The sequence below is a fragment of the Hyperolius riggenbachi genome, chromosome 5, assembly GCF_040937935.1.
Source record: "Hyperolius riggenbachi isolate aHypRig1 chromosome 5, aHypRig1.pri, whole genome shotgun sequence".
NCBI classification, from domain to species: Eukaryota; Metazoa; Chordata; class Amphibia; order Anura; family Hyperoliidae; genus Hyperolius; species Hyperolius riggenbachi.
In genome coordinates, this window is record NC_090650.1 from 35,511,921 (window position 1) to 35,584,009 (window position 72,089).

General features: G+C 46.4%; 1 protein-coding gene across 1 annotated transcript; it reads right to left on the bottom strand.

Moving 5' to 3' along the window:
* Window positions 1-6,298: 6,298 nt before the first annotated feature.
* STEAP4 (STEAP4 metalloreductase) lies at window positions 6,299-56,644 on the bottom strand. The gene is made up of 6 exons (XM_068235485.1): window positions 56,325-56,644; window positions 56,016-56,197; window positions 31,501-32,007; window positions 27,877-28,404; window positions 25,418-25,582; window positions 6,299-12,009 (listed from the first exon to the last, which is right to left on the bottom strand). The coding sequence occupies exons 3-6, from the start codon at window positions 31,954-31,956 to the stop codon at window positions 11,740-11,742; spliced, it is 1,419 nt and encodes a 472-aa protein (XP_068091586.1). The 5' UTR covers window positions 31,957-32,007; window positions 56,016-56,197; window positions 56,325-56,644; the 3' UTR covers window positions 6,299-11,739.
* Window positions 56,645-72,089: the final 15,445 nt, after the last annotated feature.

A 72,089-nucleotide genomic window follows, 5' to 3' on the forward strand; every position in this document is an offset into this window, starting at 1 on the left:
AAACGCATAGCACGGTCGTGCTATGCGTTAGCACGGTTTTGTGAATCAAGCCCATAATGTGAAAGAGTTTCCCCACAAAATACATATAATTAGGCACCGGTTTCTCCGGGTCAGACTACAGTGTGACCCTAACTGATAAGAAATTACAACTATAAAACACTTTCCTGACAAAATATGACTTCTGAGAGCAGAAAAGGGATAAAAAGGTTCAATAGTTTATAGATTTTAGCTCTGGCATACATCAATGAATGTGTCACTGAGCAAAAACAATAAAACAGTAAAAACTTAAAAAATAGATTTAAATATAAAATAAAAATATGGAATATCCAAAAAGTCATTTTAGGAGAAGGATGATAAATACAATTGTTTAATTTGTTTATTTTCACCTCGGGTGTCCTTTAAAATACACAAACTGAGGCAGCATTTCCCCAAAATACACATACGGTAATTAGGCAGCGTTTCCCCACAAAATAAACATTACGTGGCAGCATTTCACAACAAAAAACACATTAGGCAAATAGGCAGCAGTTTTCCCCCAGATACACATAATGCGACTGTGTTTCCCCCAAAATATACAGGATCTTCTCAAGAAATTTGCATATTGTGATAAAGTTCATTGTTTTCTGTAATGTACTCATAAACATTAGACTTTCATATATTTTAGATTCAAATACACACAACTGAAGTAGTTCACGCCTTTTATTGTTTTAATATTGAAGATTTTGGCATACAGTTTATGAAAACCCAAAATTCCTACTTCAAAAAATTAGCATATTTCATCCGACCAATAAAAGAAAAGTATTTTTAAAACAAAAAAAGTTAACCTTCAAATAATTATGTTCAGTTATGCACTCAATACTTGGTCTGGAATCCTTTTGCAGAAATGACTGCTTCAATGCGGCGTGGCATGGAGGCAATCAGCCTGTGGCACTGCTCAGGTGTTATGGAGGCCCAGGATGCTTTCGATAGCGGCCTTAAGCTCATCCAGAGTGTTGGGTCTTGTGTCTCTCAACTTTCTCTTCACAATATCCCACAGATTCTCTATGGGGTTCAGGTCAGGAGAATTGGCAGGCCAATTGAGCACAGTAATACCATGGTCAGTAAACCATTCACCAGTGATTTTGGCACTGTGAGCAGGTGCCAGGTCATGCTGAAAAATGAAATCTTCATCTCCAAAAAGCTTTTCAGCAGATGGAAGCATGAAGTGCTCCAAAATCTCCTGATAGCTAGCTGCATTGACCCTGCCCTTGATAAAACACAGTGGACCAACACCAGCAGCTGACATGGCACCCCGGACAGGGCCGGCCCTAGACTATTTGCTGCCTGAGGCAAAAAAAAATTTCCGCCGCCGAGCTGGAGGGGTAGCTGGCAGGACGGGGGTATTGGGCCTAGCGGCAGGGAGGGGGTCGGACCCCCTCCTCCCTCGCCTGGGTCCCCCGTGCTCCGCTCCCCTCCAGCCTTAAATACAAGCAGCCGCTATGTGTAAGACGCATGGGCGGGGAGGACTCACCTCTTCCCAGCGTGCGCTCCACTGACATCACTTCCTGCAACGCTGCAGGAAGTGACGTCAGTGGAGCGCACGCTTGGAACGAGGAAGAGGTGAGTCCTACCCGCCCGTGCCTCTTACACATAGCGGCTGCTTGTATTTAAGGCTGGAGGGGAGCGGAGCACGGGGGACCCAGGCGAGGGAGGGGGGGGGTCCAACCCCCCTCCCCGCCGCTAGGCCCAATACCCCCGTCCTGCCAGCTACCCCTCCAGCTCGGCGGCCGGCTCCCCGCACCCACGGACGGGCGGGTGCCGCCCCTGGAATTTTGCCGCCTGAGGCAAAAGTTTCACCCCGCCTCATGAGCGGGCCGTCCCTAACCCCAGACCATCACTGACTGTGGGTACTTGACACTGGACTTCAAGCATTTTGGCCTTTCCCTCTCCCCAGTCTTCCTCCAGACTCTGGCACCTTGTTTTCCGAATGACATGCAAAAGTTGCTTACATCCAAAAAAAGTACTTTGGACCACTGAGCAACAGTCCAGTGCTGTTTCTCTGTAGCCCAGGTCAGGCGCTTCTGCCGCTGTTTCTGGTTCAAAAGTAGGTTTATGCTTCCATCTGCTGAAAAGCTTTATGGAGATGAAGATTTCATTTTTCAGCACGACCTGCCACCTGCTCACAGTGCCAAAACCACTGGTAAATGGTTTACTGACCATGGTATTACTGTGCTCAATTGGCCTGCCAACTCTCCTGACCTGAACCCCATAGAGAATCTGTGGGATATTGTGAAGAGAAAGTTGAGAGATGCAAGACCCAACACTCTGGATGAGCTTAAGGCCGCTATCGAAGCATCCTGGGCCTCCATAACACCTGAGCAGTGCCACAGGCTGATTGCCTCCATGCCACGCCACATTGAAGCAGTCATTTCTGCAAAAGGATTCCCGACCAAGTATTGAGTGCATAACTGAACATAATTATTTGAAGGTTGACTTTTTTTGTTTTAAAAACACTTTTCTTTTATTGGTCGGATGAAATATGCTAATTTTTTGACATAGGAAATTTGGGTTTTCATGAGCTGTATGGCAAAATCATCAATATTAAAACAATAATTGGCTTGAGCTACTTCAGTTGTGTGTATTTGAATCTAAAATATATGAAAGTCTAATAAATAATCAACTTTATCACAATATGCTAATTTTTTTAGAAGATCCTGTACATAATTGGTAGCATTTCCTTCACAAAAAAAAAACCCCTCGTGTCTTATTTTGCACAAAATACAACGCACTTTACGAAAAAAATATTGATAAAAAAATCGATAACAATGTTCTATTGTTTTGTTTGCATACACTGGCGCTGATAATTTCCAAAAGACAGAGACAGAACAGAAATATCATCTTTATATACTTTTTATTAAAAAGGTATTTTATGCAAACCAAACAGAGCGATCACATTTGTGGAAATTAGAAGTGAAATGAAAATGCCAGCGCTATATCTTCTTCTCTTCTCTGATGAACATTGTGGCGTGATGAAGACGTAAACAAACACATTGCATTTGATGAGCTGCAGCAGAAAACATTTTTTATTAACCTGTCAAATCTGAATTCTGCTTAATGTCTGGATTACTGTGCTTTCCACTGCTGAGAAATACAAACATATCCAGTATTATCCGTCTATATAGAGAGCTCACACTCCTTTCCTTTTGTCAAGACCATCTTTTAATGCATACCCTAAAGGTGGCCGTACATCTAAAGATGCGCACACACTTACTGTTAAGGTCCGTACACACGCCGGACTGGAGGCCCGGCGGATCGCTCAGAAACAGCCGTATCAGTCCGCCAACAGTGCGTACACACGCCGGACTGTCGTTGGTACGCCCACCCAGCGGGAGGTGATGACGGACCCGTCGTTGCCTCCAGTCCGGCGTGTGTACGGACCTTTAGCCTTATCAGTCCGCCGACAGCGCGTACACACGTGCTACTGTCGGCTGAACGTCTGCCCAGCAGGAGGGTCCGGCGGACCCGTCGTTGCCAGTGGTAGTGCATGTGTACGCACCTTAACGATGATGGGCAGATTCGACCAAGAGACAGATCTCTCTCTCATTGAATTATCTGATTAGATAGAGATCTGTTACAGGAGCCCAGAACTTCTACTTAATCTAGTACTTTCAAGGCTTCAGAATATAAATCAACAAAACATTAAGAGACCACAGGTATATAAAGTCGGCCATACACTTATAGATTTGCAGCAGATTCGACCATCAGATAGATTTCCGGCAGATACCTGTCAAGCCGAATCTGACAGGAATCTATCTGATGTGTGCCACACACTAGGAACAGATTTCCAATAGACTTCAGAATTAAATCTATTGAAAATCGATCTAAATGCATTATTGGACCATAATGCTGGATACAAACGATGCGTTTTTTCAGTCGATTTTCCGTCCGATTGATTTCTGATTCGATTCTGTTTCCTTTTCTTATCTATTTCCATTTACTTCTATGAGAAATTGATCAGAAAAATGATCGAAAATAAGATCGGACATGTCTGAAATGATCTATTGAACCATCTAACATCTATCCATCTATCTAACACAAAATTGTATGGTGTACCTAGCATTAGATCCATTGCAACTCTAAGGGCCAACAATCTGCTGCCAGCAGCTATTCCATAGAATCGATCGATCGGTGGCTGAAATCGACCAGTGTATGGGCCCCTTTAGTTCAAATACACAAAAGATCACATTTGTCAAAATAAGATTTTTTTTTTTTAATACTTTTTTCATTGGACGGCAATTACGTCATGGCCGTCCAATGAATAACAGAAGGCGGCATTGTAGGAAGTGACGGCAAGCGGTGGGACGCAAGGAGGTAAGTTCCTCGCTCGCTGCTTGGCTATACAGTTTAATACATTAATGATGATTTTATGCTGAAACTAGCTGGATGGAGGAGCGGGGAAGGGGGGACCCAGGTGGGGGAGGGGGGTGACGGTTGGCCCCCCTCCCTGCCGTCCCCCTTCCTGCCTGCTACCCCCTCCAGCATGGTGGCCCCCCTCACCTTGGACACAGAAAACTGATCCGTTTCTGTGTCAAATGAAGCCTGTGTAGAGGGGGAACTGTTTTGTCATTGCTTTTCACTACCCCTCTGTGTAGCCGAGGTCCGTGAAAATGCAGCAAATCCGGACTGTCCATTTAGGCTTTCAAAACGGATCCCCCTGAACACAGACGGATCCGTTTTTTTTTTAAGTGAAGGTGGCTGCTATTTTTGACATTGGTATCCATGGCTCTGGTTTTGATCCGGGCTGAAAAACGGAGACACAGATACGTTTACGGACCAAGTGTGAACCTAGGTCTTAGGGCCCATTCACACTTGTAAAAAGCAAAACGCTAAAAACATTGAACGTGAAAAAAAAAATCGCCATTCACACTTGGCGATTTTTTCGCGATCGCTTTTAGCACTTCTATAGCACTGAAACGCGATCACCGGGAAACCGCCTGAAAATGGTGCAGGCTACACATTTGCGTTTGGCAATTTGCGTCAATCGCCGGCGATTAATGCAAATCACCCAATTGAGAACGGGCCCATAGGGTATTATTGCACTAGCGCTTGAGCGTTTTGCCGAAATCGCTGGCAAAGCGCTCTAGTGTGACTGGGCCCTTACTGTTCGCATGTGTTTTGCTGTTGATGTGAAGCAGAGTTTGATTGAGGGAACTTAGTCCAAAATGAAACCAATATCTGCTATTTTGGGTAACGGTAGTGACTTTCTATCTAGATCTGCCAAGATGGCTGACTGTTGCCCATGCAAAAAATTACAAGGATTTTCGACACGGGCCAAATGTTTTGCATGTAGTCGACTGCATCCAGCAGCCACTTCTCCCCTTTCTGACAAGGCAGAAATAAAATATATGAAACCTGCTTCTCTGTATCACCAGGGCCGGATTTGTATTTTTCACCACCCTAGGCCCAACTTTCACCAAGTGCCCCTTGCAAATCTAAATAGAACACATTTGTACAATGGTAGAGCATATGTACAATGCACATGTACAATAGTAGAGCATATTATTAAATACAACACATAAGATGGTGATATGTTGAGCTGTGGTATGTATCTTTTCACATTCCAGATATGAAAATTTAAGCCCAGTGCACACCAAAACCTCTAGCAGATCCGCAAAATGCTAGGCGTTTTTGTGAGCAGATTTCAGAGCGGGTCTAGGCATGTTTAGAGACGTTTTCTAAACATGCCTAGCGTTTTTTTGGAGCGTTTTTGTGTAGCAGATTAAAATATTGTTACAGTACAGCTGTTACTGAACAGCTCCTGTAACAAAAACGCCTGGAAAACCGCTCTGATCTGGCGTTTTCCAGAGCTGTTTCTGGTTTTCCTATGCTTTACATTGAGGCTGAAACGCTTTTGCAAACCGCAAAAGTGCTGCAGGACCCACGTTTGCGGTTTGCTAAAAACCACAAACCGCCGGTGTGCACCAGCCCATTGAAATACATTAGCCAAGCTTTTTCCAAGGCGGATGCGGTTTGCGGATCACTTCAAAAACGCTTGGTGTGCACTGGGCCTAATTCACATTTCTTAATGGTCCAAAATCAGTAATGCATTTCTTTAACTAGGCTTACTAAAAGCTCTCCTTAATCATGGTAGCGGTAGGCTAGCGACACACAGATTGTCACTAGCTGGCTGTTTACCTGAAGGCTGTCAGTCACCGCTGCTCCCCCGCCTCCTGTATATCGCGGCTCCCTGCCTGCGTCCCTTCCCTCCACACCTCCGTAAGCCAATTGGAGGAGGCTTACGGAGGCGGGGAGGAAAAGGACGCAGGCGGTGGAGCTGCGATATACAGGAGGCGGGGAGCAATGCTGAATGACAGGCAGAGGTAAATACCAGGCTAGCGACAATCTGTGTGTTGCTAGCCTACCGCTTTTTATAATAGGGGACAGCAAGATTGGGGGGGGGGGGGGGGGGGTGGAGTGCATCTTTTTACCAGCAGAAGTGTATGCACGTTCCTGCCTCAGTGCATGCCGGGAGACTTAGCCCGTGGATACAAGAACTGGACTTGCAAATATAGGCTATATCTTCCAGCATGCACACACCTTTGCCAGAAAATAAAAATGCTGCACTGTGCAGAAGTCTGTGTAGAAGAATGTGGATCCCACAGGGACGACAGACCAGAGGAGCAGCACCCTGTAGCCAAGTTATAATGCTCACCCCGATGGCACACTCTTATGGGTAGATTATTTAAAAAAAATAACTTCAACAGCTGCAATCATTTATTCAGCAATTAAACCCTAAATAATCCTGTTGTGTTGTAAGTTTAAAAACAGATAGAAAAGCACTAGTTTTGCCACACAATACACAATTGTAGAATAATCAGTTGTTGCAGACTGACTGACAGGGCTGGAATATAACGTTGGCAGCAAGAGGTGATCTGAACTCTGCATGTCAGATAGACAGACTGAGACGCCAGCTCTCACTTCCCCCGCAGCAGCTTGTACTAAAAGTTCAGCAATGTTTGCTAATGACCGGTGCACAGGATGACAGAGACGCATAGCAGGACAGCCTTCCTTCTAGAAGCCATGTGAGAAGGGAAGAGACGATCCGGAGATAGAAAGAATGTTGTGGTGGGAAACGAAGAGAGCAGAAAGGCAGCTCTGCACTCCTGTGAAAAGAGCAATAGCCAGTGATACAGCACAACATCTTAAGCAGATGAGTTGTTCAGTAACTACCTGTATATCATGCCTGCCCTGCACTTTCTCCATACGCACGCAGCTCTTGGAGTCTCCCGCTCTGCTATGCTGTCAGCCCCTCCCCTTCAGAGTCAGAGTTGGGAAAAGGGGCGGAACGAAACACAGAGCATGCATGAGAGACTCGCGGGGAAGAGGACAGCGCTGCACAGAAATGTAATTATAGAAGAGCTGATCTGCTCACAGCTGTAACACCGCCCCCAGCTCAAGCTCCGCCCTAGTTCTGGGCCTATGTGGCCTGCCCACAAATCCGGCCATGTGTATCACATTCAATATAAATGGCTGTAATTCTATTGTATAGACACTAGATGGTGCTGTGTTTATAGCCAGTATACGGCTTGTACAGGACCAGTTGCCTCAGGGATGCAGATGATTCAGTAATTTATATAATTTACCTCCAAGGTGGAAAACCTATTGTCATTTTTTTGGCATAAAAACTCATTTGTATATTAAAAACTTCAGTAGATCTCAACAGGTAAAATCATTTTATCTACTGCATGTATGTACAAAAATTTACAATATAATCATACAAATATGTATTGCACTTTGGCATTGTGTCTTCTTTAAAGCACAAGTTTAGGCAAAGCTTTTTTAAAGAAAAAAATATATAAATGCATTTAATAGAAAAAAAAATATTTTTTAACTAGTAAACCTGAAGTATCAAAAAAAAAAAAAAAAAGTTTCACCTACCTGCCAGCCCCCTGCAGCCACCTTTACCATATCAACCTCCGTTCCCCGGCACGGTTCACTTTCGCCATCCACTGCGCCTGCGCAGCTCTGGCGGTACGCATCCTTGTACACACTCCCGTTGCATTAGAGACTTTCTCATACTGCACCCGCACAGGTTGCTCCTGGCGACGGGATCGCATACGAGGACGTGTGTGACCAGGGCCTCGCAGGCGCAGTGGGTGTCGACTTGCAAATCGGCAAGTATGAAAGCGAGTCATGGCAGGGGACCGGAGGATCATTTGGTAATGGCGTGGGCACAGGACGGCTGGCAGTAGCCCCAGGTAAGTGAAACATTTTTTTTTAGTTATTTCAGGTCTGCTTCAAATCCTGTAGTTTTGTAAATATTATTGTAGTGTTTGCAAAATAAAAAATAATTAAATAAAATAAACTGCCTGCACTAATTCATAGATCCTCACGTCCTCATTGATAACCTTCAGCTGCCCAAACAATTGTGCCCTTACACTTAGTAAAGGTGGCCACACACAATACAATAAAATGATCCGATTTTACAGTAATTTGATAAAAACGATCGTATCTCTCGAAAAAATCGGAAGCTTTTCTTCATTCGACTGAAAAATCTGATCGGATTTCCCGTTTTTTTTCGATTTAAATCGATCCGGAATGCCAGATATTTTCTTCCATTTTTACTAAAGATTGTATGGTGTGTGTTGGATTGTTAATTTATTAATATACACACCCTAGCAATTTTCTCTGAGTTTCCAATCATTTTTATCATAATTGAGGAAAAAATTGAACATAGGTGTGTGTTACATTGGTCATATTTTTGAAATGTTACAACCAGTCAGAAACATTGATTGCAATTCTTAAATTGAACAGATATTTAAAAAATTGTATGGTGTGTGGCCACCTTTAGTATCAGGATTGTATGTATGAAAACATGCCAGGGAGGCGTGGCTTCAGCGTCATAGACAAATCATTCTGCCCAATGGGTGCCCATATGACTAAACAGGGGGAGTATTTTAGTCTGATTGGTAATGAGCAGACAGCTGTAGATTGCTGATGGGAAGAAGAGGCTCTCTGAATTGTTGCATTCGTTTTTTTCGTTTTTTTCTTTTGCAATCACTATTAATGTTTTGTACATTTTTACAAAATGCTTTAAAAGAAACCCAAGATGAGAGGGACATAGAGACTGACATTTATTTCCTGCTGATTGTCCTGTCCAGCTGTCCTGCTGATTCTCTGCCTCTAATATCTTTAGCCACAGCCCCTGAACAAGCATGCAGCAGATCAGGTGCATAGCTCCCAACTGTCCCTCTTTTGGAAGGACAGTCCCTCTTTGGGAGCCCGGTCCCTCTTTCCTCCTCATTTGTCCCTCTTTCAGGACTTTGTCCCTCTTTCTATGTAAATATATATATTTCTCTACTAAAAAATGTGTTTGATTGACTCTAAACTCTATTCCATCCATTACATTGATATATTACCCATTTTAAAATGTTAATATGAAGGAAAATTAACCAGGATAGAAAGGACCAGTGTGATTTAAATTCTAAAACATATTGTTCTTATGAAATCTTTATGGAATGTGTGACTAGGGGTGTGACGGGGGTGTGATCAGGGGTGTGGCTGGGCGTGGCTTAAGTGTTCCTCTTTCTCATCTCAAAAAGTTGGGAGGTATGCGAGGAGCTTCTGACACTATTGTCAAATCTGACAGGATTAGCTGCATGCTTGTTTCTGGGGTGTGACACCACTGATCACTGAAAGATCAGCAGGCCTGCCAGGCAACTGGTATTTAAGGAACTAAATATGGCCACTTCCATAGGTCTCACAACTCCGGTTCCTTTTAATGCACAATTTAATGTAACACACTATAAACAAACTATGCCTGATCTTTGCCTTTAATGGAATACCGAGGTGAAAAGGGATGACGGGTTTCTTCCGAGTGGCTCTGTCAGCTAGTAATTCAGTCCAATAAAGTTTGTGACCAGTGGAAAGTTTGGTGACCTTTGAACCGGATCTAGTTGGCTGCGCATGCACAGTAGCTGCCACTGCTGTGTCCGCTCTCCTGGTATCATATTGCGATTGCAAGAACGCCGGGAAAGCGGACATAGCGGTAGCACTAAGCTACTGCACCTGCATGTCCAACTTACCAGCTGACGGAGCAGCTCAGAAGGGATTGCTAAGGTACCGGAGCCTATGGAGAGCCTCTGCTTTTTGCCTTGGTATTACTGTAGGCCTCGTTCACACTATACGCATTGCCATGCGCATTTGGCAACGTGTATAGTGTGCAATACGCAGGAACATCAGAAATGCATAAACAGCACTGTCTGATGTTCAGACTACATGCGCTATCGCACTGCTGCACACATTTTTCGGCAAAGTGCAGCACTGACCCATTCACTGTGGTGACTGGGATCAAAAGCGCAATGCACAGCAGCAGATGGTGAGACCAGAGGCGGGACAAGGTCCTTCAGCACCCAAGGCTGAGACACCAAAGTGCGCCCCTCCATCCCTCCTGCCCCAGCCTCACACATTGATTGCTATTAGACTAATAGGTGTCCCAAGGCCCCCAACCTCCCCAACACCTTAATCTCTAGTTATCTGGCTTGCAGTCACTGCCATGTATCCCCTTTTCTTATTTTTTTCTGCTTCAAACACAATTGGGAATGACAGCTGAATGAATTGTGCGCCCCCTCCTACACTGCGCCCTGAGGCTGGAGCCTCTCCAGCCTCTGCCTCGGCCCGGCCCTGGGTGAGACAATACAATAGCAATAGCACACCTATTTGCACTTGGAAGTGTGAACGAGGCCTTCTTAACCTCCCTGGCAATATGATTATTTCTGGATTTTATGGTCTAAAAGCGATGCAGTTTTGTCACGAGCTTTTAGACCCTAACACCAGGGGAAAAAAAATCACACCACAGCGAAATCTGTGGCAGCCCAAAATGTACTTACCTTACTGGGATCTAGTGCCGCCAGGTGGTGCTGTCACCCTATAGTGAAATCGCCATCTGTCGTCATGAGGAAGAGTTACCCCCTCGAGTTATATGTGAGTCAGTGTAGCAGAACGGATGGTGGAGCAAGTTTTTGTTTCTGGCAGAGGAGTGTAAGGATTGTGCAATAGTAATTCTGCTCTTGCCAGCTGGCTACATGCTGTGCCTGTGCCCCCATCCCCTGCAACATAGTGTGCAGAGTCTTCTTCAAAACTACCTGTGTCCCCTGGCTTGTGGAGCCAGTGTGCAAGTAGCATTGACAGCTGTTCAATGATCGGGGATTCTTGCTGTGTGGCAATTGCTGTGTCTCATATCTATGATGCCATCTAGTGGCTTGAGACACAGCTGTATCATCCTTGGGGAATATCTGGCTATAGGAAGGGGGCACCAACTTGTTCTAAGGGCACATCTGGCTATTGTGGAGAGGACTATGCTGGGTAGGGGGCTTATACACAAGTCAATTACCTTTTCCTGGTTTCTGAGGAAAAGTGGGTACCTCGGCTTATACACGAGTCAGCTATGTATGAGTATATACGGTATTTCCTTCTATTGGTATTTTCTGCATGGGATTTGCTGCTTTTGAGAATGGTGGTAGCTCTGCCCCTATACACACAAAACACTAAATAGCAACCACTGCCTTCTCATCTACGACAGAGCTGTAAAGCAGGCATTTGCTTATTTGAGACAGGCAGCAGGGGACAGCAGCGCTAACTCTACTGCAGTGCTCAGGATCTTATGCATAAGGACACTTGCTTATGAGTGATTTGATCCTTCAGCACGGCAGCACTCTCAGTCCATCAGGTGGGAATCGGAATGTTCCATCCACAGCAGCTCTATATAGCAGCATGGCCATTTTTAAACTTCTTGTCCTCTATGGCTACTGAAGATCTCTCCCAACCTTGCCGTATTTTGGTAATCCGTTTATCAATGCATGGGAGTATGAGGATAAATTTGAGGATCAGTACAATGCAGGGGATGACCAGAGCTAAGGTATAGGCTGGAGGCATGCACCATCTGAAATTGGCTATGTACAGGAACTTGTTCCAGCCAAACAGGAAGGCGTGTCCGGTGCACAGCAGCAGAGTCAGGTAGCCCAGCTTAGACTGAAAAGAAGAAGAAAAAAAAGAAAAGTTTACAGTGTCATTAGAGGAGAACTAGATTTAAAATTAAAGTGTACGTTTTAACATTGTAGCTTTAACGAATGCAGACATCAAACCAAGAAACGTTGATTCCGGTAACACCATTTATCTATGCCATTGTAGACTTCACTATAACACCAGGGACGTACATACATGTATGGTGCTGTTTGCAGCAGCAGGCACATTTGCACGTGCATGCCCGCGACTTCCCCAGTGGCAGGGTACTGATTGGTGAACGGGAACATATGCTTCCAAAGCCAACCAAAGCACCTGTCGTAAATGAGCACTGGCATCAATGAGATGCTGTAAGGAAACGCGGAAGAGCCGCCGCTGGAGGTCAGCGGGAGGTGGCTCTTTCCACGCATGGCATGGCGGAACGCGGAAAAACCGCCGCGTTGGAGGCGGCTCTTTCCACGCATGGCGTGGTGGAACGCGGAAAAACCGCCGCGTTGGACGCGGCGGTTAGCGTGCATGGGTCTGCCACAGACACATTGCAGGACAGTACTGATGTGGCTGGGACTGATAGTCCACCTAGATTCAGAGTGACACGCGCGCGCGCGCAGAGGCAGAGCTTATATGACAGCCAGAAGTGAGTCAGCTGACCAGGCTGGTCAGCTGACATTTTCAACACCTCTCATTGGCCCAGCACTTAGGGAGGGGCCTGGAGAGTGTTCTGGTATATATACTGCTGGCTGTTCAGTTGCTGGTTGTCTGGCGTTGCGATCACTACGTGGTAGCACGCAGACCTGAGTCAGATCCGAAAGTGTGCCGGGACCAGCTGGAGCTGTAATCCTACACTTAGCTAGATTCTGTTGATAGCTTAAAGTACTAGTTTGATTGTGATTATCTGTTATGACCCTTTGCCTGCCTTGACTATTCTTCTGAACTCTGATCCTGTACCTTGCTATTCTGATACTCTGTTGCCGTACCCCGGCTCGTCCTTAGACTCTGCATTTGCCTCCTGATTTTGTACCTCGATATATCTGATACCCTGTTGCCGAACCCTGCCTGTACTTTAGTCTTCGCCTCTGCCTTCTGAATCTGTACTTTATCTGTCCGTGTGTTTACGACCTGGCTTGCCCGAGCGCGAGAACTGACCTTACTGTTAAAGGCAGTTCCCAGATCCGTTAGTGACACTACCTCTTTGGTGTCACTCACGCTCTGTCCTTCCTACGCTTAGCCTGACTCCTCCCTCGGGGAGGTCTAGGCCTTCGGAAGGAATCAGTACTTGTGGAGTACTCCTTGCTGCCCTGTACCTGCTCTTGAGGTGCAGCCCTCAAAACATTACAGTTGCACCAAACACTCGTTACTCAGGTGTCCAGAGGTTAGCTTATATATCTGATTATCGGTGATACTGCAGGTCACCAATAATCGGGTATATTCTGCATTCTCGGTGATACTGCAGTTCACCGGTAATCAGACCCTCTCTGTGTTACACCGATCGTTACAGAACGCCAGACCAAATACAAAATGAACGCAAACACTGATCATCTGGGTGTACTTGCCGCTTCGGTGGACAACATCAATCAAGTACTGGGCACCCACATAACACTTATTGATGCCCTATCAGGGTCTGTACAAACCCTCCAGACATCAGTGGATCATGTGCAATCCCCTTCTAGCTCTGACATACGTATGCCTGTACCTGAAAGCTTTTCTGGCCACAGATCTGACTTCCGGAATTTTAGGAGTAGAGTGTTGTCCTATTTTGAGTTGAGACCCCAATCTTCGGGTACTGAGACCCAGGGGGTCACGTTTATTAAAACTTTGTGGTCCGGCGACTTCCAGTCTTGGGCGTATAGCCTGCCCACCGGAGACAAAGCTCTTACCTCTGTAGAGGAATTCTTTAAAGCTATGGCAGTAATTTACGACGATCCGGACCTTGCCTCGACTTCTGAGCGGAAGCTCAAACTCTTGCGTCAAGGCAAAGGTCCGGTCGAAGATTACGCGGCCGAATTTAGGAGGTGGTCAGTTACGGCCAGGTGGGACACTTATGCCCTGTTAGATGGTTTCTTATCAGGGCTGTCCGATGAGGTCTCTGATCTGATGCTAAGTCAGCCCGAGCCCAGAACAGTCGATGAGGCCATCTCAGCGGCCATCCGAATCGACCACAGGCTGTGCTACCAAAAACAGACCAGGGGTAGTTCCCGTGTCAGAATGGTGTCTTACGCCACAGCCCCAGTGACTCCACCTCCTACTGTTTCATCTTCTCCTGTCTTGCCTCCACCCGAGCCGATACAGATTGGTCGGTCAAAATTGACCCAGGTGGAGCGAAGACGGAGAACGACCGAACAGCTGTGTCTGTATTGCGCGGAAGGGGGGCATATAGTACGAAACTGCCCTAATAAGCCGGGAAGACGCTACCGCCTAGGAGTTGTAGGGGGTAACACCCTGGGCGCCCGACTCATACCCTTAAAAGAAAAACGTTTGCTCCTTCCATGTACTATTACGTGGGGGGACGAATCTGAAGCCACGGAGGCCTTTGTTGATTCAGGCTCAGCAGCTAATTTTATGAGTTCCGAGTTTGCAGAGAAGTTGGGCATTCCACTCACCCCAGTAAAACCACCTATCCAGGTTACTGCCGTGGACGACTCCCCGCTACAAAGGGACCGTCTGCTGTCTCAGACACCAGAGGTGGAAGTCACTATTGGGGTACTGCATAGGGAAAGATTAAGTTTTTTTGTATTACACATGACTACCTCCACAGTTGTCTTAGGTATGCCCTGGCTGCAGCTCCATTCGCCACAGATTAGTTGGGCTGCAGGACAATTAACCAGTTGGTCAGACTTCTGTTCCCAGCAGTGTCTAGGGAAAGTGACATTAGGTCAGACCAAGATTCATGTAAAGGGTGTTCCCGAGCAATATTCAGAATTTTCAGATGTATTCTGTCCCAAGGCGGCTGATAAGTTACCTCCTCATCGCCCTTTCGATTGCCCCATCGATCTCCGTGCCGGTTGTATGCCCCCCCCGGGGACACCTGTATAATTTGTCTGGACCAGAGAAAGTGGCTATGCAAGAGTACATCCGTGACAATCTAGCCAAAGGGTTCATTTGCCCCTCCCGGTCGCCTGCAGGGGCCGGTTTCTTTTTTGTTAAGAAAAAGGACGGAGGTCTTCGACCTTGCATCGATTACCGGGGCCTGAATAAAATCACGGTGAAGAATCGTTATCCGTTACCATTGATAGACGATTTATTCACGCAGGTCACAAACGCTAAGATCTTCTCAAAGTTAGATCTGAGGGGTGCATACAACCTGATCCGCATTAGAAAGGGCGATGAATGGAAGACGGCCTTCAACACACCCGACGGGCATTACGAGTACTTAGTGATGCCCTTCGGGTTGTGCAATGCGCCAGCCGTCTTCCAAGAATTAATCAATGAGATATTCAGGGAGGTGCTGGGTAGATTTGTGCTGGAATACCTCGACGATATACTAATCTATTCTAACAACCTCTCTGAGCACAGGATCCACGTTAAATTTGTGCTGGACAAGTTGAGACAAAATATGCTTTATGCCAAGGTGGAGAAGTGTGTTTTTGAGGTGACCACCGTCACGTTCTTAGGGTATGTGATTTCCACCTCAGGCCTGTCGATGGATCCTGCCAAGGTCACAGCGGTCTTGGAATGGCCACAGCCAGTGGGGCTGAAGACCTTGCAGAGATTTCTGGGTTTTGCGAACTACTATAGGAGGTTCATAAAGGGGTATTCCACAATAATTGCCCCCCTTACCAGTCTCACAAAAAAGGGGGCAGATACCAACCACTGGTCCCCTGAGGCTGTTGCAGCCTTTTCTCATCTGAAAAAATTGTTTTGCTCAGCGCCCATTTTGAGACCTGTAGACACGTCTTACCCCTTTATTGTGGAGGTGGATGCCTCGGAGGTTGGGGTGGGGGCGGTGCTGTCTCAACGGTCAGGGTTGCAGGGCAGATTACATCCATGCGCTTATTTTTTCCGTAGGTTTTCACCAGCAGAGAAAAACTATGATATAGGTAACCGGGAACTTCTGGCCATTAAGTTGGCGTTTGAAGAATGGCGCCATTGGTTAGAAGGGGCAGAACATACGATCACGGTTTACACTGATCACAAGAATTTGGAATACATCGAGGGGGCTAAGAGACTAAGTCCCTGTCAGGCCCGTTGGTCTTTATTTTTTACAAGGTTCAGATTCATAATCACGTACACTCCAGGCAGCAAAAACATCAAGGCAGATGCCCTGTCCAGATGTTTTGAACCAGAGACAGCACAGCCCCCTGCTCCTGAGTCCATCATCCCGCAGAGGTTAGTGTTAGCAGCCACAGAGACCTGGGAGAATTGGACAGAGGTTTTGAGTCCCTTTCAGCAGGATGTCCCTGAGGGAAAACCTGAGGGGGTTATGTTTATTCCACTGCCATTCCGTCTACAGGTCCTACAAATGTTTCACGCCCATAAGAATGCTGGTCACCCTGGATCTGCCAGGACGCAGGATCTTATTGCCAGGTGTGCTTGGTGGCCTTCTATGGCAACAGACTGCAGGGAATATGTCAGGGAATGTGCGGTATGTGCTAAAAGTAGTGTTGGGCGAACAGTGTTCGCCACTGTTCGGGTTCTGCAGAACATCACCCTGTTCGGGTGATGTTCGAGTTCGGCCGAACACCTGACGGTGCTCGGCCAAACCGTTCGGCCACATGGCCGAACTAAGAGCGCATGGCCGAACGTTCCCCGAACGTTCGGCTAGCGCTGTGATTGGCCGAACGGGTCACGTGGTTCGGGCCCGAACGCGCTCTGATTGGCCGAACGGTCACGTGGTTCGGGTAAATAAATACCCGAACCACGTCATATCTCCGCCATTTGTCTGTGGGTTTAGCTTTGGGTAGGCAGGCAGGGTAGTTCGCTCTCCAGCCACGCTAGCCAGGGTCCCCCCCAGTCATTGTGTGTCGCTGCTGGGAACAGTAGTACACCGCTCGCTCAGCCACACTATATATAGCATTGTTTACTGCCACTGTGTACCTCGCTCAGCCACGCTATATATATAGCATTGTGTTTTCTGACACTCTGTGTACACGGCTTAGCCTGACTAATATAGCATTGTGTGTACTGCCACTGTGCACCTCGCTCAGCCACGCTATATATAGCATTGTGTTTTCTGACACTCTGTGTACACGGCTTAGCCTGACTAATATAGCATTGTGTGTACTGCCACTGTGCACCTCGCTCAGCCACGCTATATATAGCATTGTGTTTTCTGACACTCTGTGTACACGGCTTAGCCTGGCTATATAGCATTGTGTGTACTGCCACTGTGCACCTCGCTCAGCCACGCTATATATAGCATTGTGTTTTCTGACACTCTGTGTACACGGCTTAGCCTGACTACATAGCATTGTGTGTACTGCCACTGTGTACCTCGCTCAGCCACGCTATATATAGCATTGTGTTTACTGCCACTCTGTGTACACGGCTCAGCCAGACTATATAGCATTGTGTGTACTGCCACTCTGTGTACACCGCTCAGCCAGACTATATAGCATTGTGTGTACTGCCACTCTGTGTACACGGCTCAGCCAGACTATATAGCATTGTGTGTACTGCCACTCTGTGTACACCGCTCAGCCAGACTATATAGCATTGCGTACTCTGCCAGTCAGTGTGTATATTGCTGGGATCAGTAATACTCCACTCACCGCCAACCACTATATGAGCTCACCATGAGTTCCTCAGAGACCTCCGCTGTGAGCAGCACTCCCAACAACAGCAACAGCCAACGCCCCACGCAAGCTATAACATCCACTACAGCAGCCAGTGGTCAGCAGCAGCCCTCTCCGGAGGAGAATGTTATGTCCATCGGTCCGTCGCCAGAACGATTAATGAGGGCTGCCATTGAGGAGATGATGGGGCCTGATGTGGAGGAGGAGGTCGGGCTCAGGCCAGCATCCCAAGTTAATGTTGAGGACGATGAGGGGTCTGTGTCTGGGGATGTTGGGGTGGCAGAGGTGGTGGGTGGGTCAGACTCAGGAGAAGAGTTGTATGATGAGGATGATGATCGGGACCATCTGTATGTGCCTCAGAGTCCGACCCCGGAAAACATGTTGTATCGTGTGTTTAGGTACTAAAATCTGCGTTCCCACTTCCCAGTACTGCCTGCAGTGCCCGGGTCCACGGATCCATATAATTTTTTGGGCAGCACTATCAAACTGTGGTACTATGAGTGAGTTGCCATGGTCCTTCTGTGCTGCCTGTCACACTCACCGTCTGTCTGCAGATGGATTGTTCAACACAGCTACGCCATCTGACATGTAGTCCTGGACCTTGACCATCTTCTCTAGGCGATTGGTGTTGGAGGACGTGAAACTGCCCGATTGCTGTTCTGTGGGCTGCTGCATGGGTGTCAGAAAATGTTCCCACTCCAAGGACACTGCCAATACCATTCCCTTTTGGGCACTAGCAGCAGCTTGTGTTCTTTGCTGCCCTCCTGGTCCTCCTGGGTTTGCTGAAGTCAGTCTGTCGGCGTACAACTGGCTAGAGAAGGAGGAGGATGTCAATCTCCTCTCTAAAGTCTCCATCCTCAAGGGCCTGCTGGAATTGTTCCATTTTTGACCTGTCTGACACTTTCTTCAATCAGTTTTTTAACATTGTGTTTGTATAAACTGGGTATAAACCCAGTAATTGGTGTTGTCCAGATTCCAGAATAATGAATAATAATGAATAGTGAATAATGCGCGGGCCGCGTTCAATGCAGTCTAGCATGAATTGAGCCATGTGTGCCAGAGAGTCCTGCCAGACTCCTCTATCTTCATGTTCTTGTAAGCGTTGTGATTGTTGTGATGCACCATATTCGTCACCAGCATCACTTTCTTCCTCTTCTGCTGTCCTTTCCCGCTAAATTGTGGAAGTCCAACGTGCACCGCTCTGTCCCTCGGCAGTGGGGGCATCCAATTCCTGCTCCAACTCCAGCTGTTCCTCGTCCTGTTCTTTGTCATAGCTGGGACCAGCGTTTCCTGAGGCAGGTTGCCTGATGTTGGTATCATCACGCTGATCGTTTTCATCTTCAGAATCCCCCACTTGCATCATGCCAGCGGTTTCCATCTTCAACATTGATTTCTTCAGTAAACACAGCAGTGGTATTGTAATGCTGACTGTAGAGTTGTCACTGCTCAGTCACGCAACGTGGATTGCTCAAAATTTTGGAGGACTTGGCAGAGATCCAACATGGTGGCCCAATCAGATCCACAGAAGCTTGGTAGCTACTAGCTGCTGGAATGCGCCTCGGCACTGCGCAAAAGCGTGCTAGCATGTGCAGCGTAGAATTCCAGCGCGTAGGCAGGGACATCACCCAGCGAGCGATGGTGCGCTGGATTGAAGCGCTCCTGCATCTCTTGGTGAGTCCTTCAGAAGCGGTACTGGACTTTTAACAATGTTTTTTTTTTTTCCTTCAACAGAAGATCTGCCACGTTGGAGTGAGGAGGACGCCGCCAACCCCGACACCAAGCTGAACCCCGGCGAACTCCAAGCAGAGGATCTTCAGGAACCCTCAAGGCTTTGAGCAAGCTGAGGAGGATCAGCAGTCCCGACGAGACCTCTCCTCATATGCGACTGAGTGCAGTGGAGCTCCCCAGAACAACCTCTCAGTTGTCACTTTGTCACTGGTCACTTTGTCACTTTGTCACTTTGTCATTTTGTTACTTTGTCAGTTGTCACTTTGTCACTGGTCACTTTGTCACTTGTCACTTTGTCATTTTGTCACTTGTCACTTTGTCACTTGTCACTTTGTCATTTTGTCACTTGTCACTTTGTCATTTTGTCACTTGTCACTTGTCACTTCTCACTTTGTCACTTGTCACTTTGTCATTTTGTCACTTGTCACTTTGTCATTTTGTCACTTTGTCATTTTGTCACTTTGTCACTTTGTCACTAGTCACTTTGTCACTTGGTCACTTGTCCAGATGATCTCGGTACACCTCCTGAGATTCAAATTCCTGCACACATTGCTCTGGGATTTGGGTGTGATGAATGATGCATCTAACTGGCCACCGGAGGCAATTAAGGCCTTCAAAACATTGAAAGCAGCTTTCTGTTCCGCCCCCATTTTGCGTCATGTTGAGTTGTTGACGTCATGTTCATCCTCGGCCTCGCCTTGCATTTCAGTGCGAGGTGCATTTTCCACAGAAAAAGGTTGTGAATCCGGGCACAACATTTGTGGCTGTTCCATTGACCTTTCACAGGTAGAAGATTGTGGGGGTGGGAATAGCTCCTCCGAATAGCCCATTGTGTCCTGAAAACTACTCATTGCATTGCTTTGCGCACACATTTTTTTGTCCTCATGCAAGGCCTGAGTTGCACCTGAAAGCGTGGCCTTCTCCTCCTGCGCCTCCTCCTGTTCCATCACGTCTGCTGCTGCTGGGTTAGCGTTGACGCCCGGTCCCTGTTTATTGAACCTCTTATCTTTATTACATTTATGACTGCATGGCGGTAAAAAGCATGCTATCCGCACGCTTCTTGTCCTCATGCAAGGCCTGGGTTGTTGTGTCTCAAAAAGCATGGCCTTCTCCTCCTGCGCCTGCTCCTGTTCCATCACGTGTGCTGCTGCTGCTGGGTTACCGTTACCGGTCCCTTTTCCTGGAACCTCTTCTCTGTATTACATTTATGACTGCATGGCGACAAAAAGCATGTTACCTGTGCAAAGAAACATGACATTTTCCACATTTAAAAGACAGTTTTTCCTTTGAAACTTTACAATCAATTTTCTCAAAAACTATAAGCTCTTTTTCAAATATTTTTTTCCCTCTTGTACCCACTCCCAAGGTGCACATACCCTGCTAATTTGGGGTATGTAGCATGTAAGGAAGCTTTACAAAGCACGAAAGTTCGGGTCCCCATTGACTTCCATTATGTTCGAAGTTCGGGTCGAACACCCGAACATCGCGGCCATGTTCGGCCTGTTCGGCCCGAACCCGAACATCTAGATGTTCGCCCAACACTAGCTAAAAGTAAACCCTCCCAGCTGGCACCTGTGGGAAGGTTACAGCCTTTGCCCACCCCGAGTGAGCCATGGACCCACCTGTCCATGGATTTTGTGGGGGAACTGCCCAGGTCTGAAGGCATGTCGGTCATTTGGGTGGTAGTCGACCGCTTTAGCAAAATGGCCCATTTTGTGCCCCTGAAAGGACTCCCCTCGGCTCAGGAACTGGCCGAATTGTTCATCATTCACGTTTTCCGGCTGCATGGCATTCCGGAGAACATCGTGTCAGATAGGGGAGTCCAATTTGTGTCTGGATTTTGGAAGGCATTTTGTCATCAAATGGGCATGGAGCTATCATTCTCGTCGGGCTACCACCCACAGACCAATGGGCAAACGGAGAGGGTCAATCAATCATTAGAACAGTTTTTGAGATGCTATGTTGCTGAAGCGCAGAACGATTGGGTCAAGTTTTTACCATTCGCAGAATTTGCGCACAATAATTTAAGAAGTTCCTCCTCGGGATTCTCTCCGTTTCAGGTAGTGACTGGGAGGTTGCCTAAGTTTTCCCCATTGCCTGTGGCCTCCACTCCGTTTCCAGCACTGGAGGTCTGGCAGAAGTCACTCAGAAACAATTGGGGAATTGTTAAGAATAATTTGGAGAAGGCGTTTCTAAGTCAAAAGGGTCAGGCTGACAAGAAACGTTCTTTGGAATGGAAGTTTCAACCAGGGGACTTAGTCTGGGTTTCCACACGTCATTTGACCCTGAAGCAACCGTCAGCCAAATTGGGTCCCAGGTTTGTGGGTCCGTTTTCTGTGACCAAGAAAATCAACAATGTCACTTATGCTATAGATCTTCCGGCCAGCATGCGGGGCGTGAGATCTTTTCACGTGTCCCTGCTTAAACCTGCAGTTCATGTGGGTCCCACTCCTCCTCCTCCTGTGATGGTAGATGACCAACCTGAGTACAAAGTAGAGAAAATATTAGACTCACGCATTGTACAGAACTCGGTACAGTATCTGGTGCATTCGAAAGGGTTTGGCATTGAGGAAAGGTCATGGGTACCTGGGAGTCGCATGCATGCGGACGAATTAAGAAAGGAGTTCCACACTTTACACCCAGAAAAACCTGGAAGGAGCTGTCCGGAGTCCACTCCTCGGGGGGGGTACTGTAAGGAAACGCGGAAGAGCCGCCGCTGGAGGTCAGTGGGAGGCGGCTCTTTCCACGGATAGCGTGGCGGAATGCGGAAAAACCGCCGCGGCGGTTAGCGTGCATGGGTCTGCCACAGGCACATTGCAGGACAGTACTGGTGTGGCTGGGACTGATAGTCCACCTAGATTCAGAGTGACACGCGCGCGCGCAGAGGCAGAGCTTATATGACAGCCAGAAGTGAGTCAGCTGACCAGGCTGGTCAGCTGACATTTCCAACACCTCTCATTGGCCCAGCACTTAGGGAGGGGCCTGGAGAGTGTTCTGGTATATATACTGCTGGCTGGTTGTCTGGCGTTGCGATCACTACGTGGTAGCACGCAGATCTGAGTCAGATCCGAAAGTGTGCCGGGACCAGCTGGAGCTGTAATCCTACACTTAGCTATATTCTGTTGATAGCTTAAAGTACTAGTTTGATTGTGATTATCTGTTATGACCCTTTGCCTGCCTTGACTATTCTTCTGAACTCTGATCCTGTACCTTGCTATTCTGATACTCTGTTGCCGTATCCCGGCTCGTCCTTAGACTCTGCATTTGCCTCCTGATTTTGTACCTCGATATATCTGATACCCTGTTGCCGAACCCTGCCTGTACTTTAGTCTTCGCCTCTGCCTTCTGAATCTGTACTTTATCTGTCCGTGTGTTTACGACCTGGCTTGCCCGACCGCGAGAACTGACCTTACTGTTAAAGGCAGTTCCCAGATCCGTTAGTGACACTACCTCTTTGGTGTCACTCACGCTCTGTCCTTCCTACGCTTAGCCTGACTCCTCCCTCGGGGAGGTCTAGGCCTTCGGAAGGAATCAGTACTTGTGCAGTACTCCTTGCTGCCCTGTACCTGCTCTTGAGGTGCAGCCCTCAAAACATTACAGTTGCACCAAACACTCGTTACTCAGGTGTCCAGAGGTTAGCTTATATATCTGATTATCGGTGATACTGCAGGTAACCAATAATCGGGTATATTCTGCATTCTCAGTGATACTGCAGTTCACCAGTAATCAGACCCTCTCTGTGTTACACCTATCGTTACAGATGCCTGTACTCATTTACAAAGTGGAAGTAAAAACACAGGTTAACACTACTTCTTGTGTACTGTTCAGTACACAGGATAGTGTGGAGCCATCTTGTGGCCAAAAAGTAAAAATACACCAAAAACATTAAAATAAATAAAAAAAATTTAATTTTAACCCCTCCCCTTCCCCTCCCCTATAATTACCAAAATATAAAAGAATAAAACAATAAAATAAAAACAAAAAAAGTGGCAGTATTAAAAAATAAATAAATCCATAAATAGTTAACTCAGAGAACTCAGCTTTTTTTTTTGTATGTAGGTCATTAAGGTATATCACTATTTTTTTTGCAAATTATTGGAAATGTAATTATTGTTAGAGTATAAAGAAACAAAACAGAAAAGGCGCAGGAGCAGTAACGACTTTCCAATGGGTTCCGACAGAAATTGCCGAGCCCAATTAGATCCACTCTACTGCGCAGGCGTAGGCAATGTGGACCTGATCGGGCTCAGCTAATTCTTCTGGAGCCCATCAGAAAGCCGCTGCTGTGTCTGCACAGGAGTGCAGATGGTAAATATTGCCATGCGCTACTGCACCTGCACGAACCGGTGACCACCTTGTCACTGAATCATTCAAGGGTTGCCAGCGCTGCATCCCTGAGGATTATGAGAACGGGGGAAGCATCATTAGGATCCATAGGCTTCCCCCTCCTAAGGCAAGTACCACACCCAGGGGCTCTTTTTTTGTTACAGATTCCCTTTAAAAGGAACTCGAGGTGTGACATCGCGGCCATGTTTGGCGAACGTTCGCGAACCCGAACATCCAGGTGTTCGCCCAACACTATGTGAGACCTAAGGAAGCTGCCATATTTATTTCCTTTTAAACAATTCCAGTGGCCTGGCTGTCCTGCAATCTTTCTGGTCAGTAGGGTCTAAATCACATATCTGAAACAAGCATGCAGCTAATCATGTCAGATTTGTCATAGACATCTGATCTGCATGCTTGTTCAGGCTCTATGGCTTAGAGGCAGAGGACAGCCAGGCAATGTGCATTATTTAAAAGTAGATAAACATGTCAGCTTCTATATTTCTCTCACCTTGTGTTCCCTATAATATATTGAGACCTTAAAGCACACATGTCAAACTCTGGCCCATAGAGCCATTAAATTTGGCCTCCAAGTGGTTTCCCCACTTTGCATTATGTTTGGCCCACTCTAGACCACCAGAGAAGCTATATTGGAGGTGAAGCCCTAGATCACCAGGGAAGCCATATGGGGAGGTAGGGGGAAAGCACTAAACACCAGGGAACTGTATACGGGAGGGTGGGGGTCTCTAGACAGAGTAACTGTCAGGCTGCAAAAGCTAATTTAAACCTCTATTCTCCTGTGTTAAACAGTTTAGAAGGAAGCCAAAAAGGCAATACTGAAGTTAAAAATCTCTCTTACTTTGATGTTTGCTGAACAGCAAGCCTCTTTATTCCCAAGCTCCTAAGGAGGCCGGCAGGCCGCATAACAAATACTGCAAAGCATTCTGGGGCTGCTTCTTCTCCCCACTGCACTCCCTTGGTCCTCCCCTTCATTTTCCTATCCCACCCTAAGGCTGCTTTCACAGTGGGAAGTTACAGGCTCATGTTACAGCAGCTTGTATCTTGCAGCCAAGCTCACAACACTGATTCGGATCTTTGATCTGGATCTTTTTTGTGAGTCGAATCATCAGGAAGCAGGGTAAGGGAGGATATTACATCACAATTGGCTTCATACAATACAGACAAACATGGAACCTGCCATGAGCTTTCAGGAGCATCAATCTCTGCAAATACTATATAAAAATTCTGTGAAATCCAAACGTGGACAGTGAAATGCATATGTAATGTAAGTACAGCCAATATTTAGCTACTGATATATGTGTTTTTTTTCTCTGAGACCCTATACCTAACAGCGCCTCTTTAAAAGAGAGGAAGGTGGCCAGAGGACATTGAGGTTGGCCTGAGACTCGGTCCCAGTGTACAATTTCAGCCACCCAACTAGGTCCCAGACTCCCAGTCTACAATTTCGACACACTTTGTATTTGAGTTTGACACCTGGGCCCTGCCTTAAAGGCAGAAGTTATTACTGAAAGCAGAGTGGGAACACTGTATTTGCAGGATGGACATGCTCTATACTTGGCTCGAGGGGGTCCTGTTTTACAGCATTGAACATAGAATAGAGACATCCCCGGTTGTACCTGGACAAAGCGGAACTCTCTCCAGTTGACAGCGTTAGACACAGAGGGCAGAGAAGTTATTCCCAGAACAACGTAGAAGAAAAATCCCAGAATGCCGAGCGCTATGTAGGAGTCGGAGCGCCAGGCTGAGACGATGAGGAAGGGGTTGGTTTCATTCTTCTGCACCTGTTAAAGAGAATCAGTGTTTAGCTACATCCTAATCAATTCAAGCTGTGCACAAGAATTCACTCAGGTTAGTCCAAATCTTATCATGGACGGACCTGCTTTCTTTGGTTTATTTAAAACACTTTGTAATCATGGGGCCCTAGATTAGCTCCCCTAAAGGTGCATACACATCTAACAAATGATGTTGCCCTTCTGGGATTGGGAATCCCTTTGGGTGACATCGCTGGGCAGGCCTGTACAGACGTGTGTCAGCTGTGTAGCAGACAATGCGTTTTGTTGCTATACTACGGGGGCGGAGGGATGACAGAGCGGTGCGTACATGACGTCATGTGGTGGGCAGGGGAGTGGTGTTTTCAAGAAGTTGGCTGCTTCTTAGCCAAGTTGATCCACTGGGCGGATTGCTTGGCAAGCAGCCACCGCTGGTTAGGGGCGTCTGTACACACTTCAATCAGGCATCTGTATGAGGATTAAGTTATAGGTAGCCAGGTTAGCCCCCTGCTTTACCATGCGTCTGAGTCTCTATGGTTACAGTGTCCTCTCTCATCACGTAACCCACGAGGGCGCTGTAGTCATGGATCCGAGGATGCTAAGCGTAACCTAGATTAGACTGTCATTTCCCTCCAGCACTTCCGTCGATTACACTGTAATTCAGGGGGGCCTTCTCTCTATAAGGCCCTCATCGCACTCCCTTTATGATGGCCGAGAGACCACAGGGCCCCCCTTGGCTATGGGAAGCAGGAAGTCAGCATTGCAAACCGTGCCATGTAAAAATAAAACGAATGATGCAAAAATGGTTTACGTTCAGTGAATAAATGAGTATCATTAAAGGACACCTAAAGTGAGAGTGATATTGAGGCTGCCATATTTATTTTCTTTTAAACAATGCTCATCTCTTTGGCATCAGTAGTGTCTAAATCACACAGTCACACACCTGGAACAATCATGCGGCTAATCCAGCCACACTTCATTCAGGAACATCTGATATGCTGCATGCTTGTTCAGGATCTACGGCTAAAAGTATTAGAGGCAGAGGATCAGCAGGACAGCCAGGCAACTGGTATTGTATAGAGGGAAATAAATATGGCAGCCTCCATAACCCTCTGACTTCAGGTGTCCTTTAACCAGGGGCGTAGCAATGGGGTGTGCAGAGGTAGCAACCGTATTGGGGCCCTTGGGCCAGAGGGGCCCCGAGGGGCCCTCCCTCAACTGCAGTATTAGTTCTCTATTGGTCCTGTGCTCATAATATTCACTTCTATAGATATTTTGATTAGTGGTAATCATTAACACACTGCTCCCCATCCCCTTCTTGCACCTCTGACACTGTAGTTGCCATTGGAAGGTTTTGATGTGCCGTATCGTAATTGTTATATATAGTGCTTGGGGGGCCCCATTGTAAAACTTGCATTGAGGGCCCACAGCTCCTTAGCTAAGCCACTGCCTTTAACGTCTTGTCAGGGAATCTTTCCAACGTGGACACAAATTGCAATTAAAACCTTACATAGGTTCTAACTTTTCTTCTAGCTTGTATTGCTGATCGAGTCACATGTTGGAATATTTATGTATGCTTCCAGTCCCAAAGACACCCTCCAGCCATGAGTGAGGATCAGTTTACAACGCAACACACCCAGCTGAAGCTGTACCTTGTATGCATTGTAAAAATACACCGTACTGCTGTGGGGTCCATCGCAAGGTCTTCTATTATGAGGCACAGGTTGGAGGCACAGAGAAGGCAAAGGGAGGACATAGGAGGCCCAGGGGGGCATTATGAAGCACAGGTGGGCAGAAGAGGCACAAGGGGACATAAGAGACACAGGGGGAGGGGGGCATAGGAGGCAAAGGGGTGACATAGCAGGCAGAGGGGGCATAGGAGGCAAAGAGTGACATAAGAGGCTCAAACGGATATAGGATGCGCATTGGGCATAAGAGGCACAAGGGGGGCATAAGAGGCACAGGGGGAAATGAGGTGAGATGGGCAGGAGGCATGGGGGGCATAAGAAGCACATGGGACATAGCAGGTACAGGGGGCATAAGAGGCAAAGTGGGGCATGGGAGATGCAGGGGGGTATAAGAGGAGCAGTGGGCATAAGAGGCACAAGGGGGATGTAATGATGGCACAGAGGGGGGAGAGATGACACAGAGGGGAACACTGGAGACACAGGGGACAGAGATGGCACAGTGTTCCAACTTAAGAATTGAATCAAGGAAAGTATGAACCTACAGTCCCTATCTCATTTGTTAACTGGGGACCACCTGCAACTATTCTGGGAAAAGTTTGTAAAATTGATATATAATACCTGTGTGATGACGTTGGTGGCTGCTCTGTGCCTTGCGTAATATCGAATAGGAATGACCAGAGTGTAGATGGCATGGAGGAAAGCATAGGCGAGAGCGACCAATCCCAGCTGCTTCCTGCACAGCATCCAGCGGTCCAGCCAGTTGGGAAAGCGGCTGTACTTTGTCCCCCGATGTAGCTGAATGAAGGCAGCGAAGACTCCCGGAAGGTAGACCAAGCCCAACAGCATGAGGGAGACGATAGGGAAGACCTTATTGGGAATTGAGATGGCGATGCGGAAGGAGACATCGGTGCCGGTGACGGCCGCAGAGTAGACCACATCATAGATCACGCAGTACAGGAACAGAAATACTGTTAGTCCAGCGCAGATGTACACGGGCAGTCTCCACATCGGGAAAAGCTGAAGGGGGTAATTCTCTATTTCTTTAGCAGCCAGCAAAGATCCTTTATCTTGTGGTGTCAGCCCAATCGCTCGTACCAGATCCATCACTGTGTGCTTGGCTAAATTGTCATCTGAACACACAAAGACCTGCAGCAAAAAAACAAGAACAATTTAACAGAACAATTCTCTTCTCTCTGTAGCTCTAATGTCAGAGCTGGTTCAAAGGAAACTGATGTGAGAGCAATATGGAAGGACGCCACTGCTGACTTCTTTTTAAAAATATTACTTTTTCTTGCTGATCTTTTGCCTCAAATATTTATTGACCTAGAATGAGCATTCTGACTTAAAGCGGACCCAAACCAAACATTTTTTTTTATTAAAAATATGTAGTTGCAGCACTCTGATACATACAAAGATAAATAAACACTCCTTCAAGCCTATGAGCATTTCAGTGCATGCTTTTCACCCTTCTCTTTTCATAAGTAGGGTTATACTGGGGGCAGCCATTAGCAATTCCTCCATTGCCAGAGACCACTTACTCCATCAGTTTGCCGGATTTTGTCCCGGCAATTTGAAAGGAAGGGAGGGGTTCCTCCAATAAATGTAAAATATTTTATATTTGTCATCATGCAGCTGAAAAAAGGCTGCTATTTATTATTATAATTTAGAAAATAGATTATATTTCTGAAATCTTGTATTTTTAATTTGGGTCCACTTTAACTGGCTAACTTACCGCAAGCAAACCTTGTTTAAAAAAACACTTATTTACCTAAGAAGGGGCAAGCCTCTACAAGACAGAAGCCTCTGGATACTGTAGAGGCTACTCGTCTCCTCCTCCACACCCACACATGGAGACACTTTTGTACAGTTACTCCCCTATTGCCTGGGGAAGCGGGATTCGACCCAAAAATGCATCACAGCATAGAGGGTTCCACCTCAATAAAACTGAATTCTATACTGAAATAGACCTGTAGTGTCATCTGTTGGGAGGCAACTCTACCACTATCACCTGTTTTAAACTGTTTTTAGAATATTCATTTTATTTTGGTGCCTCTGTCAGGGGTGCTCGGATACCACTTTTTAAAATCCGAATTGATCCGGATCCAGATACCCAGATATTACGGATCCAGATTGGATATCCGAATCCGAACGCATTATCCAGGCTATCCATGCGGATTCGGATATCCGGATAGAAAAACCTGAAGTGCCCTTTAAATTGCTTTAAAAACGCTTTTAAGGGTAAATGAGGCATGTAGCATCATTATTTTTTAAAGGGGAACACTAATTGATGATGTGGGGACTTAAAATCCCCCCCCCCCCCAAAAAAAAGGCTGTCAATTAACATTAGGACTAGGTTCCAGACAGCGGTCGTGCAGCCCACATTGTGTCCAAAGTCCAACCGCACATCTGGGACATGACAGTTGACAGTTTTCAGGCCGGACACCTCCAAAACATTACGCAGCTTTTGTGTTTTGGGTTAAATATAGGTGGTATCAGTGGCCTGTGGCACCCTGGCCTGGCGGTGGGAGCTGCAAAGTCAGCAGGAGCAGGGCAATGCAGCAGCAGCAGGTGTAATGTGTGCCAGGAGCATGCCTGTCGTGGCACGTGGCAATTGGCACTTAGAACGTGTCACGTAGCACAAGTGCCACGTGACACGTGCCATGTGCCAAGTGAAAGTTAGACAGCAGAGGAGAAGACACTAGTGCACACTAACTGTCACACTGGCACTGCTCACAGCACAGCAGTTCTGTAGAAAGCTAACACAGTAATACTACTACTCTAACAACTACTAGCACACTGACTGCAGTACTACAGTACTAACTACACAATAACACATTAATCCTATCCCCTAATCCCTAACCTAACCTATACCTAAGGCTAATAGCTGGCCAGCAGGCAGCAACTGGCCTGGTCTGTGCACAGGACACACACAGACACATTGCAGCTGCCTGCAGCACACACTCTGACTGTCACACAAATGACATCAAGCTAATTAATGATTTAACAATAGTGTAGTGATAGTGAAGGGGTTAATCACTGAACAGCTTATCACTGTGTACAGCCCTTGGCCCAGCAGCACTGGAGCACATACACTGACTGTCATACAATGACATCAATCAAGCTGATTCACGATTTAACAATGACACAGGCGGCTTGTAACTCGTTGCTATTGTAACCGTGCTTTAATAAACTACCAATTGCTTTGGAGTGCCGGAGTCCATTTTCTTCATTCATCAATGCACGATTTAACAATAGTGTAGTGATAGTAGTGAAGGGTTTAAACACTGAACAGCTTTAGGTTTATAACTGTGTACAGCCCCCTTGCTAGGCCACCAGCACTGGAGCATGTCTCTCAGTGAGCATTCAGCAAGCTAAGACAATATGTCTCATCATGGCAGCCCTCCTTATTATACAGGGGGGCTGGCAAGTGTTTCTTTCTGTGATTGGGTGCCAGGGTTTAGGCTGGGAGCCATCTGATTGGCTCAATAAGTTCAGGTGGGACTGGCCAGGGTTCTCCTCTGTGATTGGTTGCTAGGGCTTCTGCTGGGAGCCCTCTGATTGGCTCCAGGATGTCATCTCCTTAGTTACAGTATTTCGGATCCGATATCCGGGTTATGTGGCCAAATATCCACAGATAGCTCCTATGAAAGCCTGTACTTGTATTACTGGGCCTACCTAACCAGCCCATATCGCATGATCATGTATTTTGTACAATTTTCATGTATAACTCTGCTCTATGTTGTATAACCTTTTTATGTCTGTCATCCTTCTATCAGTGTATATATTTATTGTCCAGTGCTGCGTAATATGTTCGCGCTTTATAAATACAATAAATAATAATAATAATAATAAAGATAGCTATCCGAATTTCTAAAGAAATCTGGAATCCGGAATCTGATCCGGATAGCATAAACATTTTCAGATATCCAGGTTACCCGGATATCTGGAATCTGGATGTTACCCTCAGTTCAGTCTAGATTGTGTCAACCCCTGATGGACGGGGTTTCTCCCCCCCCTCCCCCCTCCATTTTTCCTTTGCCACGAAGAGTTGGGTCGGGACTATTCTCCCCACCAGCCTTTATAGTGGTTGCCTGAATGGTAACTCATAAAATGTATTTACTCAACTGTTGACTACATTGTGCATGAAAAGGACCTGACATACTACACTTTAGCGGACCCTCAGTATCGTTCCTGCATTTCCCTTCCCATTCTGTTTTCACACTAGAGATATTCAATTGTTACCTGCCTGCTGGCATCCAGGGTTCCAGACTGCAGAGCCCATGCTGATACCGTGTTGAATGCTTTGACGACTTTAGCTCCTGGTACCACATGAGCGAGATATTCTGCATTGGATTCTGGGTATTGGTCTACCTTCAGGTTATTACTGATATCCACTAGGATTTTTCCATCTAACACCTCTGTGAGTTCACTGAGGAACCCATAATGATCCCTCTGAATGGCTATGATGACCAGTGCACATTTCCCAGCTGCTTCTTCGTGACTCAGAACTTCCACCCCTTTGGGGAGAAGACTAGTCTTTCCTGGGTTTCGACTCCCAAATACCACAGAAAAGCCACTTTGAAGAAACTTAAATCCAAGAGCTCGTCCAAAGTCCCCCGTTCCAAGAATGCAAATGCTGTCACTCTTTTCTGTGAAATCCGATCTTAGGGGTATCAGGTTGGTCCCGTTGGTGTCCATTGTCTGAAAGATGCGGATAAACACTGTTCAGAAGAACTCTATGGGTCCGATCTAATAAGGTAAGAAAAATAAAATGAGAGAATGTTATAATTTGTACCAGGCCTCAACCCTCAGACTTGCTCAAAGTAGAAAACGACTGGGTCTCAACCTGGATTTAAAGGCCATATTCTCAATTCTTAATTGTATCACAGCATAGGTACAATCAACGTTTCGGCACGCAGGCCTTTGTCAAGTGCTGACTCACCCAACAATTGTCAGAATTCTATCACAAATAATAGGCATAAAATACACCCTCTGTTCCCATAATGCAACAGCAGAAGGGGGGGGGGTGCGTCAGCAGGCACAGTCTTAAAGGAGACCTGGCAATTAATATCACAGAAAACACCTCAAATTAAAGTCCTCATTTAACCATTTGGTGTGAGGGTATTCAACGTATCGATCCATCAGCTTTCTCTCCTGGTTTTGCGGTCAACACCTTCCTTTCTTATTACTTTCTCCAGGACACACCATTTCAGATCATTGACAACATGTTGGCGTTAAAAAAAATGTCGTCCTAAGAGAGAAATACATTTCTTTTTACTACCATCAGTAATAGGAATAAGCTGTTTTTTGTTATAGATCCTTATGTCACTTCTATGTTCGTTAAGTCTTTGAACAACCCTTGAAGTCTGACCCACGTAACCAAACCCACAGGGACTTTTAAGATAATAATGGCATTAGTGGTCAATCATGAAAAGTTTCCACATATTTTGATTTTTGTACCCTTCATTTGGTGGATCACATGGTCACCCCTCAGGATGTTTGAGCAATTCTGACACAGGCAGGAAAACGTACCCATTTTCTTGGGGGCAAACCTAGACCCGACTGGCTTATTCCTTAAATCTTCCCTCACCAGGATGACTTCTAGATTGTTTCCTTTACGGTACGGTAGAAGGAAACATTTTTTGACAATAGAGAGTCTTCCTCTATTAATCTCCATGCCTCAAGTACTGCTGAAACGTTGTGTGTACCTATACTGTGATACAATAATGAATTGGGCTTTTATAGCTTTTAAATCCAGGTCGAGACCCGGTCGTTTTCTACTTTGAGCACAACAACCTATCTCGCTCCACCCTCAGACTCTCAAGTGTCTCATAAGTGTGAACACTCTGCACAGGAGAACACTAAGGAAACACACCTCAAAGAGAACCTGAACTGAAAATAAAAAGTAAAAATAAACATACACTGGTGCTGCTTACCTTCTGTGTAGTCTACTCCTCAATCTCTTTCTCCTCTCCTGCGTCCTGTTTGTCCACTGTGATTGATGGAATTCACCGTCCTCACTTTTAAAAATGGCCATTACCACATAACAGCTTCCTGGTCAGCACACTGTTAAACTGTAATATCACCCACTTGAGCCATAGGGAAACATGGACATTACCTTGCACATTCAGTTGTAACTGACAGCTGCTGATATATAACTGACAGCAACTGGTATATTTCAGTTTTGACAAAATATTGTCAGAACTGGAAGGGATCACTGTAAGAAGAACAGGTACAGACTAAACAGCAAGCTCATGGTGAACCAGAACTCATTGGAGTGTTTGAGGGGCTACAATGGTCCTAAAAGCTGACACATCATTGCATTCCAGCGGTTCTGGAGGTGTGTTTAGCTTCTAAGGGTAACAATGGTTAATTTGCATATATTCAGCAGTGATGCACTGGGAGACATCTCAAGCTCACTCCAACCTGAATTATCGCAAATTCTTTCTGTTTTAAGAAAGCAAACTTTTGTTTTTCTTAGTATTTTAGTAAGGGGGCTTTTAGGACCACTGTAGCCCCTTACACGCTCCAATGAGTTCTAGTTCACCATGAGCTTTCTGGTTAGTCTGTACCTCTCGGTGTTACAAGCCCTACTCCATAGAGCCAAATTAATCCATGTCATGCACTGATGAGGATCAAACAACCCGAAACAGTCTGTATGCATGTTGAATTATTATGGCTCTGTACAAATTATCAAGCTGACACATCATTGCATTCCAGCGGTTCTGGAGGTGTGTTTAGCTTCTAAGGGCAACAATGGTTAATTTGCATATATTCAGCAGTGATGCACTGGGAGACATCTCAAGCTCACTCCAACCTGAATTATCGCAAATTCTTTCTGTTTTAAGAAAGCAAAGTTTTGTTTTTCTGTAAGAAGAAAATGGTGATCTTCTGAGAGGAACTGACGGTTAGTATGTAATATTCATTTGCAGCTACGTCGTGTGTTTATTTCAAATAATTTTACTCACTTCAGGTTCCCTTTAAGTACAACGTTAATGCTCCAATTTATTATTTTTCCAAGCAAGGTATATATAGGCAAACAGTGAAATGCTGGATCTAAATAAGCTGCTTTGAACAAACAAGATGGCATACTAATTACATTGGATAAGACGTGGCTATTTAGCCAAGTACATTTCCATATGTATTAACAGAAACTCATCAAATTAGCAGGTAGCCATCCAAAAATATATTACCTGAAATTCCAGTTTACACATTAAACAGAAGCTCAGATAGATTAGCGATGCCTAACTTAACGATGTATTCCCTAAAACTCCAGTTTACACATTACACAGGTGGCAGAGGTGGCCTTCAAGGTCAATAACCAAAAGTGAATTCTGACAAACAATGAGAAAAAGCTGACCATTTATTATGATGAATTTATGTGAAAATTAAGTGGAAATGCGAAATTACCGTTCCTGTCCTGAATGTTTAACCACTTTGCATCCAGACCTTGTTTCCCACTTATGGACCAGAGCAGTTTTGACAGTTTATTTAATCAGAAATAACTTTATCCCTACTTATGACACAGAAATGAAATCTATATTTTTTTTTTCAAGACAAACTAGGCTTTCACTGTATGCCATTTTTTCCCTCGAACAATTTTGTTTTGTATGAAATTTAATGGGAAAACAAGGAAAAAATAGAAAAAAAAACACATTATTTCTCAGTTTTACCAATTCCAGTTTAAAAATAAAAAGTGTTACTGTAGATAAAAAAACACACATTTTGTTTGGCTATTCTTACCGTTTGTCAAAAAACGTAGATTATGTTTCGATCACAATTTATGGTGAAGATATTTAATTCTGAAATAATGCTACAGAGTTTATTTTTCACTATGAAATGAGAAAATAAAAGTATTTTTAATAGTAAAAATCAATCTCATTAGCTCAGGAAACATATATTCCCGTTCACCAATTAGTGCTGCATCAGATAGTGCCAGAAATGTGCACAGGAGTAAGCCCAAATCCTGCACAGCACTGCTTCTGCTACAAGACGTATATCTACTGACTCGTGGCTTAGATTAAGTCACAGACAGTGGCGTAGCAATAGGGGTTGCAGATGTAGCGACCGCATCAGGGCTCTTGGGTCACAGGGGGGCCCCGAGGGGCCCTCCCTCAAGCACAATATTAGCTCCCTATTGGCCCTGTGTTGGTAATCACTTCTATAGATGCTTTAAATAGTAGTAATCATTAACAAGCTGCTCCCCATCCCCTTCTTGGACCTCTGACACTGTAATTGTCCTTGGCAGGTTTTGGTGCGCAGTATCAATTGCTATGTATAGAGTGCTTGGGGAGCCCCAATGTAAAACTTGCACCGGGGTCCACAGCTTCTTAGCTACGCCACTGGTCACAGAAGACGTAGATATACTGTAGTGGTGGACAAAGTGGTTAAAAACAAACATTAATGATAAATGTATGCACAAATTCAGCAAAATTGTGAAAATACAGTTCTTGATTACGTTTAAGAACAAAAATTAAGAACAATTTTTTTTCCTGAAATTTTGCATTATGATTTTGCATTGTAGTTGCGGATGACGATGCGAAATTGCGATTATACGAAATTCCTGCTCATCACTATCTATTTGTAGCATCACAGTAATCCCCAATGAAATTTGAGACCAGAATCTTTGTTAAAAAAAAAAATCTTGTAGTAATAGACAAAAAAAATATATATACAAAAATCACTAAAAATATAAAAAGATATAGTAAAAATATCTAGTAACATAAGTAGGTGTTGGTCATTATAAGCATGAGTACATACCGCATTCTCTGAGACGTGTGATGCAAGGTATACCTTGATGTCCGTTCGTTAAGCTCTCAGCTGCTATATATACAAAATGCTGGTTGAAGAATGTTTCCAATGCATTTGAGAATCACCTGATTCGCGGTCACATCCGCAGCCACAGCCAGGTATAGAAGGAATTTATCTAAGCTGAATGTTATCTCCTGTGCCTAGACACTGCAACACATCATGAGTCATACGAAGGCGCAGACTGTATCTTATTATAGTACACTCTACTTAGCAGTGGCAGACAAAGCCAGCAATGGGCCCCTGTGCAGAATAAATGAAGGGGGGAGGGCCTCATGTGAATGGCTATGGTCATAACAGATCATTGTTGGATCCAAATAATGTCGATAACATGGCAGCACTGTGGTGTAGGGTTAGCTCTCTCACCTTGCAGCACTGGGTCCCCAGTTTGAAACCCAGCCAGGGCACTATCTGCACAGAGTTTATATGTTTTCCCCATGTCTGTGTGGGGTTTCCTCTGGTCACTTAGATTTCCTCCCACATCCCAAAAACATACTGGTAAGTTAATTAGCTTGTACCTAATTGGCCCTAAACTACGTTACATACACTACACGATACATACATGGGGCTTGAATCACAAAAGCGTGCTAAGTGGTAGCACGCCAGTGAAAAGCCCCTTAGCACGTGCAAACTGCCTTGTCACGTGCTAATATGCGCATAAGAGTTTAGCGCTGCGCACGTAAAGTTTTGCGCACAGCTCTTTGCGTGCAAAATCAGCTGCTTCGTATGCTAAGTAGCGTGATAAGCATACTTTGCATGCGAAGTGGTTGATGTTGCACGCGAACAGAGCGTAACGCCGTACACGTGCTAAAATAGCACTCAAACAGCAACAGCTTTGCCGTGCAAACTACTTAGCACCCTAGTTTGCACGTGCAAAGCCTTACCACATGCTAAGTGAGATAGCACTGGTTAGTGAATTAAGCCCAGACATAGGACTATGATAGGGATTAGATTATGAACTCCACTGAGGGACAGTTAAGTGACAAGCCCATATACTAAACACAGCGCTGTGGAAGCTGTTGGTGCTATAGAAATACTAAATAATAATAACAAAAGTACATGAACCTAGGTCGCATCCTGTAGGCTCTGGCATTTTATACTTTTAAAGATTGGGTCACAAGCAATGATCACAGTTCATGTTCATGTTGTTTGATCCCACGTAAGCCTGTAGGTCATCATCTTTGCTACTGGTGGACATGAAAAAAACAACACACACAGCACCAACTGCCATTATCCATAAACACACCCACTAACAATGTAGTAGGCTGAAAACTTGTTTATATCTCAAGGTTGTTGCTACCCTCTTTAGAGGGAGATACTACTTGCTTGGCAGTTGGAAACAGACGTTGATTACCACAATTCAACAAGGTACACAGACAGGAAATGTCATGGCCATGGCAATGACATCACATTGTGGGAGGGGTCTCACCACAATATCAGCCACAGAAATGTCCCAGGTGATCTATTCGAGTAAAGGTAAAGATTTCTCATGACAAAGGGAGTATCGGCTACTGTTTGGGGTAAAATTCAATCCTAGATAAAAAGATCCTCTTTAAAGCAGCAGGGACAGCCATACCATCCCAGGACCCCCCCAATATATAAATAGATAAATACTTGTTCTACTTACATAACATATGTATTGTACTGTCCACATTTTGATTTCTGTGAATTTTATATAGTAAATAAAGAGAAAATTGTTCCTGGCATTTTCCATCTGTACTGTCTTTGACTGAAGATAATCCTGATACCATTTCCTCCCTTACTTTTTTTCTCTTGACTAAAATGGTGTATGCATTGCCAGTATTGTGTCCTAGAATTGCACTATCATCTAGCTTGCTTTGTAAGCACATGTGAGCACAACGTAGATCTTATTTCGGCAGCTTCTGCATAGGGGTGAGGTGTATTTCCCTTCTCAGCCTCATGTCACACTGAACTGCCCTCAGCCAATCAGTGAGGAGCAGGAATGTGGGAGGGGCGATAACAAGCTTCCGTCTCCTTCTCTCCGGCAATGAACCAGAAAAGAGCCAAGCTGACTGAGATAAGAAGACTGAGATAAGATTCATTACAGCAGAAACATTTATGACTATATTGGAATGCTTGCAATGCAGACTGTCTGTAGACTACATAATAAAAACAGAGTAGTGGGTTAATGGAATTTGATCTTCCCTGACAATCCTGCATTAAGCCTGAACTGGAAAATGCCAATGTCGTACTTAATAAGACACAGAATTGTAGAGCGTTAAAATCATACTTATGCAGGACTATTAAAAACGCAGAAATGTTCGCACAGAAATCAGTGAATGCAGAATGTGAACTGTTCAGTGACATCAGTTCCTCCAGCGCTGGGCGCAATGACAGCCTCCTTATCTCATTTAAACTCTCGCCAACCATCAGCTTGTGTCTCGCCTGAAAGCAGTAGCTACACCTGTCAGCAGACGGGACCAGTTGGTCTATTACATTTCACTACCTTTAAACTTTCTGGCACAGGCGTTCCTCTCTAATTATTGGTATTCTGAAAGCCAGTGTCTTCACGATTTCATGTTTAGTGTTTGTTTAGTTAGTGCAGCAAGGCGTCTCTTGTGCTGGCCTTACCCATCTGCCCACACTAATTCCATAACAGGTGCCCGTTTTATAATTTAAAAAAAAGAAAGAAAACTAGAAAATACACTGCTTCAGCTCAGCTGTATATACAGTATTTGCAACCTTTATAGTGGAGCCAACCACTTCTGTTCAGCAGATACTGCAATAGGTAATTCCTTTACAATAGCTCCCAACTGTCCCTTTTTTGGAGGGACAGTCCCTCTTTGGGAGCCATGTCCCTCTGTCCCTCTTTCCTCCTCATTTGTCCCTCTTTCAGGACTCATGTACAGATCTGCGTAAATATGTATATTTTTAACCTGAAAAATGTTTTAAATTGACTCTAAAATGTATTTTCATTCTTTATAGTAATATTTTCTTACTTTTAAATGTTATTTTGAAATTAAACGAATGATGATCGAAAGGAACAGCGTGGTTTGAATGATAAAACTGCATGTTTTGTGTCTGAATTCTTTGTTTTATGCATGGCTAGGGGCATTGTCGGACTGGGAGATGGAAAAACTGAGGAAATCCACCTGCTGGCCAAGCAGCGGTAACCCTGTGTTATCACTTGCAATAGAAACCTGCAACAAGTCTTCACTGTGAGCAGCAACACCTGATTATTGCTGCTTGGCTGGCAAGTGAATTACCTCAGCTTTAACACCTCTCAGTCCAACACTGGCTAGGGGTGTGGCTGGGCATGGTGAGGGGTGTGGCTGGGCATGGCTAGAGGTATGGCAGGGGCGTGTCTTAAAGTGTCGCTATTTCTTAAAGGGAAACTCCAACCTAGAATTGAACTTTATCCCAATCAGTAGCTGATACCCCCTTTTACATGAGAAATATAATGCTTTTCACAAACAGACCATCAGGGGGCGCGGTATGACTGATTTTGTGCTGAAACCTCTCCCACAAGAAGCTCTGAGTACCGCGGTACTCTGGGCAAACTGCCACAATGTAACAATGTTCACAGACAGGAATTAGCTGTTTACAGCTGTCTCTAACAGCCAAAACAGCTAAGAGCAGCTACATAACCTGCCCACAGTAAAAATGTCACCATGTAATAAATGTCAGAATGTAAATCAGGGAGAGGAAAGATTTTACAATGAGCAAACACTGACTTAATCATTTATACATAATTATGGTAAAAAATTAAGCACTTTTTTTTTACTAGATTATTTTCACTGGAGTTCCTCTTTAACTCAAATAGTTGGGTGGTATGCTTTACACCTGCAAAAATCTTACAAGGTACAAAAGGATTTCCCCATGTTTCTGCCTTCCTCTTATGTAAATCACACCTTCACTGTCAGGTTGTTCACCAGGATGTGGGCAGCACAAATACGCAATTATGGTGAAGGGGCGGGCCTCAGTATGATGAATGAGTCCAGGACGTTTGGGTGAAATGTATATGAGGGTAAGGGGAGAGTGGTGTGACTGTGTGTGTGGAGGATGTGGGAGCACTGTGTGTGTTGGTGCTGTGCATATGGGTAGGTGCAGTTTTGGTGTATCTGCACTGTGCTTAGATGGATGCTTGGTGGTGGAAGCAGGAAATTTAGGTGCCCGCTGGTGAGAAAAAAGTTGGCGCCGTCATAGGGTTCCATTAAATTGATCAACATTCACATTAGACGGGGTTCCGTCGAGTTCGCCGCTAGTCTCCATATCTCACACCGTGACCGCTGCGCACACGATTGACCATGTCCGCCCAACATCTTGCAGTATGTCCGCTCAATAAATTAGACAGATACAGTGTGGCAGTTAGGCTCCCTGCACACTGCAAATCCAATTTGCAACTCTGATTCGCAATTCTGATTTTCCCTGATTGCTATCAACAGAAAAATGCAGAAAAAACGCATCATGTAGTAACGATTAACAATTGGAATCTGAATCGCATGCAGTGTACAGGGAGCCTCAATGAGATAATAAGATAATATAAATGAGATCAGAGAGCGATAATTCATGAGATAAGTTTAATTTATCGACCCCAATGACAACAATGCTTGATTTGCATATGTTCAGCAGTGATGCATTGTGGGAGACATCTCAAGCTCACTCCAACCTGAATTATTGCAAATTCTTTCTGTTCTAAGAAAGCAAACTTTTGCGAACTTTTTTTTTTTTTTTTTAAGTGGAGTAACTATTTAAAGAAGAACTTGTAGGTTTTGTAGAACTTGTAGCTTTAGGGCTCAGACACACTATGGGCTTGATTCACAAAGCGGTGCTAACTGTGAGCACGCTGGTGAAAAGCCCCTCTTCACGCCTAAAATCACTTTGTGCGTGCTAACTAGCTCTCGTAAGCAAAGTCCCACTCGCAAAACTTTGCGTGCGCACAGCGAAATGTCGCATGGCGGTGCAATGATAACAGCGCACCCGATGCGCCTATAAGGTCGCATTGAGTGCGACCTTAACATCGCACTCAATGCGACCTTATAGGCGCATTGGGTGCGCTTGTTATCATCGCACTGCGATGCGAAGTTTCGCACGCACCGCGTGATCTCATTTTTACTGGCGTGTGCTAAGTAGTTAGCACTCTAGTTAGCACGCCCAAAGCCTTTAGGTTAGCACTGAATAGTAAGTCAGGCCCTATAAGCGCTTTTCTGAACGCTTTTTAGCCATCAGCGCTTTCAGGGAGCTTTTTTTTTTAAAAAACACTTACTTTGACTTACATTAAAATCATGGTAAAATTGTGATCGCGGTTAAATCGCACGATTTTACAGCGATCACGATTTTACCGCAATTTTAACCACTTCACCACTGAGGGGTTTTACCCCCTGACCACCACAGCAATTTTCACCTTTCAGCGCTCCTTCCATTTATTCATCTATAACTTTATTATTACTTATCGCAATGAAATGAACTATATCTTGTTTTTTCCACCACCAATTAGGCTTTCTTTAGGTGGGACATTATGCCAAGAATTATTTTATTCTAAATGTGTTTTAATGGGGAAAATAGGAAAAAATGTGGGAAAAAATTATTATTTTCAGTTTTCGGCCATTATAGTTTTTAAATAATGCATGCTACTGTAATTAAAACCCATGAAATTTATTTGCCCATTATTCCCGATTATAAAACCGTTTAAATTATGTCCCTATCACAATGTTTGGCCCCAATATTTTATTTGGAAATAAAGGTGCATTTTTTTCAGTTTTGCGTCCATCCCTAATTACAAGCCCGTAGTTTATAAAGTAACAGTGTTATACCCTCTTGACATAAATATTTAAAAAGTTCAGTCCCTAAGGTAACTATTTATGTTTTTTTTTTTATTGTATATATTTTTTTTTTTAAAAATTACAAAAAAAAATAAAAATTGGGGAGTGTGGGAGGTAATGAGTTAATTTATTATGTAAAACAATTTATTTGTATGTGTAAAATGCATTAGGGTGTAGTTTACTATTTGGACACAAGATGGCCACAGTGAGTATGTTTACATGCGACCTGTAAGCGACCGGAAGGACGCTTACAGGAAGCAGTAGGAGGCTGGGAGACTCACAATGATTGCGCTGTTTCTGAAAGAAGCAGCAGATCATTGCGGGGGCTTAGATCAACGAACGGGAATGGATTTTCCCGTTCATTGATCCCTGGGCAAGCGGGCGGTGGCGTGCACGAGCGGCGGGTGCGCGCGCACGAGCGGCGGTAGCGCGGACATCGGCGGGAGCGCGGAAGGTACGGATTTCTCCGTCCCTGGTTTTTTAGGAGGGAAAAAAGGGGCGGAGAAATTCGTACCGCCGGGGGTAAAGTGGTTAATGTAAGTCAATGGGAGTGATTTTTTAAAAGCTCTCAGAAAGCGCTCAGAAAAGCATTAACCCCCTTGGCGGTATGAAAAATATCGCCAGGGGGCAGCGCAGCAGTTTTTTTTTGATTTTTTTTTTTAAATCATGTAGCGAGCCCAGGGCTCGCTACATGATAGCCGCTGCTCAGCGGCATCCCCCCAGCCCCGCCGATCGCCTCCGGCGATAGGCGATCAGGAAATCCCGTTCAAAGAACGGGATTTCCTGGAGGGCTTCCCCCGTCGCCATGGCGACGGGGCGGGATGACATCACCAACGTCAGCGACGTCGGGACGTCATTGGGAGACCCGATCCACCCCTTGGCGCTGCCTGGCACTGATTGGCCAGGCAGCGCAGGGGTCTGGGGGGGGGGGGCGCGCGCCGCACCGGATAGCGGCGATCGGGCGCGCGGCGGAGGCGGCGATCGGGGTGCTGGCGCAGCTAGCAAAGTGCTAGCTGCGTCCAGCAAAAAAAAAATTATGAAAATCGGCCCAGCAGGGCCTGAGTGGCACCCTCCGGCGGCTTACCCCGTGTCTAGCACGGGGTTACCGCTAAGGAGGTTAATAGTGTGTCTGAGCTAGTGTTGGGCGAACATCTAGATGTTCGGGTTCGGGCCGAACAGGCCGAACATGGCCGCGATGTTCGGGTGTTCGACCCGAACTCCGAACATAATGGAAGTCAATGGGGACCCGAACTTTTGTGCTTTGTAAAGCCTCCTTACATGCAGTGCAGTTTCTAGGCTAAAATGCACCCAGGGCGAGGGTGTAAAAATTGCGCCCCCCCCCCTTGGGTTAGATAGGTAGGTGCCTCTCAGTATAGGTTAGATTAGGTAGGTGCCCCCTAGTATAGGCTAGATTAGACAGGTGCCCCCCAGAATAGGTTAGATTAGGTAGCTGCCCCCCAGTATAGGTTAGATAAGGTAGCTGCCCCCCCCAGTATAGGTTAGGTAGGTGCCCCCCAGTATAGGTTAGGTAGGTGCCCCCCAGTATAGGTTAGATAGGTAGCTGCCCCCCAGTATAGGTTAGATTAGGTAGCTGCCCCCCAGTGTAGGTTAGATAGGTAGCTGCCCCCCCCCCAGTGTTGGTTATATTAGGTAGCTGCCCCCCAGTGTAGGTTAGATAGGTAGCTACCTCCCAGTGTAGGTTAGATAGGTAGCTGCCCCCCAGCGTAGGTTAGATTAGGTAGGTGCCCCCCAGTGTAGGTTAGATAGGTAGCTGCCCCCCAGCGTAGGTTAGATTAGGTAGCTGCCCCCAGTATAGGTTAGATAGGTAGCTGCCCCCCAGCGTAGGTTAGATTAGGTAGCTGCCCCCAGTATAGGTTAGATAGGTAGCTGCCCCCCAGTATAGGTTAGGTAGGTGCCCCCCAGTATAGGTTAGATAGGTAGGTGCCCCCCAGCTTAGGTTAGATTAGCAGCTGCCCCCCAGCGTAGGTTAGATTAGGTAGGTGCCCCCAGAATAGGTTAGATAGGTAGATGCCCCCAATAATGGAGGGGGGAGCCGCAGGGAGGGCAGCCCGACCTCTCCCTCCCTCTCCTCTCCCGGGCGCCCTCCGTGCTCCCCCCTCAGATGCAGAGTCCGTGAGCAGCAGGGAAGCGCTGTTTACAACTCACCGGCTGCCTGGCTCCAAGCGCTGCTCTCTCGCCGCTGGTCTCCTCTCTTTGTATACATACTGATACACGCTGCTTCCGGCTACAGGAAGCAGCGTGTATCAGTACGTATACAGAGAGAGAGGAGACCAGCGGCGAGAGAGCAGCGCTTGGAGCCAGGCAGCCGGTGAGTTGTAAACAGCGCTTCCCTGCTGCTCACGGACTCTGCATCTGAGGGGGGAGCACGGAGGGCGCCCGGGAGAGGAGAGGGAGGGAGAGGTCGGGCTGCCCTCCCCGCGGCTCCGGCTCCCCCCTCCATTATAGCGCCCCCCTCCCAACAGCGCCCCGGGCGGCGGCACGCTCCGCACGGGGCAAGAAACGGGGCTGCTTACATGCTACATACCCCAAATTTACAGGGTATGTGCACCTTGGGAGTGGGTACAAGAGGGAAAAAAATTTAGCAAAAAGAGCTTATAGTTTTTGAGAAAATCGATTTTAAAGTTTCAAAGGGAAAACTGTCTTTTAAATGCGGGAAATGTCTGTTTTCTTTGCACAGGTAACATGCTTTTTGTCGGCATGCAGTCATAAATGTAATACATATAAGAGGTTCCAGGAAAAGGGACCGGTAACGCTAACCCAGCAGCAGCACACGTGATGGAACAGGAGGAGGGTGGCGCAGGAGGAGAAGGCCACGCTTTGTGAGACACAACAACCCAGGCCTTGCATGAGGACAAGAAGCGTGCGGATAGCATGCTTTGTACCGCCATGCAGTCATAAATGTAATAAAGATAAGTGGTTCAATAAACAGGGACCACGCGGCAACGCTAACCCAGCAGCAGCAGACGTGATGGAACAGGAGGAGGCGCAGGAGGAGAAGGCCACGCTTTGTGAGACACAACAACCCAGGCCTTGCATGAGGTACCGCCATGCAGTCATAAATGTAATAAAGATAAGTGGTTCAATAAACAGGGACCACGCGGCAACGCTAACCCAGCAGCAGCAGACGTGATGGAACAGGAGGAGGCGCAGGAGGAGAAGGCCACGCTTTGTGAGACACAACAACCCAGGCCTTGCATGAGGTACCGCCATGCAGTCATAAATGTAATAAAGATAAGTGGTTCAATAAACAGGGACCACGCGGCAACGCTAACCCAGCAGCAGCAGACGTGATGGAACAGGAGGAGGCGCAGGAGGAGAAGGCCACGCTTTGTGAGACACAACAACCCAGGCCTTGCATGAGGACAAGAAGCGTGCGGATAGCATGCTTTGTACCGCCATGCAGTCATAAATGTAATAAAGATAAGTGGTTCAATAAACAGGGACCACGCGGCAACGCTAACCCAGCAGCAGCAGACGTGATGGAACAGGAGGAGGCGCAGGAGGAGAAGGCCACGCTTTGTGAGACACAACAACCCAGGCCTTGCATGAGGACAAGAAGCGTGCGGATAGCATGCTTTGTACCGCCATGCAGTCATAAATGTAATAAAGATAAGAGGTTCCATAAACAGGGACCGGCAACGCTAACCCAGCAGCAGCAGCACACGTGATGGAACAGGAGCAGGCGCAGGAGGAGAAGGCCATGCTTTTTGAGACACAACAACCCAGGCCTTGCATGAGGACAAAAAGCATGCGGATATAGCAGCAATGCTTTTTGCCGCCATGCAGTCATAAATGTAATACAGATGAGAGGTTCAATAAACAGGGACCGGAAACGCTACACCATCCCAGATGTTCATTGGTCATGTTACTTGGTTGGGGTCCTGGAGTGTTGCGTAGTCATTTCCAATCCAGGATTGATTCATTTTAATTTGAGTCAGACGGTCTGCATTTTCTGTGGAGAGGCGGATACGCCGATCTGTGACGATGCCTCCGGCAGCACTGAAACAGCGTTCCGACATAACGCTGGCTGCCGGGCAAGCCAGCACCTCTATTGCGTACATTGCCAGTTCGTGCCAGGTGTCTAGCTTCGATACCCAATAGTTGAAGGGTGCAGATGGATTGTTCGACACAGCTACGTCATCTGACATGTAGTCCTTGACCATCTTCTCCAGGCGATCGGTGTTGGAGGTGGATCTGCACGCTTGCTGTTCAGTGGGCTGCTGCTGCATGGGTGTCAGAAAATTTTCCCACTCCAAGGACACTGCCGATACCATTCCCTTTTGGGCACTAGCTGCGGCTTGCGTTGTTTGCTGCCCCCCTGGTCGTCCTGGGTTTGCGGAAGTCAGTCTGTCGGCGTACAACTGGCTAGAGGAGGGGGAGGATGTCAATCTCCTCTCTAAAGTCTCCACAAGGGCCTGCTGGTATTCTTCCATTTTGACCTGTCTGACTCTTTCTTCAAGCAGTTTTGGAACATTGTGTTTGTACCGTGGATCCAGAAGGGTATAAACCCAGTAATTGGTGTTGTCCAGAATGCGCACAATGCGTGGGTCGCGTTCAATGCAGTCTAGCATGAATTGAGCCATGTGTGCCAGAGTCCTACCAGAATCCTCATCATCCTCTTGTGAGCGTTGTGATAGTTGTTGTGATGCATCATAGTCGTCACCTTCCTCCTGGTCTGCTTCTGCTGACCATTCGCGCTGAATTGTGGAAGTCCAACGTGCACCGCTCTGGCCCTCGTCAGTGGTGGCATGAAATTCCTGCTCCAACTCCAGCTGTTCCTCCTCCTCTTCTTCGTCATAGCTGCTGGAGCCAGCGTTCCCTGAGGCGGATGGCCTGATGTTGGTACCATCACGCTGATCGTTTTCTCCTTCAGATTCCCCCAGTTGCATCATGACAGCTGTTTCCTTGATTTTCAACATTGACCTCTTCAGTAAACACAGCAGTGGTATGGTAATGCTGACTGAAGAGTTGTCACTGCTCACAAGCAACGTGGATTGCTCAAAATTTTGGAGGACTTGGCAGAGGTCCAACATGTTGGCCCAATCGGATCCACAGAAGCTTGGCAGCTGTCCGGATGCGCCTCGGTACTGCGCCGTCATGTACTGGACCACTGCACTCTTCTGCTCACAAAAGCGTGCTAGCATGTGCAGCGTAGAATTCCAGCGCGTAGGGACATCACACAGCAAGCGATGGTGGGGGAGATTGAAGCGCTCCTGCATCTTGGTGAGTGCCCCCGAAGCAGTACTGGAATTTCTACAATGTTTGGCCACTCGACGCACCTTCAACAGAAGATCGGCCACGCCTGGGTATGTCCTCAGGAACCGCTGAACTACTAGGTTCATCACGTGCGCCAGGCAAGGGATGTGTGTCAGCTTAGCCAACCTTAAAGCGCGAATGAGATTACTCCCATTATCACACACAACCATGCCCGGTTTCAGGTCCAGCGGTGCCAGCCACAAATCCGTCTGTTCCTTTATTCCCTTCCAAATTTCCTCCCCTGTGTGCTGCTTATCCCCAAGGCAGATCAGCTTCAGCAACGCTTGCTGACGCATGCCAACAGCTGTGCTGCACTGCTTCCACGATCCTACTGCTGCTGGGTTAGCGTTTCCGGATGAGGTACAGCTTTGAAATGCGTTGGAGGAGAAGGAGTCAGAGAGGTAGGTGCTGCTGTTGTTATCCAGTGGGAGGGACGGCGGTGCAGCTGTTTGCGGCGTGGGCAACACCCACGCCGTAGCAGGTGAGGAATCGCTGCCAGGCTCCACAAGGTTCACCCAGTGCGCGGTAAGGGAGATGTATCGACCCTGTCCGAACACACTCGTCCAAGTTTCAGTGGTGAGGTGAACCTTGCAGGCAACGGCATTCTTCAAGCTTCGGGTTATTTTGCTGACCACGTGCTCATGCAACTCAGGCACTGCAGAGCGCGCAAAGTGGTAGCGGCTGGGAACCACGTAACGTGGGATGGCCACTGACATCATGCCCTTGAAGCTGTTTGTCTCCACCACTCGATATGGCAGCATTTCGCAGGCCAGAAGCTTGGCTATGCTGGCTGTTACTGCTACGGCCCGGGGGTCATTTGCTGGCAATTTCCTCTTGCGCTCAAACATCTCCGACACAGACAACTGAACCGTAGCGCTGCACACGGAAGGGCTGTTGGTTGTTGTGTTTGATGAACACTGGGAGACCTCAAGAGCACTACTCCGGAAAGTGACAGTGTCAGCGTCGTCTGATGTTTGTGAATGTTGTGAACCACGCAATGGCTGGGCTACTGCTGCTGCTGAGGCGGGTCTGGTGGTGAGTCTGGTGAACCCAAGGGAGGCAGTGTTGCTGGTACCCTGTCCTGCCGCGTTTGCCCACAGAGTGGGATGTTTGGATAGCATGTGGCGGCTCATGCTGGTGGTGGAGAGGTTGTTAATACTTTTCCCCCTGCTCAGGCGGGTCTTGCACACCTTGCAAATCGCCATGGTAACATCCTCAGTGCAGTCTTCAAAGAAAGCCCAGACTTTGGAGCACCTGCCTCCTTGCTGGCGATTTCTGTTTGCTCCTCTTTTGCCTCTCACTTGAACTTCCACGCTTGTGGTGCCTGAAATTGCGCGCCGCCTACCTTGTGGCACAAGGCGAACTCGTGCAGCAGTGGGTTCTTCAACAGACTCATCTGTGCTGCTGCTACGACGGCGATGTTCTCATTCAGAAACAAAATCTGGGTCTATGTCCACATTGTCCATACCCTCCTCTTCCATCTCCTCAAACTCGTCATATGTCATTGTGGGGGGCCGCCGCCGTGGAGTAGAGCTCCCCAGAACAACCTCTGCGCAGCTCACTCCAACGTCGTCTTCCAGATCTTGTCGGCCGACCTCCTGCAATTGCAACCCCTCCTGCCCAACTTGCTCTGGGATTTGGGTTTCCGAGTCCTCCTCGGACTCGCCTTGTATTTCAGTGCGCGGTGCATTTCCCACAGTTAATGGTTGTGAATCCGGGCACAACATGTCTGGCTGTTCCTCCATTGACCTTTGAAAGGTGGAAGTTTGTTGGGCTGGGAATAGCTCCTGCGAATACCCCATTGTGTCCTGAGGTAATTCATCGGACTGGTTATCTGGCAGTTGTGTGCGTGGTGTCGCTGCCGGTTGTGTCAGCTTTGTGCCCACTGGCTCCTTGTAACTGGCTGAGGACTCGGACCTCGTGCGTGATGTGCTGGTGCTGCTTAACCCACTGCTGGACGCTTGAGAGGTCATCCAAGTAATTATCTGGTCCTGTTCTTTTGGATCTGTGAGGGTTGTTGTCCTGGACAACATGGGCGGTATTGAGTGGGTTTTCTTGGGTGCTCCCCTGTGGCCTGTACGTGAACCGTCAGGGGAAACACCTCTTCCCTTGCCCCTTCCTCTTTCACCGGATTTCTTCCTCATTTCACTTATCCTTACAGTACACGCTGACTGGCAGCAGTACAGTGGCAGTACAGAAATGCTATACAGTACCACTATTCCCAGCAGCGACACAGAGCACAATGCTATACAGTGGCGGGTGAGCGGTGTACCACTATTCCCAGCAGCGACACAGAGCACAATGCTATACAGTGGCAGGTGAGCGGTGTACTACTGTTCCCAGGCCCAGCAGACACAGAGTGGAAGTAAACACAATGCTATATAGTCTGACTGAGCGGTGTACACAGAGTGGCAGTACACACAATGCTATATAGTCTGGCTGAGCGGTGTACACAGAGTGGCAGTACACACAATGCTATATAGTCTGGCTGAGCCGTGTACACAGAGTGTCAGTAAACAATGCTATATATAGCGTGGCTGAGCGAGGTACACAGTGGCAGTACACACAATGCTATATAGTCTGGCTGAGCGGTGTACACACAGTGTCAGTAAACAATGGTATATAGTCTGGCTGAGCGGTGTACACAGAGTGGCAGTAAACAATGGTATATAGTCTGGCTGAGCGGTGTACACAGAGTGGCAGTAAACAATGGTATATAGTCTGGCTGAGCGGTGTACACAGAGTGGCAGTACACACAATGCTATATAGTCTGGCTGAGCGGTGTACACAGAGTGGCAGTACACACAATGCTATATAGTCTGGCTGAGCGGTGTACACAGAGTGGCAGTACACACAATGCTATATAGTCTGGCTGAGCGGTGTACACAGAGTGGTAGTACACACAATGCTATATAGTCTGGCTGAGCGGTGTACACAGAGTGGCAGTAGACACAATGATATATAGTCTGGCTGAGCCGTGTACACAGAGTGGCAGTACACACAATGCTATATAGTCTGGCTGACCCGTGTACACAGAGTGTCAGTAAACAATGCTATATATAGCGTGGCTGAGCGAGGTACACAGTGGCAGTACACACAATGCTATATAGTCAGGCTGAGCCGTGTACACAGAGTGTCAGTAAACAATGGTATATAGTCTGGCTGAGCGGTGTACACAGAGTGTCAGTAAACAATGGTATATAGTCTGGCTGAGCGGTGTACACAGAGTGGCAGTAAACACAATGCTATATATAGCGTGGCTGAGCGAGGTGCACAGTGGCAGTACACACAATGCTATATAGTCAGGCTGAGCCGTGTACACAGAGTGTCAGTAAACAATGGTATATAGTCTGGCTGAGCGGTGTACACAGAGTGTCAGTAAACAATGGTATATAGTCTGGCTGAGCGGTGTACACAGAGTGGCAGTAAACACAATGCTATATATAGCGTGGCTGAGCGAGGTGCACAGTGGCAGTACACACAATGCTATATAGTCAGGCTAAGCCGTGTACACAGAGTGTCAGAAAACACAATGCTATATATAGCGTGGCTGAGCGAGGTGCACAGTGGCAGTACACACAATGCTATATAGTCAGGCTAAGCCGTGTACACAGAGTGTCAGAAAACACAATGCTATATAATATAGCGTGGCTGAGCGAGGTGCACAGTGGCAGTACACACAATGCTATATAGTCAGGCTAAGCCGTGTACACAGAGTGTCAGAAAACACAATGCTATATATAGCGTGGCTGAGCGAGGTGCACAGTGGCAGTACACACAATGCTATATAGCCAGGCTAAGCCGTGTACACAGAGTGTCAGAAAACACAATGCTATATATAGCGTGGCTGAGCGAGGTACACAGTGGCAGTAAACAATGCTATATATATAGTGTGGCTGAGCGAGCGGTGTACTACTGTTCCCAGCAGCGACACACAATGACTGGGGGGGACCCTGGCTAGCGTGGCTGGAGAGCGAACTACCCTGCCTGCCTACCCAAAGCTAAACCCACAGAGAAATGGCGGAGATATGACGTGGTTCGGGTATTTATTTACCCGAACCACGTGACCGTTCGGCCAATCAGAGCGCGTTCGGGCCCAAACCACGTGACCCGTTCGGCCAATCACAGCGCTAGCCGAACGTTCGGGGAACGTTCGGCCATGCGCTCTTAGTTCGGCCATGTGGCCGAACTCGAACATCACCCGAACAGGGTGATGTTCTGCAGAACCCGAACAGTGGCAAACACTGTTCGCCCAACACTAGTCTGAGCCCTAAAAAGTTATATGTTTTCATAAGATTTAAACACGCTGACTAGCCAGCAGGCCAGCCCACCTTTTTGGGCTGGTGTACACCAAGGGCTTGATTCAGAAAAGGGTGCTAAGTGTTAGCACGCCACTGAAAAGCCACTTTGCATGTGCTAACATGCTTTGCACGTGCTAAGTAGTTAGCACATGCAAACTACTTAGCACCGTAGTTAGCACATGTATACTACTTAGCACCCTCGTTTTTTTAAACATCATTGTTTATTCAACAAAGAAAAGGAACATATGACAGAATATGCAGTGTAGCAGTGCGCCTCCTAACTTTTCCAACAGTAGCTTCAGCATCAATTATCACTGTGGAATATGAGAGGTATTGTTAACAATAATATAATGATCGTCACATAATATATAGAGCTCATATTGAATTTAAATTTCCAAATATTCTATCTTTTACAAGATCATAATTAGCAAGACCAGGACAGAGGCGTATCTAGAGGGGTGCAGGCATGGCTTGTGCCACGGGCACCAAAACACCATGGGCTCCATGCCTGCCCCTATGCTGCACCGGCCTGCCTGTCTCCATGCCTCCCTGTCATCCAGACCTCAGATCAGATTAATGCTGTTATCCAGGGAACATGGCTACTTAAAGGATACTGCAGCCGAAAGGCTGCGGAGAGATAAAACCTGCAATGTGTAGGGAAAGAAAAGGACATACTCACCGCTCCCCTCGCTCCCTGCCGTCGGGTCCCGCTCGTCAGCCACAGCTCCCGGTACTGGCCGACTCTCCTGACCCCTGACCCGGATATACTGCGCCACGCATCATGACGCCAGAAGTACGGACACTCCCCCGCCTCCTGCGTGTGCGCTCCAGCGGCTCCACATGCTAGCTTTATTGTGAAGCCGCTGGAGCGCACACGCAGGAGGCGGGGGAGTGTCCGTACTTCTGGCGTCATGATGCGACGCCAGAAGCGAAGATTACAGGACATACTGCGCATGCGCGGGGCAGTATGTCCGGGTCAGGGGTCAGGAGAGTCGGCCAGTACCGGGAGCTGTAGCTGACGAGCGGGACCCGACGGCAGGGAGCGAGGGGAGCGGTGAGTATGTCCTTTTCTTTCCCTACACATTGCAGGTTTCATCTTTCCGCAGCCTTTCGGCTGCAGTATCCTTTATTTATGCATGTAGGGTGCACTTTGCTTAGTGTTAGAACAGAGGACAAAGCGTGAATAAAGAGCTATTTCCAAAAAAGTAACCTCAGCAATATCCTGAGCCAAAACACACAAGCAACCATGATACATGTACATGAGAAAGGATGCTGTTTAGAGGGGAAGGAGGCTCTGACTGAGGGGTGGGGGGGCGCAATTTTATTGTTTGCCATAGGCACTATATTACCCAGATACGCCCCTGGACCAGGGGTATCTAACCATGGAGCTTAGCACCCTAGTTAGCACGGTGCTAAGTAGTAGTTTGCATGTGCTAACTACGGTGCTAAGTAGTTTGTATGTGCTAACTACTTAGCACCCGAGTTAGCACGGCCAAAGCCTTTAGGCGTGCTAACTGGGTTAGCACCGTTTACTGAATCGAGCCCCAAGAGTGCTTCTGAGCTCTTTCAAAAAGCGCTCGGCTAATGTATTTGTATGGGATGGATCACACTAGAGCGATGTGATTTTTTTTACCTGGCAAATGCCAAACTTCAGATCATGCACACTTCAGGGTCTATGGCTAAAAGTATTAGAGGCAGAGCAACAGCAAGTCAGCCAGGCAATGTGTATTGCTCAAAATGAAATAAAAATGCAGCGTCCATAGCCCTCTCCCTTCAGGCGTTCTTTAGGATGGAACCCGAGGTGGGAGGGATATGGAAGCTGCCGTATTTATTTCCTTTTAAACAATGCACATTGCCTGGCTGTCCTGCTGATCCTCTGCCTCTAATATGTTTAGCAACAGACCCTGAACAAGTATATGAAGATTAGCTCCATGCTTGTTTCAGGTGTGTAATTCAGACGTTACTGAGCAGAAAGATGAGCAGAACAGCCAGGCAACTGGTATTGTTTAAAAGGAATAAATATGGCAGCCCCCATATCCCTCTCACACCGGGTTCCTTTTAAGCAAAGCCACTTTAACACTAAAACACACAACTAGCGCATGTCTCCCAACTTTTTAAATGAGAAAGAGGGACACTTTCACGTATCCATCTGATAATGGCGCACAGTGTTGCCGCTAATCCATTTGTCGCTTATCGCTATTTAACGTTAAAGCCTTATCGTTATTTAGCTCTGTTTATTTTATTGAAAATTAGCATTAACACACAGAACCCTCTCTGTACCTATCCCTAACCCCTAGATCCCCCTGGTGGTGCCTAACCCTAACCACTTCCCTGGTGGTGCCTAACCCTAACCACCCCCAGGTGGTGCCTAACCTTAACCACCCCCCTGGTGGTGCCTAACCCTAACCACCCCCCTGGTGGTGCCTCATCCTAAGCCCCCCTGATGGTGCCTAACCCTAACCACCCCCCTGGTGGTGCCTAATCCGAAGACCCCCCTGATGGTGCCTAACCCTAACCACCCCCAGGTGGTTCCTAACCTTAACCACCCCCCTGGTGGTGCCTAACTCTAACCACCCCCTGGTGGTGCCTAATCCTAAGCCCCCCCTGATGGTGCCTAACCTTAACCACCCCCCTGGTGGTGCCTAACCCTAACCACCCCCCTGGTGATGCCTAATCCGAAGACCCCCCGAAGACCCCCCACCATAAGGTGGTGCCTAATCCTAAGCCCCCCCTGATGGTGCCTAACCCTAACCACCCCCCTGGTGGTGCCTAATCCGAAGACCCCCCTGATGGTGCCTAACCCTAACCACCACCTGGTGGTGCCTAACCCTAACCACGCCCAGGTGGTTCCTAACCTTAAACACCCCCCTGGTGGTGCCTAACTCTAACCACCCCCTTGGTGGTGCCTAATCCTAAGCCCCCCCTGATGGTGCCTAACCCTAACCACCCCCCTGGTGGTGCCTAACCCTAACCACCACCCTGGTGATGCCTAACCCTAACCACCCCCCTGGTTGTGCCTAACCCTAACCCCCCCCCTGGTGGTGTCTAACCCTAACCACCGCCCTGGTGGTGACTAACCCTAACCACCCCCCTGGTGGTGCCTAACCCTAACCACCCCCCTCGTGGTGCCTAACCCTAACCACCCCCCTGGTGGTGCCTAACTCTAAATCTCCCCTGGTGGTGCCTAACCCTAACCACGCCCCTGGTGGTGCCTAACTCTAAATCTCCCCTGGTGGTGCCTAACCCTAACCTTGACAGTGTTACATTAAATCCATTCACCGTTTTGCAGTTAAATAACGTCTGCAGTTTGGCTTATGTAGGTTAGCTATTGATAAATAACGTTACTGTGTGGCGTTTTTCTTTTTTCTCTGTGCGCCATTATTATGCAGTACTATCGATAAATAGCGATAAGCGTATATTTTTAATGCAGCGCCATTTTTTACGCATAGGCGCTGCGCGCCATTATTCACTTATCCGCACTTTCACGCCCCACCATACATCTAGCCACACATACCAATACAAAATCATAAGCAAAAGATGTAATTTTACATTTCAAACCTTACTGGTCCTTACTATCATCATACTTTTATATCAACATTTGAAATTAAGAAATGTGTAAATTTAAAGGATGGGAATTAAGTTTGGAGCCAATGAAACACATTTTTCAGTAGAAAATATACATACATTTACATAGATCTGTGCATCAGTCCTGAAATAGGGACAAATGAGGAAGAAAGAGGGACAGAGGGATGAGGTTCCCAAAGTCCCAACAGTCCGTCCCTCCAAACAAGGGAGAGCTGGGAGCTATGCTAGCGTCTTTTGCTGATTGCAACACATACCCAAGCACAGAGAATGCCAAGTTAACGGGAACCTTAACAGAGAGGGATATGCATGTTTCCTTTTAAACAATACCAGTGCCTGGCAGCTCTGGTGATCTCTTTCGCTTAAATGGAAGGTTCACGCAGCACCTAAAAAAAATAAAAATACAAATCCACTTACCTGGGGCTTCCTCCAGCCCGTGGCAGGCAGGACGTGCCCTCGGCGCCCCTCCGCAGGCTCCCGGCCTTACGGGGGCGCGCTGATGTCATCGGACGTCCTCCGGGCTGTACTGCACAGGCGCAGAACTATTGCGCCTGCGCAGTACAGCCCGGAGGACGTCCGATGACGTCAGCGCGCCCCCGTGAGGCGCATTTTGGAGCGCACAAGAGCACGATCTGGCAGCCGGCCTGGCCAGGTCATGTGCGCCACCGGAGAAGACCGGGAGCCTGCGGAGGGGCGCCGAGGGCACGTCCTGCCTGCCACGGGCTGGAGGAAGCCCCAGGTAAGTGGATGTGTATTTTTATTTTTTTTAGGTGCTGCGTGAACCTTCCCTTTAATAGTGGCTGAATCACACGCCTGAAACAAGCATGCAGCTAATCCAGTCTGACTTCATTCAGATCAGATCATCTGATCTGCTTGCTTGTCGAGGGGCTGTGGTTGAAAGTATTAAAGACACAGGATCAGCGGGAGAGTCAGGCAACTGGTATCATTTTAAAAGGAAAAACCCATATCCTTCTCAGTTTAGGTTCACTTTAAACATCCTACTTACCAGCAAGTGACAGGTGCACTTCGTAGTAAAACACTCAAATCTCAAAGGAGTACAGGCAGATTGGTCATCTCGAGTGCGAGTCCAGCCGTGCGTCTGTCGAGCCCCAATCAAATTCTTCTATCTTGGCCAAAGAATTCCCAGCAAGACGGCCTTCTGCAAATTGAACTCTGTTGAGCGATTCGCTGGAATCCAAAGAGAAAAAAAATCTCATACTAGGAATCTTGGCTTACACAAAAAAATACAAAGGAATTCACTTTCTTTACCAAGGCTGCAAGCCTGGGCAGAGAGTACAGGGAGGATGGCACCTACCCAACTACTGAGGGATGCTTTTAATAAAAGTGGAAAAACTTCTGGAGGAAGTGAAGTCAAAGTGCTGCAGCTGCTGTATATTTCTGATCCTTGCTCTTAATCCTCCGTCTCCTCTATTTATTTTGCTCGGACGTTTCGCAAGCTCCCCGCCATCCGGAAATTAACAAAAGGGGTTTCCAGATTGAAACAAGGCAGGAAAATTCTCAGTTGGCAAAAAAAGCTAACGTGTAAAACGTTCTGTCCTGATAAGTCTTGTACGTCCTCTAGCTGCACTCCAGCCAGAGAGACGTGTACCTGTTTCATAATGCTACTGCCCTCAGGACCAGTGCTTGCTTTCTGTTAGTGATTAGCTGGTTTCAGGTAAATCCCTCCCTCATCAAGGTACCAGGTCAGAAGCACCTGTGCCAGCCACTCCTGCAGCACCAGATGTGACCTGGGGGCTGGGAGCCTTTTAAAGCTGTCTATACACCAAACAATTTTTATTGTACAGTCTTTCCACTTTAGTGTAGCACGAGAGCTTACCTAAACAAAATGAATTCGTTTTTTTTTTTAAATCAGACTTTATTAAAAACAGAAAGGCATATAGAAACATAACAATAACATATGAATTGTGAATTATGAACACAGCAGCAGCAAGTCATAAAGGAGTGGATGGCAATTAAATCACAGCAGTGGCACAGCATGACCAGTCAAACTGCCCCACACAAAAGAACTTAAAGCGGACCCAAACCAAACATTTTTTTTTAATTAAAAATATTAAGTTGCACCACTCGGACACATACAAAGATAAATAAACACTCCTTCAAGCCTATGAGCATTTCAGTGCATGCTTTTCACCCTTCTCTTTTCATAACTAGGATGATACAGGTGGCAGCCATTAGCAATTCCTCCATTGCCGGACACCATCTACTCTACCAGTTTGCCGGATTTTGTCCCGGCAATTTGAAAGGATAAAATATATTAAATAAATAAAAAAGTAAAATGTAAAATATTTTATATTTGTCATCATGCAGCTGAAAAAAGGCTGCTATTTATTATTATAATTTAGAAAATAGATTTTATTTCTGAAATCTTGTATTTTTAATTTGGGTCCACTTTAAAGGCATAAAGGCACCACACCAACTTTTTCATTTTCTATGATGGAGGAGAGAGGACCAGAAAGATATGCTTAGTTGTCTTTTATTAACCTTTAGAGGACCATGGGCTTAAACCCCCCTAGTAACCAGGCTATTTTTCCCTAAATAGGCCACTGCAGCTTTAAGGGCTCGCTGCAGGCCTTACATGTCAGCACACACGTGATTCTCCCCTTTCTCCCCACTAACAGAGCTTTCTGCTGGTGGGGTCTGATCACTCCCCCAATGTTTATTTTTCTCATATTTATTTTATTATTTTTATAATAAATTTGACCATTTTTTTTATTAATTTGTTTTTTTCTCCTCCCTCCCTATATCTAGCCCAGGCATGGGCAAACTCGGCCCTCCAGCTGTTACGGAACTACAAGTCCCACAATGCATTTGCCTTTATGAGTCATGACTGTGGCTGTCAGACTCCTGCAATGCATTGTGGGACTTGTAGTTCCTTAACAGCTGGAGGGCCAAGTTTGCCCATGCCTGATCTAGCCTATGGCAGCGATTGGCTGTCATAGGCTTCAGCCTATGAGTGGGATCGCTCTCCTGCCTCCCACACGGGTCACATGGCTGTCCCCAGTACAGATCGCAGCGCTGTACTAAGTAAATAGACAGCAGTTTCGCCGTCTAACAGTCTCCTAGCGGCGAGCAGAGTCTCCTGATGGCACTTTATATGTGGAGTTTCCAATAAAGAAAACCAGCTTTTTGCACCGACCTCGTTTGGCTGCAGATCACTTTTTGCTTCACTTTAAGATTTGGCCTGGCATGCCTAATCCTGCACCTGCCGGTATGGTTGAGGGGGTTGAGCGTTTTTGAGCTTTCTCCTTAGCGCACGCGATCTTCTGCAAAACCCCGCCCCAGGACTTGACGCCAATTGGCGTTAGGCGGCCCATCGCTGTGACGCAGTTGTAGAGCAGTTAAGGAAACCCTCCAAAAATTCTATCGCAAATTAAGGAGTAGTCTGGTAACCCTAGAGTATCCAGCCACCCTGACCAAACAAGAAGTTTGGCATGGCGGAGGAGATTCTAACCTGTTTCTACTCAACCACCACTGAATCGATCCTCAGCTCCTCCATCCTGGTCTGGTATGCGGGAGCTACCGCAAGCGACAGGCATAAACTACAGAGGATCATCAGGTCAGCGATCATTGGGAGACCTCTGCCTCCACTTGACCTCCTGTATACCACAAGACTGCGTGCCAGGGCACTGAAGATCGCAAGCGACCCCTCACAAGCGACCCCTCACAGGCCACTGTTTTTTCACCCCACTACCATTGGGCCATCGACTTCGGGCCATCCCCACCAAGACCACCAGACACAAGAACTCCTTCTTCCCTTCGGCCGTCAGCCTCCAGAACTCCCTTAACATTCTTCCACCTTCCATCAGTGCCCTATCACCGGCAAAGTAGCAGACTGCAAAAATAAAACGTTTCCTTTTCAAACTACCAGCCATCAGTTATCACATTTAAACTGCTTAATTTCTTCCCACGCGTTGCGTAGACTTCAACAATGTACTGTACTGTGAATATGTGTACATTTTTATATCTACACATTTGAGACGATGTATTACTGTCAATGATCTTATTGTACTCCTGACGCTTTCTGTATTGTGATATTTTTTCCTGCTTTTTGTCTATGTACCTCGGGAGCTATGTATTTTGTCTATGTACCTCGGGAGCTATGTATTTTGTCTATGTACCTCGGGAGCTATGTATTTTGTGCCAAACCAAATTCCGGGCATGTCCCAGACATGCTTGTTGAAATAAATCTGATTCTGATTCATATCAAATTTGTGAGGGGCATCTCTATGAGCATATTTTAGTTTTTCCAACTTTAAGTAAGCATTTACCTGTTTGACCCAGGGTTCTGCCGATGGGTAAAGATGGCCCGAACGGTTCGCCGGCGGACAGTTCCCGGCAAACATCAGCTGTTCGAGTCCGTGGCAGGTAGTGAACAGATAGGGCGGCTCGATCCACCCCCTTTACCTCGTCATTGGGCTAAACTTTGACCCCCTACATCACAGTCAGCAGACACATGGCAGCCAATCAGGCTGCACTCACCCACGGACTCCCCCCCCCCTTCCCCCTATAAAAACGCAGCAGCGCCAGCCATGTTCTCAGTCTGGTGCTGCTGCTGTAGTGAGTGGAAGGGAGAGACATTGCTGCAGAAACAGGGACAGTTAGCTAGGCACTTCTGTTTGATGCTGAACACTGCATACAGGCCACAGTCATTGCTGGGCTGTGCAGTTCTACTATACTCATCTATCTATGTTGCAAGGAAGCCAGCACACTGTCTATCATAAGATATGCTTAGCTTGCTACTGTATCTGTTATTGATATCTGTCTGTGTGGGTTACACAGCAACTAATGATTGAAAAACAGTATTGTGTCCGCAACACTTGCACAATATACAAAAGAGTGTGCCAGGGCTCAAAGAACACAGATACTGGCATTAGAGGAAAGAAAGCCCATAAAAATAGCACCACTCAAAAATAATGTAATATCATTTATTGAAAAATATATATATATGTAATAACCACAAAATACATTTGATATATTGGAGTATCAAAAACTATCACATAAAAACAATTAAAACCGACCATATGGTCGCATATGGTAACAGCTGCAAACAATCATGTCCATATAGGTGATTAGAATAAGGGGAACTTATCCGTTAACCGGGCGCATCCGGCAGGTGGCGCTCTTGTAGCGAATTTCGATGCGCTGGGTTGTATCTAATTCCATTCATACTTCAACGTAGTACTGTGTGAATGGAAGCGCCGCAGGTGGCGCTAATTACATTGATACGTTGATAACAATACAGTGTTAATGGCAAGGAATACATTGTATTTGAAGTGGCTGGCACTTTTACATGGAATTCAAATGAAGGCGGTGGCAATGTAACAGATGAAGCCGCCGCCTTCGTCTGTTCTTCTTCTTCTTCTCCCCCTTTGCCCTCCTCTCGCTTCTACAATGCTGGCAGCCTGCGGGGACATGCGTCTCCCCCCAGAGTCGTTCGTCGCGGCAGGGAATCCTGCTTGTTTCCTTGCGACGAACGACTGTGGGGGGGGGGGGGGGGGGGACAGGAGTGTCCCCCCCCCCCAGCTGGCAGGGTTGTATAGTTGAGAGAGGGCAAAGGGGGAGAAGAAGAACAGACGAAGGAGGCGGCTTCATCTGTTACATTGCCGCCGCCTTCATTTGAATGCCATTAAGTGCCAGTGCCGGCCACTTCAAATACAATGTATTCCTTGCCATTAACACTGTATTGTTATCAACGTATCAATGTAATTGGCGCCACCTGCAGCGCTTCCATTCACACAGTACTACATTAACTAAGTATGAATGGAATTAGATACAACCCAGTGCATTGAAATTCGCTACAACAGCGCCACCTGCCGGGTGCGCCCGGCTAACGGATAAGTACCGAATAAGGTTATAGAACCACCATATAAATCACAAAAAGTAGCAAAATATGCCCAAATAAACACCCCAGTGTGCATCTAAATAGAGCACACTCAAGGTTGAACCCGGGTTCAGTAAAGTGCAAGATATACATATAAACACACATACATCAAGGATATAAAGTGCAAATTATCAATTGGAAATACATAATAAAAGGTGCAAGCAAGTAGGGGGCTACTGTATATAGAAAAAGTATAACCTAGGAGCAGCCTATAGCTAAAGTGCATACAGGGTGAGGAAGTGCAAAATTGAAAAGGAGATACTTAGCCCAGGAAGACCAGGGAGGCCAGGACAGTGCAGCTATAGATGAGAGGGAGTCCCTTCAAGACAGTCCCGCAAGCTCCGCGGGCGTCACCCCGCTTTGGAAGGAGAGGAGGGGGATACCATCTTTACTGAACCCGGGTTCAACCTTGAGTGTGCTCTATTTAGATGCACACTGGGGTGTTTATTTGGGCATATTTTGCTACTTTTTGTGATTTATATGGTGGTTCTATAACCTTATTCTAATCACCTATATGGACATGATTGTTTGCAGCTGTTACCATATGCGACCACATGGTCGGTTTTAATTGTTTTTATGTGATAGTTTTTGATACTCCAATATATCAAATGTATTTTGTGGTTATTACACATATATATATTTTTCAATAAATGAAATTACATTATTTTTGAGTGGTGCTATTTTTATGGGCTTTCTTTCCTCTAATGCCAGTATCAGCAACTAATGATTGACAACCCTTTGCGGCTGTTTGCGGCGGTGCGTTACACAGTTAGTTTGGTCTGTCAGTGTGAAGCAGTACACTACTTACACTACCTGATCCATGTATACACACGCAAGATGTTTTAAAGCACTTTAGGCCTCCAATTTAGCAATGCAATGTGATTTCTGCCCTTTAGGGATTGTAACCCTACTCTGCATCAAATATGTAATTTTCCGAGGGACTTTTGGCATGTATCCCACTCCGCCATGCCCCCCTCCAGGTGTTAGACCCCTTGAAACATCTTTTTCATCACTTTTGTGGCCAGAAATAGTCCATGCCCACTGAAGTCTACGGCGTTTCGCTCAGTTCGCGCGAACACAAACTTTTGAGGAAGTTCTCGTTCGTAGTTCGAACCCAAATTCTGAAGTTCGGGCCATCTCTACCTATGGGGGACACGGATCCTGCCAAGCTCTTAGAATAAGTAATCTTCCTTGAAACAGCAGTCTATATACCATCAATTGAACATGCTCTGGCATCCACAGACCGGTAAATAAGCCTAAAATGCAAAAATGTATCGTTCTGGGAATCTTCTGTTTTACAACCGTATCAATAGTTTTTAACACTGCCCCCCCCCCCCCCCCCCCCCCAGTGAATTAGTTAATTAATGAATCTGTAATTGTTTAAATTGCATAGATGTATTAAGAATATATAACCAAGGTTGCATGGTGTATAGTTGTCTTAAAGGGAACCCCAGAAGAGAGGGATACGGAGGCTTGTTTATTTACTTTTAAATAATGCACATTGCCTGGCTGTCCTGCTGATCCTCTGCCTCTAATACTGGGAATACATGGGTCGATTTTGCCACTCGATTCTCCCGCTCGATCGTTTCTTTTTCCATTCACTTCAATCCGGAATTGAGCAGCAAAAGCAACCGGGCGGGAGATCAGACATGTCGGAAAATATCTATCAAACCATCTTAACCACTTCCCGACCGCCGTATGTACAATTGGCGGCCGGGAAGTGCACCCCGCAAGGACCGCCGTATTGACAATTGGCGGCGGTCCTTGTAGGGGCATGGGCGGAGCGATCGCGTCATCAGTGACGCGATCCTCCGCCTCCGCCTGGCGCCGCTCACCCGCCGCAACATCCCGCCGGCCATACGGAAGCGCCGGCGGGATGTTAACCCCGCGATCGCCGCATACAAAGTGTATAATACACTTTGTAATGTTTACAAAGTGTATTATACAGGCTGCCTCCTGCCCTGGTGGTCCCAGTGTCCGAGGGACCACCAGGGCAGGCTGCAGCCACCCTAGTCTGCACCAAGCACACTGATTTTTCCCCCCCCCTGCCCCAGATCGCCCACAGCACCCATCAGACCCCCCCCCTGCCCACCCCCCAGACCCCTGTTTGCACCCAATCACCCCCCTAATCACCCATCAATCACTCCCTGTCACTATCTGTCAACGCTATTTTTTTTTTTATCCCCCACCCTGCTCCCTGCCCCCTCCTGATCACCCCCCACCCCTCAGATTCTCCCCAGACCCCCCCCCCCCAGACCACCCCCCCTGTTTACTGTATGCATCTATCCCCCTGATCACCTGTCAATCACCTGTCAATCACCTGTCAATCACCTGTCAATCACCCATCAATCACCCGTCAATCACCCCCTGTCACTGCCACCCATCAGCCAGCCCCTAACCTGCCCCTTGCGGGCAATCTGATCACCCCCCCACACCAATAGATCGCCCGCAGATCCGACATCAGATCACCTCCCAAATCCATTGTTTACATCTATTCTCTCCTCTAAACACACACTAATTACCCATCAATCACCCATCAATCACCCCCTATCACCACCTGTCACTTTTACCTATCAGATCAGACCCTAATCTGCCCCTTGCGGGCACCCAATCACCCGCCCACACGCTCAGATTGCCCTCTGACCCCCCCTTATCAATTCACCAGTGCATTAATTACATCTGTTCTTCCCTGTAATAACCCACTGATCACCTGTCAATCACCTGCCAATCACCTATCACCCATCAATCACCCCCTGTCACCCCCTGTCACTGCCACCCATCAATCAGCCCCTAACCTGCCCCTTGCGGGCAATCTGATCACCCACCCACACCATTAGATCGCCCGCAAACCCGCCGTCAGATTACCTCCCAAATGTATTGTTTACATCTGTTATCTTCTCTAAACATCCACTAATTACCCATCAATCACCCATCAATCACCCCCTATCACCACCTGTCACTGTTACCTATCAGATCAGACCCTAATCTGCCCCTTGCGGGCACCCAATCACCCGCCCACACGCTCAGATTGCCCTCAGACCCCCCCCTTATCAATTCGCCAGTGCATTAATTACATCTGTCCTTCCCTGTAATAACCCACTGATCACCTGTCAATCACCTGCCAATCACCTATCACCCATCAATCACCCCGTCACTGCCACCCAACAATCAGCCCCTAACCTGCCCCTTGCGGGCAATCTGATCACCCACCCACACCAATAGATCGCCCGCAGATCCGACATCAGATCACCACCCAAGCGCAGCGTTTACATCTATTCTCTCCTCTAAACACCCACTAATTACCCATCAATCACCCCCTATCACCACCTGTCACTGTTACCCATCAGATCAGACCCTAATCTGCCCCTTGCGGGCACCCAATCGCCCGCCTACACGCTCAGATTGCCCTCAGACCCCCCCTTATCAATTCGCCAGTGCAATATTTACATCTGTTCTCCCCTGTAATAACCCACTGATTACCTGTCAATCACCTATCAATCACCCATCAATCACCCCCTGTCACTGCCACCCATCAATCACCCCCTGTCACTTCCACCCATCAATCACCCGCTGTCACTGCCACCCATCAATCAGCCCCTAACCTGCCCCTTGCGGGCAAACTGATCACCCACCCACACCAATAGATCGCCCGCAGATCCGACATCAGATCACCACCCAAGCGCAGTGTTTCCATCTATTCTCTACCCTAAACACCCACTAATTACCCATCAATCACCCCCTGTCACTGCTACCTATCAGATTAGACCCCTATCTGCCCCTAGGGCACTCAATCACCCGCCCACACCCTCAGAATGCCCTCAGACCCCAGCCCTGATCACCTCGCCAGTGCATTGCTTGCATCTATTCCCCCCCTCTAATCACACCTTGAGACACCCATCAATCACCTCCTGTCACCCCCTAGCACACCTACCCATCAGATCAGGCCCCAATTTGCCCCGTGTGGGCTCCTGATCACTCGGCCAATCCCTCAGATCCCCCTCAGACCCCCTTCCGATCACCTCCCCAGTGCATTGATTGCATCTATTTTCCCCTCTAACCACCCCCTGAGACACCCATCAATCACCTCCTGTCACCCCCCTAGCACTCCTATCCATCAGATCAGGCCCAATACAACCTGTCATCTAAAAGGCCACCCTGCTTATGACCGGTTCCACAAAATTCGCCCCCTCATAGACCACCTGTCATCAAAATTTGCAGATGCTTATACCCCTGAACAGTCATTTTGAGACATTTGGTTTCCAGACTACTCACGGTTTTGGGCCTGTAAAATGCCAGGGCGGTATAGGAACCCCACAAGTGACCCCATTTTAGAAAAAAAGACACCCCAAGGTATTCTGTTAGGTGTATGACGAGTTCATAGAAGATTTTATTTTTTGTCAAAAGTTAGCGGAAATTAATTCTTATTGTTTTTTTTTCACAAAGTGTCATTTTTCACTAACTTGTGACAAAAAATAAAATCTTCTATGAACTCGCCATACACCTAACGGAATACCTTGGGGTGTCTTCTTTCTAAAATGGGGTCACTTGTGGGGTTCCTATACTGCCCTGGCATTTTAGGGGCCCTAAACCGCGAGGAGTAGTCTAGAAAACAAATGCTTCAAAATGACCTGTGAATAGGACGTTGGGCCCCTTAGCGCACCTAGGCTGCAAAAAATTGTCACACATGTGGTACCGCTGTACTCAGGAAAAGTAGTATAATGTGTTTTGGGGTGTATTTTTACACATACCCATGCTGGATGGGAGAAATTTCTATGTAAATGGACAATTGTGTGTAAAAAAATCAAACAATTGTCATTTACAGAGATATTTCTCCCACTTAGCATGGGTATGTGTAAAAATACACCCCAAAACGCATTATACTACTTCTCCTGAGTATGGCGGTACCACATGTGTGACACTTTTTTACACCCTAAGTACGCTAAGGGGCCCAAAGTCCAATGAGTACCTTTAGGATTTCACAGGTCATTTTGCGACATTTGGTTTCAAGACTACTCCTCACGGTTTAGGGCCCCTAAAATGCCAGGGCAGTATAGGAACCCCACAAATGACCCCATTCTAGAAAGAAGACACCCAAAGGTATTCCGTACGGAGTATGGTGAGTTCATAGAAGATTTTATTTTTTGTCACAAGTTAGCGGAAAATGACACTTTGTGAAAAAAAACTATTAAAATCAATTTCCGCTAACTTGTGACAAAAAAATAAAAACTTCTATGAACTCACCATACTCCTAACGGAATACCTTGGGGTGTCTTCTTTCTAAAATGGGGTCATTAGTGGGGTTCCTATACTGCCCTGGCATTTTAGGGGCCCTAAACCGTGAGGAGTAGTCTTGAAACAAAAATGACCTGTGAAATCCTAAAGGTACTCATTGGACTTTGGGCCCCTTAGTGCAGTTAGGGTGCAAAAAAGTGCCACACATGTGGTATCGCCGTACTCGGGAGAAGTAGTATAATGTGTTTTGGGGTGTATTTTTACACATACCCATGCTGGGTGGGAGAAATACCTCTGTAAATGACAATCTTTTGATTTTTTTACACACAATTGTCCATTTACAGAGGTATTTCTCCCACCCAGCATGGGTATGTGTAAAAATACACCCCAAAACACATTGTACTACTTCTCCCGAGTACGGCGATACCACATGTGTGGCACTTTTTTGCACCCTAACTGCGCTAAAGGGCCCAAAGTCCAATGAGTACCTTTAGAATTTCACAGGTCATTTTGAGAAATTTCGTTTCAAGACTACTCCTCACGGTTTAGGGCCCCTAAAATGCCAGGGCAGTATAGGAACCCCACAAATGACCCCATTTTAGAAAGAAGACACCCCAAGGTATTCGGTTAGGAGTATGGTGAGTTCATAGAAGATTTTATTTTTTGTCAAAAGTTAGCGGAAAATGACACTTTGTGAAAAAACACAATTAAAATCAATTTCCGCTAACTTTTGACAAAAAAATAAAATCTTCTATGAACTCACTATACTCCTAACGGAATACCTTGGGGTGTCTTCTTTCTAAAATGGGGTCATTTGTGGGGTTCCTATACTGCCCTGGCATTTTAGGGGCCCTAAACCGTGAGGAGTAGTCTTGAAACGAAATTTCTCAAAATGACCTGTGAAATTCTAAAGGTACTCATTGGACTTTGGGCCCTTTAGCGCAGTTAGGGTGCAAAAAAGTGCCACACATGTGGTATCGCCGTACTCAGGAGAAGTAGTATAATGTGTTTTGTGGTGTATTTTTACACATACCCATGCTGAGTGGGAGAAAGATCTCTGTAAATGGACAATTGTGTGTAAAAAAAATTAACAAATTGTCATTTACAGAGATATTTCTCCCACCCAGCATGGGTATGTGTAAAAATACACCCCAAAACACATTATACTACTTCTCCTGAGTACGGCAATACCACATGTGTGGCACTTTTTTGCACCCTAACTGCGCTAAGGGGTCCAAAGTCCAATGAGCACCTTCAGGCTTTACAGGGGTGCTTACAATTTAGCACCCCCCAAAATGTCAGGACAGTAAACACACCCCACAAATGACCCCATTTTGGAAAGTAGACACTTCAAGGTATTCAGAGAGGAGCATGGTGAGTCCGTGGCAGATTTCATTTTTTTTTGTCGCAAGTTAGAAGAAATGGAAACTTTTTTTTTTTTTTTTTTTTTCACAAAGTGTCATTTTCCGCTTACTTGTGACAAAAAATAATATCTTCTATGAACTCACTATGCCTCTCAGTGAATACTTTGGGATGTCTTCTTTCCAAAATGGGGTCATTTGGGGGGTATTTATACTATCCTGGAATTCTAGCCCCTCATGAAACATGACAGAGGGTCAGAAAAGTCAGAGATGCTTGAAAATGGGAAAATTCACTTTTTGCACCATAGTTTGTAAACGCTATAACTTTTACCCAAACCAATAAATATACACTGAATGGGTTTTTTTTAATCAAAAACATGTTTGTCCACATTTTTCGCGCTGCATGTATACAGAAATTTTACTTTATTTGAAAACTGTCAGCACAGAAAGTTAAAAAAATCATTTTTTTGCCAAAATTCATGTCTTTTTTGCTGAATATAATAAAAAGTAAAAATCGCAGGAGCAATCAAATAGCACTAAAAGAAAGCTTTATTAGTGACAAGAAAAGGAGCCAAAATTCATTTAGGTGGTAGGTTGTATGAGCGAGCAATAAACCGTGAAAGCTGCAGTGGTCTGAATGGAAAAAAAGTGGCCGGTCCTTAAGGGGTAGAAAGCCCTAGGTCCTCAAGTGGTTAATGGCTCAGAATCGACCCGTGTATTCTCAGCGTAAGGGCTGGGACCTACTAGGGTGTTTTTGGGAGCGCCGACAATCGCCAGCGATACCCAAGAACGCTTTTCCAATGTATCTAAATGGGACTGAGCCCACTAGTGCGATTGCAATTAGGTTTAATCACAGGACATGCAGCATTTTGAGCTCTCAATGCTGTGTATAGCAGCGCTGCAAAATCGATTTGAAAAGCGATTGTGCAGCAATTTGGAGGGAACGAGCATTTTTAAATTTGAATAAAGTTATTTATACTTACCGGGTGTCCCGATATCCTCCTTCTGTCCATAGCCCCACCTCTTAGCAGAAGAGGCTTCTCTGATTGGTCCTAGAAAAGGACCTATGACCTCTTGCTTTGTGGGTGAGGCTACGGACAGAAGCCAGGATCGGGACAACTGGTAAGTATAATAAAATTTATTTAAAGAAATAAAAACGCTAATTGGAAGCACTGTACAGTTTACTGTACAGCGCTTAAAAATCGCGATGAAACACGAGAGCAGCGATTCATAGTGGGTTACAGCCAGGGCTGGATTTACAGCTCAGAGGCCCAATAGGCACAGGCATTCTGGCACCATAAACTCCGCCCCTGAACACAGGCCAAATCCCCAAGTATAAAATATTCTAAACTTTAAATCCTTCCCTTTGTCACTGTCCTTAGACTCTTAAGGTGTGTACACACGGACTACCGAAGCAAACGACTATGCGTACATTCCCCTTTCCAATGCGTAAATTTGTAAACATACAACCGCCTGCGGAAAATTAGACGTGAGTAACGCCTTCGTAGTTCACTACGCAATACACTTGTTAACTACACATAGTGGGCGTAAGCTATGCGTAGCTGTACTTCGCTACGCGTAAATTCGTAAGCGTAGTTTTGAAACGTCACCTACGATGCGTAAATTCGCACTGGCGTAGTTCCTGCTCATCACTGAACTTTCCATTGATTGGGCATACTGGAACAACCTCGATTCTCGATTTGATAAAATGATTAAATCAAATGGTCAATCAAACAGCCAAATCGCTAGATGTAGGGTCACCAAGCCTCCCATGCTGTCTCAATGTGACATCTGACACTGTATGTTGAATCCACAGCTTAAAACAAAGACTCCATCTTCAAGATACAGCTACCTTTGTCATCCTGAGTGTATTGACCTGGATACAGCAAATGGTTTGTGTGTTTACAGATGAGTCCTACAAGATATCGCCCAAGCCAACTGTCTGTGACCGAGAAGACAATGGCTAAGGAATCATCATATTGCCGGCAGATAGAAGTGACATGCAGTGTCATGGCAGAGACTGTTGACTTGCTTTACTAATTAACTACCTGCCTTGCACTCTAAGGAGGTCATACATCAGGCGACTTGGCATGCGATTGACCATCCGATTTGATAATTATAATCAAATCGGATGACAGCCGAATGACATCATTCCCCACTATTCACATGGACCTGGAGGGGGAATAGTAATTAACGCCGTCAGGACTTGTGTAGTAGCAGGATCAGCCATAACGGCTATATCCTGCGCCTAAGTCTCCCGGCGGCGATTCCTCTCATACTCAGCTGGAGGGCTGTTATTGTTACTTTATAGAGCACACTTTACAACGTGCAAAACATATAACAATGGGGAGCATAGATACATGATGAGCAGTGCACCATACTGTAAAATAATCAGGACAACCAGTGACACAAGAACCCATATATACAGATGTGTAGCTTGAATAACAACACCAATACTGGTAGATGTTCATTTGATAAATTGCACAGAAACAGTAACCAAAAGGGGGAGATCCCTGCCCTTATGGGCTTACAATCTAGGGTGGTGGGGTTGAGACACTGGGGGAGTGGACAAAGGGTGTAGCAGATGAGTCAGTGAGCTTCTAGCTATAGCAAATTTTAAAGCTGACCCGGACTCTTGCACAGGAGAGAAGGAATCCACCTTGTGTGCATTTATAGAGAACAACCTGTCTAATTCTCCCTTCTCACCAAGTAATGAGCTAGTGTAATTTGAGCTCCCAGCTGTCTGCCGAGTTGAGAGCTAATATGTAAACACAGGAAGTTAACCCTTTCTGTTCTCCTGTTCTTCCAGCAAACCTGCAAGTAACTGCACTGCAACAATTCTGAAGGAGCACTATAAGCTGTACCAACAAAAGTTTTTTCTGTAAAGGTTATTATGCTGGTGCTAATCTTTTAGAGCAGAGAGGAAGTTCTGAGTACAGGTCTGCTTTAAGCTTGTTGTCTGTAGTAGCCTCTTGTGTAAGGAAGGGATGAATTCTGGAGATACAGTATATTTGAGATGGAATTAACAGGAGGTTGTTATCGGAAACCAGAGACAAATTATATTCAACATTTTATACATACTTGGGGTTTTCTCCAGCCCCATCCGCACGGATCCCTCCCGCCCTCCTCAGTCTTCTCCGTCTTCTGTACCGGGTCCCGTAATTTCCGCCAGCTGAGGCCAGTCTGAGCATGTGCAGTGCGCTCTCCCTGGAGGAGAATAGTACTTACGTTTAAATGAAAGCTCAAAGTCTAGAGTTACCCCCAGACAGCGAGCTTTAGGAGTTGAGGTTATTGGGGTATTTTCAATGTTCATTGTTACTATAGGTGGGGGAGCAAAGAAAGAGGAGGAAATATCACAATTTCTGTTTTGTTCATGTTAAAGGGAATGTCCAAGCAAAATAAAAAAATGAGTTTCACTTACCTGGGGCTTCTACCAGCCCCATGCAGCCATCCTGTGCCCTTGTAGTCACTCACTGCTGCTCCAGTCCCCCGCTGGCAGCTTGCCGACCTCGGAGGTCGGGGGGCGCATTGCGTATGTTTTTACGCATTCCCGCTAGTGCAGGAACATTAACGCATACATTTTTACGCATTACTGGTTCAATGCGTAAAAATGTACGCATTAAACCAGTAACGCGTAAAAATGTATGTGTTAATGTTCCTGCACTAGCGGGAATGCGTAAAAACGTACGCAATGCGCCCCCCCCCCCCCCGACCTCCGAGGTCGGCAAGCTGCCAGCGGGGGACTGGAGCAGCAGTGAGTGACTACGAGGGCACAGGATGGCTGCATGGGGCTGGTAGAAGCCCCAGGTAAGTGAAACTCATTTTTTTATTTTGCTTAAACCTTCCCTTTAAGTTTGAGGGAACGGATGCAGAAGCAGAAGACAGACAGTCAGGGACTTGAGATAATGCAGAGAGGTTAGGAGCTGAGAGATAGATTTGAGTGTCATCAGAGACAGGTGATATTGGAAACCAAAAGAGCATATTAATTGTCCCAGGCCAAGAGTATAAATGTAAAAGAGAAGAGATCCTAGAATGGAGCCTTGTGGTACACCAAGGCTGTGGGGGCTGGAAGAGGCCCCAGGCAAGTTAATTCCAACTTCTTTTAGCTCACTTAAAATTTCTTTTAATTTAAGAGTTCTGTATATGTAATGCTTTCAGTAGAACTACAGTGTCACTGAATGATCGCAAGGGAATTGTGCGTGACTAGCATTCGACTGTAAGCTCTTTTTGGCAGATTTCCTCTCTCTCTCGTCACGTCTCTCTCATGTCACGTTGTGATGTTTTTATCTCAAGTTTGAAATTTGCTCCCCTTATCTACTGTATAGTTCTGAATAACAAGCTGGTGCTTTATAAATAAAGGATAATGATTTTAATATTCAAGTCATTTTGAGAGAATTAAAAATAACATGCTGTTAGGAAATCACCTTTGGCAAGCGGGAGGCTCCCCATCCTGGGCTGACAATGCAGATCTGACAATGGTTGCTCCATTGACTGGTCCCCAAAGGAGTCTTGGGGAAACATCTGCACTCTGTATGGCAATGTGTGAAGAGGAGGATTAATAGATTACTGGCAAACAGAAATTTAC

Excerpts from the sequence above, each read along its gene's own strand:
- STEAP4 (XM_068235485.1), bottom strand. The coding sequence starts at position 31,956 with ATGGACACCAACGGGACCAACCTGATACCCCTAAGATCGGATTTCACA. Across the intron at positions 25,583-27,876 it reads CCACCAACGTCATCACACAG|GTGCAGAAGAATGAAACCAA; the intron begins GTATTATATATC and ends TCTCTTTAACAG. Across the intron at positions 12,010-25,417 it reads GAGAGTTCCGCTTTGTCCAG|TCTAAGCTGGGCTACCTGAC; the intron begins GTACAACCGGGG and ends TCTTCTTTTCAG.